Source organism: Silene latifolia, chromosome Y (genome assembly GCF_048544455.1).
Source record: "Silene latifolia isolate original U9 population chromosome Y, ASM4854445v1, whole genome shotgun sequence".
In the NCBI taxonomy this organism is placed as follows: Eukaryota; Viridiplantae; Streptophyta; class Magnoliopsida; order Caryophyllales; family Caryophyllaceae; genus Silene; species Silene latifolia.
In genome coordinates, this window is record NC_133538.1 from 53,133,653 (window position 1) to 53,205,741 (window position 72,089).

General features: G+C 41.8%; 1 protein-coding gene across 1 annotated transcript; it reads left to right on the forward strand.

Annotated features, from left to right (window-relative positions):
- Nucleotides 1–28,033: 28,033 nt before the first annotated feature.
- Nucleotides 28,034–31,294, forward strand: LOC141628049 (uncharacterized). Its single transcript, XM_074441237.1, has one exon. It carries the CDS (start codon nt 28,034–28,036, stop codon nt 31,292–31,294), a length of 3,261 nt encoding a protein of 1,086 aa, XP_074297338.1.
- Nucleotides 31,295–72,089: the final 40,795 nt, after the last annotated feature.

The following is a 72,089-nucleotide window of genomic DNA, read 5'->3' on the forward strand; positions in this document are numbered from 1 at the left end:
TACTCGATCGAGTAGGAGCTATTTCGTCGAGTATCTGTAGGAAATCTTTCCACATCCCGACGTCATAGCTTCCTAACTAGATCGAGTGAGGTCTACTCGGTCTAGTAAACACTCGCACTCGGTCGGAAGTACAAAGTAAATCGAAAAATACCTGCAAAACAACACCGCGTGTCGATTCCAAACTAAGTTCGGAATTCGGCACAAATTGTCACGCTCATTCTCGCATTACTATTAATACTCAAGCATTAAGCATCGTCTTGACAAATAAGGTGTATGTCACACTACGCTACACAATTACCCAACTCGATTTACCTGCTACCGAGTCATTTATGAACATAATTATGTCATCATATTACACTTAAAACTCGCCTTAACATATCGCTACCAAACTCGCATTCACAATAACATGAAACATATAATTAACACTAATCCATTCTTTCTTATAACATATAATTGTATATCCTCATAACCAATTACTCTATCATGTTCTACATTCAATCATAAGCAAATCATTTTATACAAATCAATAATTACGCAGCGGAAATTTCAACTTATAAACTGGGCATAAACGCATTACTATATGCTATGTTTCAAATTATAACTCAACAATTCTATAACTATCAACATTGTACTCACGGTAGAGTTTGTAAACTCGTACATGACTACCGTCACCATCAATTTACAGCAATCACCAACATGTTCATCCTTCTATTATAGCACACCTATTCACGTTCCCAACCATTTCTATCGAATAGACTTTTGTCATATATCTCACAATCATCATACAAGCTCACTAAGCATGCCCAAAACTTCACTAAGCACGACCTACATACAACTATCATATCTTTATTAACTCTAACCAAGGCTCAACTATAAGTAACTCCGACACAATTAGCATACACGTCACACATATACACACGGACTCCACATTCCCGTACCATGTGACTGGCTTAAGTATCATGGGGCCAAGATTTTGAAATGAGGGCGCCTACTCACCCAAAACCTAGCATCAGCTGGGGCTCCCATTCCACATACACCAGGTTCATTTTATTAGACTCACTACGTTCATTATTTTTATTTGTTACAGGTTCCAAAATCGTCGCTCTGATACCACTTTGTAACACCCCGATATTCAGAGGAGCCTTAACTAGGCCTTCCTTAGCATATAAGGGCGTTACCATCCCGGTTGCCCGAGGATAGTAATTATCAAATGTCGATAAGAGAACAATTATGTTATATTACAAGTGATTTAAACCAACAAATGATATAAAAGATACAACTCAAAGACTACTCGCTATGACTATCGTATCTCGTGAAGACTCATCCCTGCCCGGACTCCAGCTATCAACAACATCAACACCTGCTAAGACCGACTGCTCACCATAAGGGATCACGGCAGACACATAACAAACAAACAACCACACAAGGTCAGTACTGAGATAAGATACGTCAACAACAACTACAATTATCAACACAATACCATGCTATCAATCTCAAACACAATCACGATAACCCAACAAACTCTATCACCGACTTTCCACTGGACCAGCCCTGCAAGTGGGGGACCGCAGCCGTTCCCACCTAAGCCCCGCTTATCATATCGAGCGATAACCCTGTCCATTAATGTGCACATCCCCTCCCGTGGCGGGTTCCACGTAGGGCGAAACTAGGGCGTGAAGCCACTCCCGCAAGTGACCCCACTCAGCCGAGAACGCATCTCGAGAACCAGAAACAACAACCACAACCACAATCACAATCACAACCGTCACAATATAACTACGATACTAAGCAATCACAATACAACCACAACGACCGACATACTAGACCATCTACAGAAACTGAGTAGACGAACCTACCTTTAAGAAACCGCAACCAATCCATGCCGACATACAACATATCCAGCAATCAAGCAAAGCCTATAACCACAATACAATTATCTATTACTAACAAGCAAACCCTAACTATAAGGAACAAGGACACGGATGATGATTATGACATACCTATGAGGAGAAACTCGGCAAAAGATCGCTACCCGACTCAAAAAATGCTCTCCTAAGGCACAAGGGACTTCAAAAGGCTTCCATGGAGGTTTTGAGGTGAAGGGAAGGGAAAGAGGCGATTGAAGGATAGGAGGAAAGTGGCGGAAGTGATTTGCGGATTTAACAAAACGCGATAAAAAACCCTCGCTGAAAACTCGGTACTCGATCGAGTACCCAACATACTCGATCGAGTGGCCCCCTACTCGATCGAGTAACCTAGCTACTCGATTGAGTAGCCTCTACTCTATCGAGTACCACTCTTAACACGGAACCCAAGATGGTTTTGGCACTCACTTCTAAGACTATTCCCGCTCCCAAGGTCAGTCAACGCAGGTCAAAAGGTCTCTAAAAGGGCGGGTATTACAGATGTTGCTGGAACGAGGTTATCGGGCGAACAAGTGTTGGAATGTGTGAAAGATTTACCAAAATTCGTGGATGCATCTGACCATGAATTGAGAACGGTTAAAGCGAAATGAATTGGGTGGTGGAAACAAAGTATTTTTTGGGAGCTTCCATATTGGAGCACACTACTAATTCGACATAACCTTGATGTCATGCATATTGAGAAATTTTTTTTCGAACAACTAAATCACACGGTGATGGATAGAAAAGACAAGACAACCTTGAACCCAAATGCACAAAAAGACATGTTACAACTTTGTTCAAGGTCGCGAAAAGTGGATTCAGTCGTTTTGAAAAAAGAGCAGAAGAAAGTGTTGTGTGGTTGGATATGTAATTTAAAGTTTCCAGACGGCTATGCTTCAGATTTGAGAAGATGTGTCGATATGAATGAGTTGAAGCTACATGGCTTGAAAAGCCATGACTGTCATGTATTTATGGAGCGTTTACTGCCGGTTGCTTTAAGGCACCATCTCCCTAAAAATGAGTGGAATGCCATAACTGAGGTTAGTCAATTTTTCAGAGACTTGTGCACTTCATCAGTACAAATTGAAAAAATAACAAGTCTCGAGAACAATATTGTCGAGATAATCTGCAAATTGGAAAAATACTTCCACCTTCATTTTTTAACTCAATGGAACATCTGCCAATTCATTTGTCATATGAAGTGAAAGTGGGTGGTCCTGTGCAATATAGGTGGATGTATCCTTTTGAGAGGTAATATTAATATCTTTTACGAAGCCTTTTAAGGTTATTACTTAATTTCATTCATTCTTAACCAATTATTTTGTAGGTTCTTGAATCATTTGAAAAATAAAAATTGGAAATAAAGCTCGTGTTCAAGGGTCATTATGCAACGCATATTTGCTTGAAGAAATAGCAAATTTTTGTTCTTTTTACTTTGAAGATCATATAGATACAAAGGCAAAAGACCTTGATATAGGTCATAAAAAGTCGAAGTATTCTACCTTGCCCGAGCTATTTCAAGATCATGAGGGCACTACTTCTGGAAAATGTCGTGAAAGATTTTTGGAAGATAACGAATATGAACGTGCACACCTCTATGTTTTATCTAATTGTGATTCTGATGAGTTGAAACGTATGGAAAGGTAGGTGAAATTTTTTTAGTTTTAAACGTTGTTTCAAGTAAAACATGCAAAAATTAATTCAAAACTTAATTCGGCATTTTTGAATAGGTTGTTTGAGGATTACATCAAAAGAGAATATCCTGAGGTTTCTATGGCCGAGGATATTTGGAACAAATTTGAAACAAAATTCCCTGAATGGCTTAGAGGTCAAGTAAGTAAATAATATATATTCTATAATGCTTATTTAAATTATATTATTATTTGGTAAATAATTGGTTCATTATCATTAATTCTAGGTAAATAATTTAAAATATCCAGTTGTAGTTGCCTTAGCAAATGGACCTTCAAGAAAAGTAAGAACATGGAAGCGTTATTCCATCAATGGATACAAATTTCGAGCTTTCATAGATGGGTAAGATTTGGAAAAGTCGACAATTAACAATGGAGTGTGTGTGAGTTCGACTGAAGGAGCTGACTACTATGGAACCCTAAATGAAGTTGTTGAGTTGTCTTATACTGGCGAGAAAAACCCTTACAACGTTATTTTATTCAAATGTAATTGGATAGATAACACAGAAAGAGGAATGCAAGTACATAAGGAATATAAACTTGTGGATGTGAATCGGAGCAAAACATTTCCAAAATATGACCCATTTGTGTTAGCATATCAAGTGGAACAAGTTTTCTATGCTCCTTATCCAAATATCAAAAGAGATAAAGATCAGTGGTCAGCAATATTTAAAATAAAGGCAAGATCACAGGTTGATGCTCCTACTGATGAATCTATCTTTCAAGAAGATGTTAATAATGGTGATACAACATTGGCAATAATTGAAATAGAAGATGAGAATGAAAATGTGGAGGAGGAACAAGAAGAAATGCAAGGAGATGAAATGCAAGTACATAATGATGATATGCAAGAGGAGGAAGATGAGGAAGAGTTAGGAGAGGAGGCTTTGAAGAAGTATTTAGAAGAAGATGATGATGAGGATTTTTTAGATTCGCTTTTTGAACGCAACGAAGACACTAATTTAAGTGATGATGATGATGATGATGATGACTAGGATTTATATTAGTTGTAGATGTTTTGTACCCTTTCTTTCAATCTTATTACTTTGTTGGTACTATTAGTTGTAGATGCCATATGGCTTAATTTAATGAAATCTAGTTTGTTTTCATTCAATCTTACTTTTTATTTAATCTTATTTTTTTACTTTGTTTCTATTATTTGATTACTTGTCCGAGAGGGAGGGAGTACTATTTAATTTCTTACTTTGTTGCTATTATATGATTATTTGATTTCTTACTTTGCCAATTTCTTATTTTGTTGCTATTATTTGATTATTTGATTTCTTACTTTGCCAATTTCTTACTTTGTTGCTATTATTTAATATTTTATTTTGTTGCTATTATTTGATTTCTAACAATGTTGAAGAATTTAGTTGGTTTCTATGGCGTCGAGGAGACGAAGACATGGTAGTAATAGTAATGCAGGAAACCAAGGACATGAAAACGAGAATAAAGAAATACCAGCAGGTCATCAACAAGAACAACAAAATGTGCCAGTTGACAAAATTCATCTCGATTCTCTTGAGCAAGATGGCGTTTGGTAAGTATGTTATTTTTTCGTAATTAATTATTTTTATAATGATTTATATATATATGTATATATATATATATATATATATTATATTGTCTTTTTTTTTCAGGTTTAGTGATGAATCCGTTGTGAACTTGATATCGAATAATATTGGATGCAACTACAAAGAACATGCTCCTAATTGGAAATCGGCGTCATCTACTCTAAAGAAGGATTGGTGGAATTGGTTTGAGGTATTAGCAATTGTCATTTAATTTAATATGAGGTATTTTATTCATTTATTTTATATTTATTTACAATGAAGTTTATTTTCTTACTTTATTGTTTATTGAACAGTGGCGTGTTAGTTACGATCCCCGCGACAAGGCAAGGGTTAAGAAGGCTTGGGAAGATGCCATGAAAACCCGTTTACGGCAAATGATTTATCGAGCTTATCATAAGGAAGAGCATGAAAAGCCGGATTGGATTAGTGTTGAGTTGCACCGTCAATTGAAGAATAGACCACTTGAAGATCCTAGTTTCACGGGAAGATCGAAGCAGAATTCGGCCAACCGTAGGTCGGGAAGTGACGAGAAAGGGAAGGCGTTGGGTACTCACCTAATGGGTCGAAAAAACACATTTCAATATATGGACTCAATGGTAATTTCTTCACTTCCTTTTTTAATTTATTACCTTTTTTTTCTTTAATTTTATTTAAAGTTAGTAATTATATTTAACAAGAATCAAAATTGTAGGTTGATAAAGATGGGAAAGGAGAAATTCCGCCCGCTTTGCAGTTGTTGGAGAAGACAAAGAAGCATAGCACAAAAGGATGGTTATCCAAAAAAACTGGTCAACTCTTCTTAAGTTACTATAATTATTTTATTTTTAACTCATTTTTTCAATCATGATTATTTAGTAGATGGTATCTAATCTTTCGTTTTTTTTATTGATATAGGGTAAAATCATCTCAAAGAAAACTCAGCTTCAGAGTCAAGGGGTCGAGAACATCGATGATAATGAGATTTATATTGAAGAACATGGAGGATTTGATAAGAAAGGTAGAGTACTTGGCGCGGGAAATGCAGCACCCCAAATTTGGGAGCACCACCGCCGCTCGACTGGTAACCTCTTTTCTACTCCTCATACTCCGGGTTATGTTGGTAGAGTCGTAAAAGAGAATGCCCGACTTAAGCAAGTCCAGACCGAACAATCTCAAAGGCTTGCGGCAATAGAGGAGTTCTTGAGCCAACAAGGTTTTACCACTCAAACTTGTAACCCCGGAGGTGTATCTCAAGCTAGAAATGACTTTGATGATGATGGTGGCGACATTGCTAGGCCTACTCCTACTCATGTGTATTGATTAGTAGTTGTTAGTTGATTAGTAGTTATCACTCCTACCCCGTAGTTTATGGACTTATTTAGCTTTCTTTGTTAAACAATTATTGTACTAAACGGTTGTAAACCTTTTATTTTAAGTTAATGCGAAGACGTTGTTTGGAAATCTCGTTTAGAACGAGTTGTGAATTTGTCAATTACTGGATTTTCTGTATGTTTGTAGGAAACCGGGAGTATATGTAATTGCTTTCAAAGCAATGGGGGAGCTGGAAAAGCGCTGTAAACCTCCTGGTTCATTCTGCCCTGCGACGGAATTTGCGACGGATTTTCCGTCGCAAAGGTTGACTTTCTGGTTGACTTTGGGGACACGTGGCCTTATGAACAGTATTCTGCGACGGATTTTCCGTCGCAAATATTGACTTTCTGGTTGACTAATGTGCCTACGTGGCCTGTATGAACAGTGAACTGCGACGGAATTTCCGTCGCATATTTTGACTTTCTGGTTGACCATTGTGTCTATGTGGCCTCCCATGAACAGTGAACTGCGACGGAAATTCCGTCGCAAGTCAATCTTTTGCGACGCTTTGATCCGTCGCAGATTTTCCTGTGCAACGGAATTCCCATCGCAAAACTAAATTTTGCGACGAAATAAAGCGACGGAATAAATCCGTCGCAATTCCGTTGCAAGTTCTGTATTTGCGACAGGATTGGCATATTTGCGACGGAGTTTTCCGTCGCTATGGAACCTTTTCTTTGTAGTGTCAGCTGGGTACCGGTAGAAGGAAGGGTGTGGCCAACCCTCTGGGATCGGACGGTATCGACTCATGTGATACTCGTATAGAGGAAACAAGGTCAAAGCCATGTCCCGCTCTATACAAGCCTGTCTCTCTGCAATCTCAACTAACAAACCGTCACGGCGCCCTTGGTCCATGACCAAGGACGCCTCAAAGGGTGGTGGAGATACAAAATTAGCCGGTTAGACCGGCTGTGTCTGTGTCTGGTCGGCGGGTGCGGGAGTAGGAGTAAGAGTAGGGATCTGGGTAGGTGTGGCCGTGGAAGTCTGTCCACCCGTGGAAGGTGCGGATCCCTCTCCGGTCTCAAGTCTACGCCGCTTCTTAGCGGCGGGTAAAGTAGTAGGTGAGCGGACCTGGAGGTGGTAGTCAGGTAAAGGTGGAAGTCGGGCGCCCCGTGCAACAGTAGACAAAAGGGCTAGACGGGGGAGAGTGGTGCAAGGTAGGTCCGCTGACAAGGAACCGTCTATCTTCCATGTCCGGTAATCAGAAGTCAGCCAGGTCTGAGAGTGCATAGACGCTAGGCTCAGGTACCTATCTCCCTCTAGGTACGGTAAACCACGAGGCTAGGCAGGGATGAGGGAACGGGCAAGAATGGTGGCTATGCCACCGCAGACAATAGATCCCGTGACCTTCTCCCCCTGGTGCTGAAAGTACTGGGCGGTCAAATAGGCGATGTTGAGGGTAAAAGGATGTGGACAGCGGGCCGCCCACGGGGGCGCTTGGTGAGAAACGAAACAAGCGTTTGCATTTTGTATGGAGTCGCCACCAATTTTTATGGGAAATTGGAACCGTTCGAATACCTCGTGTCATGTCAAGACACAAAGTAGTGACATGAACACTAAGCAATCGTTACCCTTAGCATTCTATGTCTAGAATGACTCTCGTGGATGCCAATGAACACGGGTGCTCACGGAGATCTGGAGTAAGGGGTGAGGGTACGTATTAGGAAGCTCTTTTGATCGAACACCTAATCCCGCCCGCCTCGATAGCGGCCTCTACTAATGATTAGGGAAGTTTATTCGTACTCGATATATCGTCGATTGTAATGCATGCAATGCAACATCCAAGTTTTAATCCTAACATGTGAGAATTAGACTAAGTCGGTAAACACGTAGTTTATCATGTAATTAGGTCGAAGTTGGATTTAATGCTCATTTACATGTGAAAGCATACAAGAAATAGGATAAATAAAAGAAAATTACAATAATGAAAATTACAATGATTACAACGGATTAGGCGATTTATGTCGAAAATACCTTTAAAACGGATATTTTGAGAAAAAGAAATAAAAGAATAAAAGGGATAAAATTAATGAACAGGAATTAGCGATATTACGGATGTTAGTTAATTAATATGTAAACTAATTAAACTACGTCAAGGCAGAAAAGGAGTTCAGAGGCAGAACTCATCCTAGAACAGTAGCAAGAGATCGCGCCCTCGGAAGAGGCGCAGCATTCTTTGCGTCCGTTCCAAGGGTGAATTCTGGCTGTGAAGCTGGAACTGCAAATCGTTAATGTCAATTGGTAAATTTAAAGGATGATTGATAATATTTACTCGGATGGAAGTGATTAACAGATTAATTACATGTGAATGATGGTCATGAAAACTATAAACATGAGTAAGACGAAATTAAGATGGATTAATTACAAGATTGAGCGATTAATTAGTGACATCGGTGAATGAAACAAACTAAACATGATGAATTAACGACAAATTAATGACGAACATGTGAATGAACAAACGAAAACTATATCAATGACGAATCCCAGAAACCCAATATGAACAAATTGAATTTCTAAAATCCGGGTTTGAATATTAATGACGAAAACCCGCAAATATGGATTACTTGGGATTTAAGTCGGATTTATGACAATTAAAACATATTAATACCTGATGAATTTATATACATGTGAATTATTGACGATGATTATATGAACGAATTAAAGAGAAACATACGAAAACAAATAAGAAAAGAAACGAATTACAGAGGACGAGGAAGAAGAAAAGAAGCAGGAACTGCGGCAGCCTCACGAAGAGGCGCAGCAGGAACTGCGCTCCTTCGAAGAGGCGCAGCGATTCTTTGCGTCTTTTCTCGACGCCTGTCTCATCGGAAATCCGCAAAAACAGGTTTTAAAGCACGGTTTTAGAAATCGGTTTTAACGGTATATTCGACATAAATCTTACAATTGATACGATAAATAAAAGTACAATAAATAAAAGAGAGATTTACACCCTCAGACTTACATGTTGACGAAACGAGATGAACTAAGATATCGACTAGTGAATGCTCGACGCGAATGCAAAGAGAGTGCCCTCGTAAGAGGAAAACGATTGAAACAAATTGATTAATTAGGTTGATTGAGTGTAGTTGGTCAAGTTGGTCGGTCATGCAACGGAGAGGTGGTACCGGAAGATCCGAGCTTACGTGGTCGGAAGTCCAAGCACGTAGGCGCCAATTAGTAAGAACGAAGTCTAGAATGCAAAGGGAGAAGAGAAGGGCGGACACTCGCGTGAGAAATATGAGGAACGAAGGCTCCTATTTATACTAATCACGTGAAGGAATAGGGTTTCGGAGACTCTTTGGAAGTGAATCTCGGAAAGATATGAAAAAGATACGTAAATCATGCAAAGAAGGGCTCGGGAAGAGGCGCAGCAGCCCATGCGTCTCTTGGAAGAGGCGCAAACACTGCTTGCGTCTATTCCCATGAGGTTTCCTCCTGTTTAAGAAAGATTTCCGTGTTTAAGTTATGGTAGGACGGATTTAATTCGATTATCTTTTGAATATTACGGGATATTGTTTGCCAAAAGATAAAATTTGATAAATATGGAATAGAAATATCCGAACATTCCGAACATTCGACTCGGGATTTAACAAATATCGAAAAATGGAGACGGTTTTTGACCCGACTCGAATGTACTCTAATTACTGCCAAAACGACCGTATCGGCACGTAGATGACAACTAAGAGGTTGACATTTAGTATTTGAGCAATCACTTGACGATAATCTTACGAACTGTCACAAATCGTTCCGCGTACCAAACATGCGGCCCAATCATCACCGGGTGGTTTGCGAGGGGTGCAGAAACGAGGTGTCTACAGAGCCCCCACTTTGACTGAGGCTTGGACAAGGCGAAAGTCAAAGTATAGCCATCAGGTCAATCGAAGATTACAACCTGATGACTATGGCGACGCGAGGCGGCTCAAGGGGTCTGAGCCAAGGACCTATCGTCGGGAACATTTTAGAGTCTGTCGACTATCGGGGAGGGTCGTTTAAAGTCCATTAGACTACGTAAGGAAGCTCGCCAGCCATAAGAAGAGACCATACCTGAGACTTCTTTCTCGAGATGCTTCTGGAGGTGCGTAGGAGCTAAGGGTAAGCGTAGGAGCTAAGGGTAAGACCTAAGAGATATATAAGGATTGAGCTAGGGTGTGGGGCCCTAAAGGAAAGCATCGGCGGGAAGGAGGCCTAAAGTAAGTTCAACTTAAGGGGTAACCTAGGTTGGGTATAGGTACTCTATTGAAGTGTGATCCTAAAGGATGTGATCCTAAAGGGAAAAGGTGATCCTAAAGGAATATGATCCTAAGGGTAGAAGTGTATGAACTCTAGGGAGTTTGGGAACTTAAAAGAAGCTAGGTGTGCGAACCTGGGTATATGAACCTAAAAGGGCGGCTGGTATGGGAACTTAAAGGCTTATGAACCTAATAGGAATTGGGATCCTAGGGTTAAGTTTAGGAACTACTGGGTTACTAATTCTTGTTTTAAACGCGTGCGCTTAAGCTTTCTGAGGTATGAGAACTCCAAAAGGATTTTATGGGTTTATGAACCTAAGGATGTTGGTGTGGGAGCTTAAAGGTTTGTGAACCTAAAGGAAGCCATTTTGGGATCTAAGAATCTAAGGGTAAGAATCCTAACTTTGGGTTTACGAACCTAAGGAAGGAGGCTCTGGTTTGGGAACTTCTGGAGAACGACACCATTGCCGAACTCCGTGAGGAAACAATAATATTGAGGGTAGCAGGACGTCGGTAGAAACTGCTGGGGAATCTGCTTGCGTCGGTCTCAAGCGAACTCTGGCAAAAACTTGAGGTTGAATCTGCTTGCGTCGGTCTCAAGCGAACTCTTGTTGGGGAATATATTGACGATTAGGAACATCTTGATCGCCATGGAAGAAATCTTGAGGGAGCAATACTGCAAAATACTGCTGCGCTGGGGACAAATATATTGACGACTAGGAACATCTTGATCGTCATGGAAGAAATATTGAGTGAGCAATACTGCAAAATACTGCTGCACTAGGGAGAATGAAGACTTGGGTGAAGCCCCTAGTCGGAGCGAGCACTGCTTCTGATACTTACATGCATGGATATTAGCCACACAAGAATGCAATCTAATATGCAAATAGAACATAAACACATATGCACGTAAGCAATTATCACATGGACCTCGAATGAGGAAACACACAGGTTTTGCAAAAGTTGTTTCTTTATAAAAGTCGTTTAAAACTTGTTCAAAGAAGTTTGTCGTTTGTAATGCGTTATGCATATTCAAATGGGCTTTAGACACGTGACTGACGCGGAATGTACACTTAGGTTGGACTGACGCGACACTAACTTAGATTTGACGCGACACATGGATGACTTTGACAGACTTCGCTTAAGTATGCACAACCCCTAGCCAAGTGTGGGTGACAATGCATATCGGTTCCAAAGGTATAAGAATTGCAAGAATGATGACGGCATATAAAGACAAGGCATGAGCCATGGATCAGTTGTCTACTTGGACGTCTTTATCGTTTGCTGTAGAAGAGACCCCTCTTGAGACACGATGACTCGGAGAATTGATCTAAGATCTTTGTCATTGTCCAGACCGAGTACTAGCCAGACTTAGAGGAATAAAGGAAGGATGACATCTTGGAAGAGAAGCCCCCAGGATGAGAAGATGACTCTGGACCTTTGGTAAAAAAAAGGCTGGGCGACAATAAGGAGCCCCCAGTATAGAGGTGTTGGTTATGGAAGGGATGTTAATTGAGGTTGGAAGGTCGAAAATTGGGATGGTTGATAATTGAGGTGATTGAAAGTTGTTAATTGGGATGGTTGCGTCCTTGAGGATTACCTACGTATTCACGTGAAGTGAAATCAAACCAGGTCGTAGTTCTGAGGTTTGGTTAATTTTGTTTGGGTGTTGTGGTTGTATCCTTCTTGTGTAAGAAAGGACTGCCTACGTATCCACCTGAAAAGGTGAAATCAAACCAGATCGTAGTTCAGGTGTGTGCCTAAGCTATGTTGTTAGGACCTTAAAGTGCAGGGGTCACAAGGGTAATATTCCTTTGGTGACTCGAAGAATCGATTTGAGATAACTCCCTCTGATCATAGACCAAAGTGGTGTGATTAAGTTTTGTAAAAATTTCCTTGTCCCGTGAGCACACTTAGTGGACCCTAAGGATGAATTGGGTATGCCCCGTTCTAGGTAGCAAAGTATTTGAAGACTCCGTGTTTGGGTCAAGGTGAAATTGGATTGGATATTTGGAATGTGGAGCTCGGTAATAAGAGGCTTTGATGAACAAATCTCTGGAGTTTGATTTTGTGGTGTTAAGGCTTCATGGGATTACGGCTTGTAATGTGGCTTGGAAATGGAGTCTCTTGGCTTGATGTAGCCTGAGCACATAAAGGGTAGGTTAAAATGACGTGGGTTCAAGTTTCCATGTCTTGGCCCTAAAGGATGGGTATATTTGACGAGCTTGAGAGGATTCTCAAAATTCCTAACTATCTCCCTGTAACGGTCTCGAGAAGGACTTGGGGTGTGATGTGTAAAAGGTTTAGTGGGGTGCTAGCCGACCTTCTTCATTGATGTCTTGATTCTATATAGACTTCAGCATTATTCTGTATTTGATTTCAGGCTTGTTCTTGATTCAGACACAGATTCTTGGTCTGGAATATATCTCGGCTTCTGCTCAGATTCTTGATTTAGGTTTTTTTTTTTTAAGATAATTTTTCCTTTGGATATTGACAATGACTTGCTTGATTGAACCTTGTTCTTATTTTGACTCTTTTGTCTTGGGCTATAGGAGCATAATTGTGGCCTTGGATATTGACCTCAGTTTCTCTTGATTGAGCCTTTTGTCTTTGATCATGGATCGTATCGTCTTGGATTTGCTTGTTACCATGGATTTGGGTCACACTAGCACCTTTGGGTGTGAAACGGGTTGGTCTTTAGTAACACGGGTTGTTTATTGTGGGGAATGGGCTTGCCTTCCGTCATGGATCGTTAACAAGGGAGATGGTCTGGATTTGTCCTAGAATCTCTTGAGATAGGCTCGTCCTAAACTGGGGTTATATTGTGGTTTCTATTGCCAGACATGGAATAGGTAAGAAAAGAACACGGAGTTTCAGGTCCTCTACAACTTGGAACGAAACATTATCTAAGTGCACTCACATTGACTGTCATGTGTTGTTGTTGTTGTTTATTTTAAAATGTCTCAAATCAATTCTTGTTTTCACAGGAAATGGGATAAAGGATGAGACAGGATAGAATATGTGGATTGAAAAGTGTGCTTTTATTGAAATGAATAATGAATGTATTTAACATAGATATGAAAAGACATGTGACTCATGGGACAGCCCCCAGGTTGTCACTAGAAATGGAAATGGACACGAAGAAAGACACTATGAAAAATTATGGGATAGAAAGCCTAAGACTCAGACTCGGACTCGGACTTTGACGTGATCTCAGACCCAGACTCGTAATCATCGGCCCATGCTTGAACATTTTCTCTTCTAGCAACTGGCTTTGGCATCTGACTTTGAGCATTCACCCATTTGAGCACCTCATCCTCATCATTGGGAACTTTGGAAGGATAACAGTCAAGAAGAGTTTCTTGATAAGTGGTATATCCATGAGGATTGCCTAACTTGTCGTGTGAGTTAAAGGTTGAGAGGGACAACTTCCCGCTTTCGATCATATCTTGGATCACATGCTTGAGCTTATAACACATCTCTGTATCATGTCCTTTGCCCCTGTGATACCGGCAATAGACGTTCTCATCCCAGAATTTAGCCTTCTTTTCTGGATCAGGTGTAGGACCGATAGGTTTCAACATTCGTCGTTCTATGAGTCTATGAAGGGCATCGGCGTATCTAATACCAATGTTGGTAAATTTCCTAGGAGGTGTATCCTTCTTCTCGGAAGCCTTTGTGAATGACCTTGAAGAGTTGTTAGGTTTCTTTGATGAAGGCTCCATGAGGTTGCCTTTGTTGATTTTGATTCCTGGATAAGAAGAACTAGGAATAGATTGTCCATTTGTTGCTTTCTCCTTAAGGCTGTCAAGCTGAGGGTTTGTCTGGACATTTTTCATCTTAAGAGGTTGGGCATCAAGCTTCTTACCCATTTCGGCAAACTGTTTCTCCATGTTGGAAAGCCGAGAGTTTAAGCTATCAATAGCTCCCTCTATTTTGGAAAATTTGTTGTCGAAGGCCATGGAGAGCATGAGCATTCCATTTTGGATATCGTCGTCTTCAAGCATGTTGACATCTCCGTTGTCATAAGGACCGAGGAGATGAGAACAGTCTAGAGATGAGTCTTCGTCATGTTTAATGATATTAGACCCAAGAGGGTCGATTTTCTTAGATTGCGCGACAGAAGGTGGCTTAGGAAGCTTGCCCTCTTCGATCATATCTTGGATGGTGTGTTTCAAGAGAAAACACTCTTCAATATCATGGTTTCTACCTTGGTGATATAAGCAGTATTTGTTGCCCTTCCAGAGGTTCACCTGTTTCTCTAATGGTGGATCCGGAGTCGGACCTATTGGATGTAGCTTGCCTTGAGCAGAAAGTCTCTTCAAAGCATCGGCATAAGACATGCCTAAATCGGTAAGCACCCTTTGATGCCTCCCAGGTTTTCTTTCAGCTACTTTTGGCTTTCTAAGACGATGGTTATTGCAAGAGGTAAGCTTTGGACGACCTAGACTAGAGGTTTCTCTAGTTGGTGTGTTCTTTTCCACCATTCCATTCTCGAGGGTGAAGACGCGAATGCTCAAATTTTCCACTGTAGCTTGAACTCCTAGGACCATGGCATAAACGTCTTGGAGAGACACAGTGATTGTGGCTTGAACTTCTTCGTGACCTTGCTGATTGACAGAACTTGCTGGATTCCTACTCGACAGAAATGATGCGCATTACAACTCGATTCGACATGGGATCACGCCTACTAAGGCAACAAACAAAGGAAGGGACAAGATGACACATCTTGACTCGTGAACTCGTGAAATGTCGTGAGCAACATCTCGTGCTTGAATTCACGGTGCTTGACTTTAATTTAGACTCTAGTGCTTAACTTTGACGGAGTGACATTTATACATTTGACCTTATTGACGGGATTGAAGACACGTGTTGATTCTGGACTCGAGGTTTGCTTATAGGTGTTAAGAAGACTGCTGTAGTTTAGACTCAAATATGAGGCCCATTGAGACTCGTGTGTTGAGCCTCAAAACGTGTGACTCGATGTGTCGAAAATGCTTAGATCCTAACTGAATTGGGGTAGGGAGTCCAAAATAATGGCGTGACGCCTTAGGACTTGACTTGAACGTTGAAAAGACCCAAAATGTAAAGGAAGACGGGTTCATGACTCGACGGAGTTCGGACTAGGACATAGTCCGTTTGAACTTTGACTCTAACTTAGCCCAATTGAATTTACATATTTACATTTACATGATTTGAAAACATTTTTTTTTTTTTTTTTTTTTTTTTTTTTTTTTTCTTTTTTTTTTTTTTTTTTTTTTTTTTTTGTATTTGGTTTTGAAATGGGTTTTAGGCCCGAAGTTTGACACGACAAACGGACAGAGTTTTGACCGGATTTTGTGCTAATTGAAAGCCTATTTCGAAATTTTATTTAAGAAAAGGATTTTGATTTTTGAAAAAATCGTCATGGTTTAGAAATGGTGATCACGTAAGGTACAAACATATATACAAGAATTATAACGGGATGCTGAGTGCATTTAAAAGGGTTTTGGTTTAAAGGGTGGGTTGCCATACCGAACCATCAAACCCGAAGTCTGTGGAGAGGCTCGTGCCAAACAAGAGTAAGGCCGATTCCTAGTCCATTTCCTCAAGTAGTGAAGGCCCTTGATACAAACAAGAGTAAGCATCATGGTATGGATGACGTCAATCGCTATCCATCCTTAGGCCCAAATAAGAATTAGGACCGTTTAGATGGGACGATTGGTCGAATGGGTTGGGTTGGGCCTAGGAAGGCCGAATAAACGATCTAGGAAGATCGAGTTATGAAAACCGACAATTGTCTTATACAAATTTATTCCCTAACCTTGTTCGAGTTTCACCCTAGCTACACGTAAGTGTATTATCCCCAGCGGAGTCGCCAAACTGTGGACAGCGGGCCGCCCACGGGGGCGCTTGGTGAGAAACGAAACAAGCGTTTGCATTTTGTATGGAGTCGCCACCAATTTTTATGGGAAATTGGAACCGTTCGAATACCTCGTGTCATGTCAAGACACAAAGTAGTGACATGAACACTAAGCAATCGTTACCCTTAGCATTCTATGTCTAGAATGACTCTCGTGGATGCCAATGAACACGGGTGCTCACGGAGATCTGGAGTAAGGGGTGAGGGTACGTATTAGGAAGCTCTTTTGATCGAACACCTAATCCCGCCCGCCTCGATAGCGGCCTCTACTAATGATTAGGGAAGTTTATTCGTACTCGATATATCGTCGATTGTAATGCATGCAATGCAACATCCAAGTTTTAATCCTAACATGTGAGAATTAGACTAAGTCGGTAAACACGTAGTTTATCATGTAATTAGGTCGAAGTTGGATTTAATGCTCATTTACATGTGAAAGCATACAAGAAATAGGATAAATAAAAGAAAATTACAATAATGAAAATTACAATGATTACAACGGATTAGGCGATTTATGTCGAAAATACCTTTAAAACGGATATTTTGAGAAAAAGAAATAAAAGAATAAAAGGGATAAAATTAATGAACAGGAATTAGCGATATTACGGATGTTAGTTAATTAATATGTAAACTAATTAAACTACGTCAAGGCAGAAAAGGAGTTCAGAGGCAGAACTCATCCTGGAACAGGCGCAGCAGTTGCTGCGTCCGTTCCAAGGGTGAATTCTGGCTGTGAAGCTGGAACTGCAAATCGTTAATGTCAATTGGTAAATTTAAAGGATGATTGATAATATTTACTCGGATGGAAGTGATTAACAGATTAATTACATGTGAATGATGGTCATGAAAACTATAAACATGAGTAAGACGGAATTAAGATGGATTAATTACAAGATTGAGCGATTAATTAGTGACATCGGTGAATGAAACAAACTAAACATGATGAATTAACGACAAATTAATGACGAACATGTGAATGAACAAACGAAAACTATATCAATGACGAATCCCAGAAACCCAATATGAACAAATTGAATCTCTAAAATCCGGGTTTGAATATTAATGACGAAAACCCGCAAATATGGATTACTTGGGATTTAAGTCGGATTTATGACAATTAAAACATATTAATACCTGATGAATTTATATACATGTGAATTATTGACGATGATTATATGAACGAATTAAAGAGAAACATACGAAAACAAATAAGAAAAGAAACGAATTACAGAGGACGAGGAAGAAGAAAAGAAGCAGGAACTGCGGCAGCCTCACGAAGAGGCGCGGCGAGAATGCGCTCCTTCAAGAGGCGCGGCGATTCTTGCGTCTTTTCTCGACGTCATCTCTCGGAAATCCGCAAAAACAGGTTTTAAAGCACGGTTTTAGAAATCGGTTTTAACGGTATATTCGACATAAATCTTACAATTGATACGATAAATAAAAGTACAATAAATAAAAGAGAGATTTACACCCTCAGACTTACATGTTGACGAAACGAGATGAACTAAGATATCGACTAGTGAATGCTCGACGCGAATGCAAAGAGAGTGCCCTCGTAAGAGGAAAACGATTGAAACAAATTGATTAATTAGGTTGATTGAGTGTAGTTGGTCAAGTTGGTCGGTCATGCAACGGAGAGGCTGGTACCCGGAAAGATCCGAGCTTACGTGGTCGGAAGTCCAAGCACGTAGGCGCCAATTAGTAAGAACGAAGTCTAGAATGCAAAGGGAGAAGAGAAGGGCGGACACTCGCGTGAGAAATATGAGGAACGAAGGCTCCTATTTATACTAATCACGTGAAGGAATAGGGTTTCGGAGACTCTTTGGAAGTGAATCTCGGAAAGATATGAAAAAGATACGTAAATCATGCAAAGAAGGGCACTGGGAAGAGGCGCAGCGACCATCGCGTCTCTTGGAAGAGGCGCAACACTGTGCGTCTATTCCCGTGAGGTTTCCTCTGTTTAAGAAAGATTTCCGTGTTTAAGTTATGGTAGGACGGATTTAATTCGATTATCTTTTGAATATTACGGGATATTGTTTGCCAAAAGATAAAATTTGATAAATATGGAATAGAAATATCCGGAACATTCCGAACATTCGACTCGGGATTTAACAACTATCAGAAAATGGAGACGGTTTTTGACCCGGACTCCGAATGTACTCTAATTACTGCCAAAACGACCGTATCGGCACGTAGATGACAACTAAGAGGTTGACATTTAGTATTTGAGCAATCACTTGACGATAATCTTACGAACTGTCACAAATCGTTCCGCGTACCAAACATGCGGCCCAATCATCACCGGGTGGTTTGCGAGGGGTGCAGAAACGAGGTGTCTACAAAGGACCCTCGCAGTCAATGTTCAGGTAACCACCTAAGATGGAGAGCTCGTTGTTGTTGATATTGTTTGGCTCGCTTCGGCCAAAAATGGTGCTCCCCATCAGTCTAAGAAAGTAACGGGCAGGGGGAAGGTGGACCTGAGCGAGCTTTCGCTCGGGAAAGGTGGTCTGGGCCAAGGTCCGCCAAAGCTGATGAATGACCTTCCTAGGGGCATCAGTGTCGCCCGTAAAGGATAGGCCGAGTCTGGTACCAAACTCCTCCAATGTCATCAAAAAAGTCTAGTTGAACAACCGGAAAGACACAGAAAGACTAGTGGGGACAACGTCGTGTGCCCCGGAGGAGAAGGTGAAGGAGTTGAAGAACTCAAGGCTCAGCTCCAGAAAGGTATGCCCCCTCATAGTGATGAGTCCGGTCAACCTTGTGCCCCGTAAAAGCTCACAAACAGGCTCATAGAAACCGAGCCTCTCAAGTGTCGGACGGTCTAAGAATCGGGTAGGGAGAAACTCGCAGCCAACTAAGTTATAAAACTTTTTACGATGTACACCATTAACGAAAATTACCTGCGGGTACTTAGGGTGGGAGTCGAGGGGGTCGTCCCCTCGGACAGTGACCGTGCCAGAAGGAGTAGCAGGAGTACTAGGAGCTGGTGTAGCACGACCACGACCACGACCTCGGCCCCGACTTCTAGAACCAGAGGTAGAAGACCGTCCAGTGATGGTACGAGGAACTAGGGCACCCGTAAAGCAGCTGCGATTGCGGGTGACTCCGCCACAGGTGTGCTCACCGTGGCTGAAGTAGAAGTTGTGGATGCAGCTGTGACCGCCACTAAAGAAGACAGGCTAGCAGTAGTAGTGGCTGTGACTGTAGTGGCAGCTGCAATAGGGCTAGCAGCAGTGCTAGCGGCAGTAAAAACAGTACCGGCAGTAGAAACTAGAAAAATGGAGGTACTGGCAGGTGCGGAGACGGTAGTAACAACAGAGACTACCATCTCAGAAATAGACAACGCTGGACTGGAAGAGGACCGCGTAGAAGGCATAGAGCTGGAATCCATCATGAACAAATAGGGCAGGGGATTTGATAAGAAAACAACAGCTTAACAGCATGAAAACAGCGTGAAAACAATATGACAATTCCCCAAATAGTCGAAAAAAATTCGACTAACAGCTCAAATTCCCATATTTTTCCTAAAAAATTCGAATGGTAACAAGTAAACAGCGATAAGGAAAGGGTAGCAGGCATCAATGGTAGTAGATGAAGCAACAATTGAGGCGAATTAAGCATATGGTAGCAGCACAGACCAAATGACAGTCGAGAACTCGACTAAGATGAACCCTAATTGCCATTATCCCACAAAATTCGAATTAAACATGTAAAAATCAACGAGGTACGGGAATTAAGCATCAAGTAAGACAAATGAAGCATTGAAACCGAATTATAGTCGAAAATATCGACCTACAATAAAGACCAAAACCCTAATTCTTGATTATCCTCATAAAAAGCAGAAATTAAAGAAATTAAAGGATAAAGAAGAGTAAGGATCACTTACTTGATGATATAAAACCGACAAAGAACAATTAATCGACAAGAAACAAGCAAAATAGGCGATTTTTGATCGAAAAACCGCAAAACCCTAATACCCTTAATAGACCGAGTAAAGCAACTCGAATCAAGGGGAAAGTAGAAGGTTATGCACGATTAATTAACAATAAACACAATGTAGGTGGCGGATTTGGTAAATGGGCAAGAAAAATGGAGGAATTGAGGTTTGTTTGATTGCAAATGAGGAGGGGGTCGAAAAAATAAAGAGGAAAATGAAATAACAAAGAAAAAAAGGAAGTTTAAGGAACTCCCTGCGCGTCATTTCCACTTTCACTCGATCGAGTGGTTAAGAACTGCTCGATCGAGAACTTCTTCATTTATCTACTCGATCGAGTAAAAAGTTACTCGATCGAGAACTCCCCTTTTCAGCTTTAGTCGATCGAGTAACTTGGGATCATTCGATCGAACAGATTCCACTCGATCGAGTACAAAAAGTACTCGATCGAGCTCTTTTCCTCGTGTAAGCTCTTGAACTTGCGTAAAAATCCCCAAACCTGCATAAAACACTCGCAAAAATATCCTAAAATACCAAAAACGGAAAGTAACAGTCTATAGTCTCTAATCTACGCGAAAAATCGTCTAAATTCTAGTTGTCCTAATTAAAAGCAATAAATAAAGTTCAACGAAAAATTTAAAAATTGTTTTTACAAGTTGGTACACGGGGCATTTCCCCGCTTATTTCTCAAAGCAATTCAGTAGCCCCTTGGAGGGCTCCTGACTGAAGGACGTCATCTCTGCTACATTAATCATCCTCTTCAGTTTCCACGAGCTTGAACTTGAATCATTGGGAGGAGAATAGTTGACGTCCACATACGCGCGAACTTTTCTCATCCTTACTCCTTTCACACCGGCTTTGACATCGTCACTCCCACTTCGACTGACATTAATTGCACAATACCCTTTGACAGCTCCTACATTATTTTCATCTGTACCTGCAGCAAGGAAAACAGACGAACTTTCCTCCTTTTTGCTCTCAACCTGAGGCGGAGGGGTCACAATAGCATCACAATGCTCCAAATCCTCGTTTGGAGCGAGTGTCAATAGGAGGGTCAATATAAGAGAGGGCATTGCAAGGCTGAGCTTGCATGGGAGCCCTTCAGAACTTAGACTTATGGAATATCAATTCCTCGTCCCCAACCTGAAAAGTCAATGTCTTGCCCCCGACGTCTATTACTGCACGGGCAGTGAATAAAAATGGCCTCCCTAAAATAATAGGGGTATGTGCATCTTTGGGGATGTCAAGTACAACGAAGTCAACGGGAATAAAGAACCTCCCGATCTTAACAGGTATGTCTTCTATGACACCTAGTGGCCGTGATATACTACGGTCGGCCATCTGAATAGTCATGTTTGTGTAATTAAACTTGGTCAAACCAAGTCTTTTAGCCAGAGACAATGGTAAGACACTCACGCTAGCGCCAAGATCGCATAACGCGTTATCAATCAAATGGGTACCAATATGACACGGAATCGAAAAGCTACCCGGGTCTAACTGTTTGGGAGGTAACTTATTCTGAACTAGGTCTGTCCCCACCTCGGTCAAAGCTACCGTCTCATAATCATTAATGTGCCTCTTACGCGATAAAATTTCTTTCATAAATTTAATTCAAGAGGGTACCTGTGTCAGCAGTTCAGCGAATGGCACAATGACTTGCAAGCTTTTCAGGAGTTCGGCAAATTTGCCGAATTTTTTATTAGCTTTAGTACTTTGCAAACGCCTCGGGAAGGGCACCGTGATGGGTATCTCGAGTCCCTCATTCCTCTCTTCCAACGTGTCAGCCGGATCAAGCTCCAAATCCTTCGAACGCTTCTTTCCTCTCGAACAAGGTCTTTCAGGCGATTTTTCACTCGATCGAGCACTAGCAGGCTCTCGATCAAGCTGTTCTTTATCTACACTACTCGATCGACAAGAAATATCATTCGATCGAGCAGTTTTTTCAACAAAATCATTCGATCGACCAAAAATTTCACTCGATCGAGTAAGATCTTTTTCATGTTCACTCGAAAAAGTAGAAATTTCACTCGATCGAGTCCTTTCTTCATAATTTTTACTCGATCGACCCCCTGTAATCAGTCGATCGAGTACTTTCCTTGTCGTCAACTCATTTTCTTCACCAGAACACTGTTCATCAGCAATAATTTCCTTCCTTGGGTCTGATTTCAACACGGCTGGTCCCTTATATAAACGACCGCTCCTCGAATTAATTAAATTTACCGTCTCATGTGGATTTTTATCAGCTTGTGACGGTAAATGACCCGGTTTCCTTGTGGACTGGTTCGCGGCTAACTGGGCAACTTGAGTTTCAAGTGCCTTGATAGATGCATCTTTTTGTTGATCACTCAGCTGCCACTGCTTTGTCAAAGACTGCAACATAGGTTTTAACTGACCTAGCTCACTTACTCCACCAGAAGATGATGCACCTTGATTAGGTGTAGGAAAGGAAGGAGGCTTCTGAAAGCCTTGTTGAGCCTTATGTGGAGGGACATATGGCTGCTGCTGCTGCGGAGGAGGGGTAGGATTAAGCACATTTTGACTTGTGATCTTTGCCCTCAGCTGATTGGTGCGCTGTGGAGGGAAATATCTCTTATAAAAAGCAAGAGCAAGGGTCTCCCAGTCTCTGACCCCCGCGGCCGTACGGTCCAAATCAGTCAGCCACTCCCTGGCTGAGTCAGTCAAAGAAAAAGGAAATATAACCTCCTTAATCTTGTCTTGATTTACCCCCTTTGTGGCGGGGATAGTAGAACAGTAGTCCGTAAAGACCTCCATATGCTTCCTCGGGTCTTCACCTGCCACACCTCTAAAGAGATTTTTCTCCACCATATTGATATAGGAAGGTCGGATGTCAAATGTATTCCCATCCTCAGTCTGGAGATTGAACCCCTTTGGAATTGATGATGCTTTAGGCTCCGAATGACTAGCGATGTTCGGCATCTTTACTGGTTGGCTTATAGAGAATTGGAAGTATCTTCTTCAAAAGATGGATTTTCTGTAAATAAGAAATGCTGAATCTCTGGTTCAAAAGTACCCAAGTCTTTCTTTCGTGATTCTCTTTGCAGACGGAGTCTATGTCTGAACAGTCTCTCCGGCTCAGAATTAGCTTAAACTAACTCAAACCTGTGTGACCTGGGCATACACAACACTGAAAGAAAATAAATAAGAACTGCCTCAAGGAATAAAAATTCCCTGAGACGGATAAAATAAACGAAACAAAGACAGATAGGACAATTGCCTCCCCGGCAACGGCGCCAAAATTTGACAGGGCTATCGTATACCTATAAAAAATAACTAACTAAACTAACTATATAGCTAGGGAAGTCAGGTCGATCTCCTCAGGGAGGCAAGATATCTGTAAGAGTCCGTCTATTTGGTCACAAATGGGGGGTGTTTATAATTTGATTTCTAAACTAAAAAGGTTTAAAGGAAGAGAAATAAAGAAAGAGCAATTAAGGCAGAAAATAGGATTAAACTATCAATAGAGAAGGGACATGTCAGGATTTCGGTTCACTACGGTAGTCCAGTGGCTCAACTGTAAACAACTTAGATAAATTACTGCAAGACAGATATGGAAAGGTCTTTTCGGTCCACTTTCTATCCTAAACTTCCACTAACTTAACTTCCGTCCTCGTCAGGGTAGTCTACTGTTCATAGCAGGTCTATTTAGTCCAATCTTCCGATCCAGGATTAAATTTAACCAGATTTAAAAGGTGACTTAGAAGCGTGCACTCAACTAAGTCGATAAATATAGTTATATTGCTATGGGGGCAGAATCTCACAATTAATTCATCTAACCTATTTACTACATCGTCACATTTCTACCGTAGATCCCCTAATCCTAACATGAAACAGATTAGCTACTCATGCTATTAATATTATCAAAGCTAATAACGATGAATGAACTAACAATAAACATAATGAAACGATAATTAAATTGCATAAAAGTAACTAGGGCAGAAAGTAAAAGGAACAAAACAAACAATTAAAATAAATGAAAGAGAGATTAATATTAAGAAAGGAGGAAGAGATTACAATCGCAAGAATCCGGCGTAAAGAACAAACAAATCCGAGCTAAGTAACCCCGAAAGCAAAAGTTACCGTGAAATGAACAAGCAACGTAGTCTTTATTGTGAAGATGAATGATAGATGAAACTAGATAGAATAGAATATGATACTAATGACCTAGCTAATGTACGTTTAAATAGAACATATGCTAAGTTCAAAAACTAAAACAAGTTCACGGGCAAATTAAAGCCCACGCCAGCCAAAATCACTCGATCGAGTAGTCTTAAACCACTCGATCGAGCATTTCTCTAGAAAATCTACTCGATCGAGTAGAATTGTTACTCGATCGAGTAACCTTAATTTCCAGCGCTTTTTGATCGAGTATAAAACTACTCGATCGACCAACCAATGCCATAGAAACCACTCGATCGAGTAATAAAACCACTCGATCGAGTATTTTTCCTCCAAAATAGCTCAAACATCGTGACCGACCGCTCCGTAGACCGTGTCTTCACGCATCCCAATGCAATATCTCGCTCTAGAAAATCTCGTCTCCTCAAAATGCATGCAGAAAGGACGAAAATGGTACGATTCCACTACTTTTGCGTTCATTTCTACAAAACAGACAAAACAAACCAAAGTAGTCAATTCGGGGGCAAAATGCAATATAAACAGTACGAAAGTACTTAGAAATACGTGCTAAAATAGGCTAAAAACACTATACAAAATGCACGTATCATCAAGTTCCTCAAACGCGTTCTGATTTGAAATTGCATGTTTTATCGAGTCTAAGTTGCGGCACCTTGCCCGTTTCGAATGTCCTTTGATCTGTCAAAGGCAACGTCCATTTGCACTAAAACAAAAAAAAAAACCCTGAACTACGAGCATGGTTTGATTTTACCTCTTTAGGTGGATACGTAGGCAGTCCCTCTTATACATGAGGGATACAACCACAAAACCCAATCAAATTTACAAAGCATTTCGAACTACGATCATGGTTTGATTTCACCTCTCCAGGTGGATACGTAGGCAGTCATTTCTTACACAGGAAGGATACAACCATCCCCATGATAAAAAAAACATCCCTATCAAAAAAAGAGAAAAGGGAACAACATTCCCTTTTCCCCACGAAAATACCAAAAATAAGCCTTTCTCCCTTCCTACAAAATCCCACTTTCCCAAGTGCAAACGTTTAGGACGATTCAATTCGAATTGCCTTTACAAAATGGATGGAATAAACGAGGGTTCACAATTTTTGACACAAGTAATCCTCTTACTAATTAATAATGGGAGGGATTACAATTTTAACAACAAATAAAGCTCGACAAGTCTACAACTTGTCAAGGCTAAGGTGTCGACTAAAACACCTCACGCAATAAAACTAGCATAAAACACACAATAACTAGCTTGTACAACATAATAACAACTCACGGGTTGGAAAATGCATGTGTTAACTCGACAAAAAAAACTCTCTTCCTAGGGCTTCCTAGGGTTCGTCTGGGAATCCTTGTTTCTTCAATTTCTCTTTGATTTTCCTCTCGATCGGGGCTACACTCACGATCTTTGATTGTGAGTTGGTCGGCTTTCTTTGTTTTTCTTTTGCTTTTGTTTTCGTGTGCAAGTACAGATGGAGAGTGTAACGAAGGGACAACACCGGGACGGGAAAGAGCCTATGGGGTCGGATGATGGGTTATTCGAATGGGAGGAGGACACAGGCGGGGGACAAGATACGGAGAAAATTCTGCTTGTGGGAAAGCTTTGGGCAACTAGGGCTATTAATGTCAAAGCGGCCATTGATACAATGGTAAAGCTTTGGAACCCGCAAAACCCTATTATTGGCAATGTCATCGATGCTAAAGAAAAGACGTTCATCTTGGATAAGGCGAGAGTTTTGGAAGGCCAACCATGGCACTTTAACAAATTTCTGTGGTGCTTTGACGAACCAAATCAATCGGGTAAACTTACTGACTCATCGCTACATCTTTTCCCTATTTGGGCACGCGTTTACGATTTGCCAATTTCGGGACGAACAAGTCTAACAAATGCTAAACGGTTGGGGAACTGCCTGGGTACTTTTATGCATTTTGAACATGGACCCAATCCGGAGCTTGATAGGGCAATTCGAATTCGAGTTTTATATGATATAAGGGTACCTTTAAAGGCCTCAATTCCTATTCGAGTTAGGGATGGACGTAGTATTAGCTTCCCGGTTAAATATGAGAGGCTTCCGACGTATAGCTATGGCTGTGGGGTAATTGGTCATGGGGAAAAAGATTGCGAGAATGGGCCATATGAAGATGATGACTTGCAATTTGGAGACTGGCTTCGAGCCTCGCCATGGAAGGTTGTAAAGACGGAAAAGGAGAGCTCGGGGAAGGCTGCTAGGGACCTTCGAGCCAAATTCGATGAGGTTAGTGCGAAAGATTCGGAGGAGATGGTGGCTAACATGATTGAAAAACTACAAAATATAGCATTAGGGCTTCGCTCTAAGAAGCAAGAGATGCGTCAAACAGCGGGGGAGATGATGATTATTGAGGAAGGGGAGGGGCAGAAAGGAGGTGGGAGTGTGGATAAGGGGACAAAAAAGGGCGAGATGGAAAATGGGGAGGAAGGTATTGGTGTTGAAGGTGAGCTGGGCGAGGGAGGAAATGGGTCGGTTAGGGAGAGCCATGAGAAGGAGAGTAATGGGGTAATGAGAGGGGTGATGCAGGTTCAAGAGGAGCTGGTAGAGAGCAGGAGAGAAGAGGTACGGGGAAGGGAGGCTGGGGTGGGGCAGAAGAGCTGGACACGGCTGCCAAGGTCGGGGGAAAAGGGAGAGGGTGCTGGTGGTGGTGGGGGAATTTTTGGAGTGGAGCAGCTGAAGAGGAGGAGGGAGGACACTGTAGAGGAGGTCGGTTGCAAGAGAATTAAAACAACTTCAGACGGGGGCGTCTTAATACCTGAGGCGGAGGTTGACGGTGGTCAACCCCGCTGGGCCCAATGAATATTTTAAGCATCAATTGTCGGGGCTTGGGCAACCCCGACACAGTCTCTGCACTCCGTGCTCTGGTACGGAGGGAAGCCCCGGCCATTCTATTCTTATGCGAAACAAAATTGAGTGGTCGTGAGTTACGGGGAGTGAGGGAGCGGATGGAGGGTTATTTTGGTATTGAAGTTGATAGCATGGGGAGATCGGGTGGTCTTGCGTTGTTATGGAGAAAGGAACTCGATTGTACTTTTGTATCGTCTTCGGTCCATCATATTGATATTAATATTAAAGGGAACGATGGAGAGTGGAGGCTTACAGGTTTCTATGGTTGGCCGGTTGCGTTAGACCGTCATCTTTCTTGGGATCTTCTTCGGCTTTTAAGTAGGCAATCCCCATTGCCTTGGGTTTGTATTGGGGACTTTAATGAAATTCTCTTTTCCACTGAAATGAAGGGAGGGAGTCGGCCATAATGGCAAATGAATAATTTCCGGGCAGCTGTGGACGAATGTGGTCTTAAAGATGTTTCACGTGAAGGGTACCAGTTTTCTTACGATAATGGGCAAATTGGTGAGGCTAATCGCCAATGTATGCTGGACAGAGCGATGAGTTCGTCATCTTGGACGGATATGTTTCCTTATGCTTGTTTGATCTACTTGGAGAGGGAATGGTCGGACCATGCCCCAATCAAGCTTGTGCTAGACCATAGGACGCGGGAGGTAAATAGACAGAGGGGCTTCAAGTTTGAACAAATGTGGGTAGGGGAGGAGGGGTGTGCTGAGGCCGTGGAGCGTGGGGTGCAGCGGGGAAGGGGGGATTTGGTTCAGGTTTTGGAGGAGTGTGCAGTAGAGTTGAGAAAGTGGAAGGACACCAATATAAAACAAATTAACAGGTGCATTGGTTTGAAACAACAGCAGTTAGGCCGTTTGAATTGTAGCGAGAGAACGGAAGCGAATGTGTTAAAACGGCGCAAACTTATAGCTGAGCTGGCTGGTTTGAGACGACAAGAGGAACAATATTGGCGACAGCGATCAAGGGCTCTGTGGCTGAAAGATGGCGATAAAAACACGAAATTTTTTCATACGAGGGCAGGTGAACGGAAGAGGAAAAATTTTATTGCCAAGCTTGTGGATGATAGGGGTGTCACGAGGTGTGGGGATGCAGCTGTAGCTAGCGTGGCCAATGCTTATTTCCAGGAGCTTTTTGCGACATCAAATCCGGTTATTCCAAACGAGACTCTCCAGGGAATTGCGAATAGGGTCACGGATGATATGAATGCTAACTTACGACGTGCTTATGACGAGGAAGAAGTGATTGACGCCCTACATCAAATGCACCCGTTAAAGGCCCCGGGACCAGACGGTATGAATGGACTGTTTTACCAAACTTATTGGGATTCGGTCGGGTCGGAAGTTATTAGCACAGTCCTTGCTATTTTACGTGGTGAGATTTCGGCGAGAGAACTTAATAAGACAAACATTGTCTTAATACCAAAAAAGAAGGCTCCGGATAAAATTCGAGATTTTAGGCCAATCAACTTGTGTAATGTGGCGTACAAATTAGTGTCTAAAGTTCTTGCTAATCGTCTGAAACTGTTCCTGAATGATATTGTGTCTGAAAACCAGAGTGCTTTCACGCCAGGTAGAGCGATATCGGATAATGTCCTAGTTGCTTTCGAAATTTTCCACTACATGAAAAATTCGAAGAGCACAGGGGGTTATATGGCCATTAAATTAGACATGGCGAAGGCATATGACCGGGTTGAATGGTGTTTCCTGGAACGGGTTTTGAGAACGATGGGGTTTGACCGAGCATGGATAGCGCGGGTGATGGACTGTGTCTCGACTGTCTCATTTTCCGTCCTTGTTAATGGGCATCCTTCAGAGACTTTTGTTCCTTCGAGGGGATTAAGACAAGGTGACCCGCTCTCTCCATATTTTTTTATTCTTTGTGCTGAAGTCCTCTCGAGTCTTATGAGACGAGCAGTCGAAATGAACAGCTTACATGGTGTGCGTGTGTCGAGTAATGCACCTCCTATTTCACATCTCCTATTTGCGGATGATAGTATATTTTTTATGAGGGCAAATGAACAGGAGGCTGAGGTGGTGAAGGACATTCTTCGAAAATACGAGCAGGCATCGGGTCAGTTGGTGAGCTTAGACAAGACTACTGTCTCGTTTAGTAAGGGAATACCGGTGCAAAAAAGGAACAATTTGGCTACAAGATTGGGTATAGCAGAAGTGGCGGAACATGACAGATATTTGGGGTTACCTACGGTAGTGGGGAGGTCCAAAAAAGTTCTCACGGATATTTTACGAGATAAGCTTAGCAAAATACTGTCTGGTTGGCGCGGGAAAATATTGTCTAGGGCTGGTAAGGAGGTTCTCATAAAGGCTGTGGCCAATTCACTCCCTACCTATGTTATGAGCATTTTTAAAATTCCTGCGAGTTTTTGTGATGAGCTTCGAGTCTTGATATCCCGATTTTGGTGGGGCTTTGAGGACGGGAAGAGAGGGATCAGCTGGGTTGCGTGGAGAAAATTGTGTCAATCGAAGAGTTTGGGTGGCATGGGCTTCCGCGATTTCCACTTGTTTAATATGGCTTTGTTGGGCAAGCAGGTTTGGCGTTTAATGACGGAAACTGAGGGGTTATGGGCGCAGCTGATGAGAGCTAAATACTATCCCACGGGTAACATAATGTCGGCTATTTTGGGTTCCAATCCGAGTTACACGTGGAGGGGAATTCTTGAGGCTCGTGATATGTTGAGAAGTGGTTGGCGTCGTCGTATTGGGGATGGGTTGTCGACTAGAGTGTGGGGGGATGCATGGCTGCCAGGAACACAAACAGGGTGCATTATCTCGCCACAGGTGCCCGGCCGTGAGGGTATGATGGTCGCGGAGCTCTTGGAGGTGAATGGTAATGGCTGGAATGACGCTTTGCTTGACACTATGTTTCTACCTTTCGAACGGGAACGAATTAGAAATATTCGGCTGAGCTCTAATAGACCGGTGGATGAGTGGTATTGGGTGGCGGAGAAGGATGGAATTTTCACTGTTAAGTCGGCCTATCGACGCTTGGCGGGAGAGGGGATGGAGCTTGAGCTAGGAGGGATGTCAAATTGGGAGAGGGAGAAATGGTTATGGAATAGGCTCTGGAAAGTCCCGGTTTGGCCCCGAGTGAAGCTTTTCTTCTGGCAACTGTGCAGCGAAGCATTGGCAACAAGAGCAAACATAGCTAACCGAGTTCGAGGTGAGTCTGCTTTTTGTTCGTTATGTAATTCTTTTAATGAGTCAAGTATCCATCTATTTCGGGAGTGTGCTATAGCTAGGCGGGTTTGGGAGGGCCTTGAGTTGGGTGATGGCGAGGGTGAAGGAATGGGTATACGGGATTGGGTGGAAGCGAGGTGGAGGGGATTTGGTCACCGCGAGCAGGTCGTTTTTATGGTGGGATGTTGGGCTTTGTGGGAGCACCGTAACAAAGTGGTCTTCGATGCTAGAGAGGTGGACCCGAGTTCGATTGTTAAGAGGGTCGTGGATGTGGTTGAGGAGATGGAAGGGGGTGGTTTTGTACGTATGGGCCGTGGGGATGAGGGGATCAAAAGTGGTAATGAGGCGGGGAAGAAAGGGTGGGTGGCTCCTTCGGTGGGCTTCATAAAAATCAATGTTGATGCGGGAGCAAAAGAGGGAGAAGGGGTGAGTGTGGGGGTGGTTAGCCGAGATGATAATGGCAGGGTGCTGTAGGGCCTTTCAGTGGTACAGAACTTGGCATGGGAGCCTCATTTAGCGGAAGCAAGTGCGGTCTTTGAAGGCATTAGTGAAGCTGCGAGAAGAGGGCATACGAAGATCGTCGTGGAAAGCGATTGTCTGACGGTGATTGACGCGTTAAAGAGGAAAGCGAAGGGCAGGAGCATTTTTTCGTTATTGCTAGATGACATTTTATTTTTATGTAATTCGTTTGAGTCTGTTTTGTGGTCGTATACGAGTCGAGTCAACAACATGGTTGCTCATTCGTTAGCTCATTCTTTTCCTAGAATTCCTGGTAGAGTAGTGTGGTCGGATGTCCTACCTCCGATTGCGAACAATGCTGTTAATTTTGATTCCAGATTAATATAGTAAGGCCCTCGGGCTTTCACCTCACAAAAAAAAAAAAACATAATAACAACTCACAACACTAATACAACATAATAATGAAGTGGGTAATGGAGGTCTTCACTCTTCCATTCTACCCTTGCCTTTTCCCTCGGGGTATATCTTCCCCTTGTTCTTCTTGTTGGCCCGCGTAGCATGGATTTCCTCCTCGGAACGGATCCTCAACGGATCTAAGATGGCGACGGCCTCTGATCTAGCACAAGACCCCATGTTCGACCCGAAACGAGCCAATGCACGGCCCACCATGTTCTTGGGACCCGAGCTTCTCCTCTTTGGTGGTCTCATCACATCCGAGCTAGCTCGGTCAACATACTCCTCGAAGAAGGCACGGTTGGCCTTGCCAACCTCTTGAAACTTCAAGTCGACGACCTCGTCCTTACGGAATTTGGACCTCTCTTCCAAGGACGGAGCTCTTGACCACTTGACATAAGCGGGAGTCTCCATGTCGTGGCAACGGGATTTGGTACCTCCCAAAGCGGCCGAGTGGCCCACCATCTTTCGAAGACCTCCACAAGCTCGGAGTTCCGAAAAACATTCTCTTGGACAAGGGTATCTTGAGCGGGCACCTTTTGCTGACGCTCTATTTGCCTCATGAGCCTTTTAGGATAAATGAATGAAGCAACCTTCAAACCCATCACCATCAAAGAACGAGGACTAGCACCCGAAGCGGGCAACCCCGTGAAGGAACTCAAGTGCCACCATGGAACCACCCAACGGATGTGAGGACCACCCTCCTCCGCCAATCTTGCGGCCCAATAAGGCTCGGTAGAAGCAAAACTATCCGAGTACAACTTCTTCCTCATGGTAAGGTGACGGAAGAAATAAGAAGAAGAATCAACCGGAGGCTCTACATACCTTAGCCTCTCCAATAACCAGACTTGGAGGATCCTTGGGGATCCGAATGAGGGAGCTCCTCCACAAGAGCCTTCCTTGTCCAAAGCTTGGATGATCTCTCCAAGCACCAACCATGATGGATCTCTACCATGCTCCATTTGCTCGGCCACATGAACAAGGGTCATGCTACCATAGTATTTCGGCCCCTCCTTCTTCAAAACATCACCAAAGTGTAGGATTCATTAATCTCAAAACTTAACATATTAAAAATATGTGAATAATTAATTTAGTCATAAAATTAATTCTAGATCTTATGCATGCAAAACAAAATATAAGAGTGAAGAAATCGGTCCCTTACAAATGTATTTTCGGCTATTAGGGCGCTAGTAAGGTCTCCTACCTTACTTAGTTCTTGAGCTTTCCAAATGGATGAACAAGATTCAATTTAGAATCTCTCCTCAAGGATTGTACCAAGAAAACCTCCTTAATACAAATATTAATTTGATTACTAGAGTTAATATTTGTGCCCTTAAAATTACTAATATTATATATATACTACTTCTAGTATAGATAGAATAATATTAGAGGATTTATGTGAGTTCTTATAATTTTGTTCAACAACCAAAGTAGTGAGATAAGTCAATACACAAGTAGTGAAGTATTAGAATGAATTAGAGTAAAAATAAGAAGATAAAAACTCTCTCTTTTCCACTAGGGTGGTCGGGTGGTTGGAGGAGGAAGAGTGCCCAATAGCTTTTGAAGTTGCTCTTCTCAAGAACAATAGGCATGCAACCCTATTAGTAGGTAATTATCATGTTACCCACTAATTAAACTAATTTAGGCACAAATAATCCATCCTCTTCCATTTACACGGTTTACATATGTAAAATGGATCCATTTTAACTTTGTCAATTTGTTGAATTGTATTGTGTGACAAATTGGACATGTTACTAGACATGTCATTTAAATAATGCATTTTTAACAAATTAAAAATCATTATATAAACAAAATAAATCACATAAAAAAATTAACTAGTAATTCACAATTACCATAACTTAAAATGGGTCATTTAAGTATAAATCACAACTACTTGTATTTATAATAACCAATTCATTCTTATTTTAATTGTTTCATAAACAATAAATAAACCTTAAGTAATAAAACAATTTAATTACTTAACACGAATCTTATTTAATCAAATTACAATAAGATACGTACTATCACTCACAAAATCATTTGTTCAATTTTAAGGAATTAATTAACTTGTATCATCATACAGTTAATCAATTAATCAATTAATAATGTTTCACTAGAGGTATGACCTTAAGGGATCAACTGATCACCACCGTCGCACGACAGTAATGTCAAACTCTAGTCAGCCAATCATTACCGATTAATGTGGATCAGTTGATAATAAAATGTTACATTCCCTTATGTATTCTTCATATGAGATTTAAACATGTGATCGCATTATTGTCGAGGACACATACTCCAACAATCTCCCACTTGTCCGCGACAAGTGTGCGTCACCAATTCTCTTGTCCGATTACTATCTCCCACTCAATGCAAGGTGTCTTGCAGGTCGTACTTGCATTTGATCATGTCGTGAGTGGTTTCCTCGATCTGGAGAACAGCTGTCTAACCGGAGTTATATGCCATAGATACCTTCCGAGCGTGGCCACGCATTTCCAGTTCATTACTCCTCGAGTGGCCTTCAGATATAAGATAATCCCGACGGGGATGGACAATTCCTATTGCACTCTTCCATTCGATTAGCCACAGCTCATCATGACCCAAAATATGCCCATCAGACCCCAATTACGAAGGTCGCCGAACATAAATCAAAGTCATTCTGAAACTGTACCATTATAGGCGAACAGTCATTAGTCAAAGAATTGACTCATAAGAATACCATAGTAGCTCTCGCCATGACCAGGCTATAAAATTTGCCAGAACTCTATAAGCGGTCATAAGCCCAGCAGAGTGTCCCCACAGTCTGCCTATGTGATCGGCTAGTCATCTCTTATGACTCTATGGCATTTAAACTTGTCATCAACCGCATCACACTCTAGTTACTTCGAGACGTCACCTCATGTATGTAACTATAGGTTATTACTATGTCAATCTAGTTCACTTTAATGGGGTTCAACATTGTCTCAACAACCCATTTAGTTATGACAAAGTAATAAAATTCAAATTAAAATTAAAAGACAAATGCAATTATTCTATATGAACAAATAAAACAACATTTTATTTCATATCAAATAGTCTTGTACAAACTGGGCATACGTCTAGGCCCCATGGATACAACATGTCCATCATGTTTCGCCTGCGATAAAGGCTTGGTGAGTGGATCAGCTAATAAGTTATCATCCGTCCCAACCTTACAAATCGCTATTTCCTTTCTTTCAATAAAATCTCTAATGATATGAAACTTTCTGAGTACATGTCTAGATTTCTTACTAGACTTTGGTTCTCTAGCTTGGAAGATAGTTCCATTGTTGTCATTATAGAGAGTGATAGGATCCTTGGCGTAGGAACTACTCTTAGCCCTTCCATGAATTGACTGATCCATACAGCTTCCTTGGCAGCTTCTGATGCTGCAACGTACTCAGCCTCCGTGGTAGAATCCGCAATCACAGCTTCTTTGAAGCTTCTCCAGCTGACGGCACCACCATTGGGCATAAATACAAAACCAGCTTATGATTTCATGTCATCTCTATCTGTTTGAAAGCACGAGTCTGTGTAACCCTTAACACACAACTCGGAGTCTCCTCCAAACACTAAGATAGAATCCTTAGTCCTTCGCAAGTATTTAAGGATATTCTTTAAAGCTATCCAGTGACTCTCACCTGGATTCTGTTGAAATCTACTTGTCATACTTAGAGCATATGAGACATCTGGTCGAGTGCATATCATGGCATGCATGATTGATCCAATAGCGGAAGCATAAGGAATCAATTTCATGCGCTCAGCATCTTCGGGTTCAGAAGGAGATTGAGACTTGCTAAAAAAGATTCCACTACCCATAGGAATTAAGCCTCTCTTAGACTTATCCATGCTGAAGCGTCGAAGAATCTTGTCAATGTAAGATTCTTGACTTAATGCCAATATCCTTTTGGTTCTATCTCTATAGATCCGGATACCAAGTATGCGTTGTGCTTCTCCTAATCCTTCATTTGGAAATGACTTCCCAAATACTCCTTGATGGAGGACAACATTGGAATGTCATTTCCAATGAGTAGTATGTCATCCACATACAATATTAGGAACGCAACATTGCTCCCACTGAACTTCATGTATAAACATGGTTCCTCAATACTTCGAGTAAAACCATTTTCTCTTATAACATGATTGAATCGATGATTCTAGCTTCTAGATGCTTGTTTAAGACCATAAATGGATCTCTTAAACTTGCACACCTTGTTAGGATTTTTGAGATCTATAAAACCTTTAGGTTGCATCATGTACACCTCCTATTCTAAATTCCCATTTAGAAAAGCGGTTTTTACATCCATTTGCCAAATTTCATAGTCGTGAAATGCGGCAATCGCTAACAATATCCGAATGGATCTTAGCATGGCTACAGGTGCAAAGGTTTCATCATAATGAAGACCCTGAACTTGGGTAAAACCCTTTGCAACTAAGCTAGCTTTGTTGACATCATCATGTCCTTCTATGCCATTCTTTATTTTGAAGATTCATTTACACTGAAGAGGTCTCACCCCTTCAGGCAAATCTACCAAGTTCCAAACTTGATTTTCATGCATAGAACTAATTTCGGATTTCATGGCTTCAAGCCATAAAGATGAATTTGGACTAGAGATTGCAGCTTTGTAGGTGGTCGGTTCGTCACTTTCAAGAAGTAACACATCAAGACTTCCATCCTCTTGGATAAGTCCAACGTATCTATCAGGATGTCTTGAAATTCGACCTGACCTCCTTAGTTGTGGATTAACAACAGGATTAGACGACAAAGGAATATCTTCTTGCGTCTCTACTTCGGTTTGTGGCTCTTGTACTTCATCAAGTTCAAAATTTCTCCCACTCTGTATATTAGAAATAAACTCATTTTCTAAGAAGACAGCCTCACTAGACACAAACACTTTGTTTTCTTGAGGTTTGTAGAAGTAATATCCTCGGGAGGTAATGGGGTAACCTACAAAGATACATTTTTTAGATCGTGGGGCAAGCTTGTTGTCAGTTTTTGCCTTGACGTAAGCATTACATCCCCAAATCTTCATATAGGATATATTAGAAACCCTTCCCTTCCACATCTCATATGGAGTCTTTTCGGTTGCCTTTGTTGGACTATTATTGAAGGATTTGATTGCAGTTTGGATTCCAAATCCCCAAAACGAGTCGGGTAACTCGGTTGGACTCATCATGGATCGAACCATATCTAGTAGGGTTCGATTTCTCCTTTCGGCAACACCATTAAGTTATGGTGTATCCGGTGGAGTAAGTTGTGACACAATGCCACAATCTTTCAAGTGTGAATCAAATTCATTACTTAGATATTCTCCACCACGATCGGATCGTACTGCCTTTTGTTCAGTTGGTTTTCTACTTCATTTTGAAATTCTTTAAATTTCTCAAAAGCTTCACTTTATACTTCATTAAGTAGATATACCCATATCTACTTAAATCATCGGTGAAGGTTATGAAGTAGTCATAGTTTTCCCTAGCGGTGATGGTCATTGGTCCACATACATCGGTGTGTATAAGTCCCAATAGTTCACTATCTCGAGTCCCTTTACCACTAAAAGGGTTACGAGTAATTTTACCTAGGATACAAGATTCGCACACACCATATGATTGAAAATCGAATGGTTTAATAACATTAGTGGAAACCAATCTTTTAATGCGATTCTCATTTATATGACCTAATCGACAATGCCAAATGTACGATTTATTTGGATTACTTGACTTGAGTTTCTTTGATTGTATATTATAGATGTCTTTTCTTAGATTTGATGTTTCTAGAACATAAAGGACATTAATAGATCAACCTCGGCCTATACCAAGTCATTTCTAGAAATAGTACAACAATTGTTTTTAATGGCAAAACTAAGACCTTCTATGTCTAACATAGCAATAGAAATGATGTTCTTAAATAGAGTAGGTACATAAAAACAATTATGCAAATACAATTCAAATCCATTCGGTAGAACAAGCACATAAGTACCCCTGGACGCGGCCGCTACCCTAGCTCCATTCCCAATTCGGAGATCAACAGCGCCTTTGCCCAGCCTTTCCACGTTTTTTAGCCCCTGTAAATGATTACAAAGGTGAGAACTACGGCCAGTATCTAGTACCCATGTTGTGGTGGAAGTGAAATTTACATCAATAACATAAATCTCAGAAGGAATTTTACCAAGTGGAATGACAAGTCTATCCCTTATATTTCCCAAATATATAGGGCAATTTCTCATCCAATTTCCCATGCCATGACAATAATGGCATTCATCATCAACTTTGGCTCCTCTACTAGTCCCACTAGCCCCATCGTTGAATTTTCTCCCTTTTCTTCCCTTCCTCTTGAACCATTTTCCTTTTGTAGCAAGAACTTGCTTGCTAGAACTCCCACTTACTTCGGCATCTCTTTCTTCCAAAGAAAGGGATTTCATAGACTTGGTGACATGGTCTACCCGAGACGCATTCACACAAGGCCTAGTCATAGTGGGAGGTATGGAGGAAGTGATGAAATTGAGGTTTCCATCAGAACCGATCCCAAAATGAAGTTCTCTAGTAGTATCGAGTTGGTGGTTGGAGTTAATTTCGTCAAATAATTTGTGACAAGACTCAATGGTAATAGGTGTTGTTTCTTGTGATGGATCCATTGTGATATAAATCAACTATAAATGGAGGTAAAGGAAATATTAACATTTGTCTTCTAATAAAATTTGCAAACATTTTTAAACAAATTTTAAACATTTATATAGTGACCTCTACCCAACTATTATAAATGATCCTGAGATCCAAATTCATATTAATTCAGGCACGGTGAGCCGATTCATCCCTTATCAATATAACTTGGTGGATTAACTCCTTAGTCGATTCTACTTCTAGAACTCTCGGTCGATAAAATTACTCTAATATTTATCTTTAGCCCGGAACACATGCGACTACGGTCACGAATACTTCCGTTGAGCTCAATCCAAATTTCGATGTAATAACATTTTACTACCCCACTTCACCAACGTAACAAGGTTTGCATTACGGTGAAGCCGGCTTAATTCCCTTATGAAATTAGTACTTCATGGGTTCTACTATTTGGTAAGGCTATATCTCAATTATTAATTTAGCGAGAGGTCATGTCAATTTATTATCTATCACGTTTTAAGTGAACTAAAGCGGTGAACTACGATAACTATAATTGACACGGTCGATGACTCGATTAAATAAAATGCATGTTTAGTTATGACGATTTAGCGATGCATGCAAACATATAAAGAAAATGCAAAGCATAAATATAAAGTCCTAGTATGTCCTTCCTAAAATATTAAATCTAATAAACTATTACAAATTCGGAAACCAACTCCTTTGGTCTCTTGAACTTCGGTCTTGGCACGCATCTCGAGGTAACACCGTCTTCATGGAAACTCCGGGAAATTACAAATAATAAATAAAAATTGCATAATTTCCTATTATACATTTGTAAATAAAAATAAATCTATTAAATTACAAAACGGTGATACGAGATCATAATAATTACAACCGAATCAATATTCCCATGCATTTCGGGTAATATCAATTAAAAACTAAGGCCATACTAAGTAAAATTACATAATTCCAAATTATATAAAATAAAAATATGGCAATCATAATTAAAATGCAGAATTATAATATGTATGAACATGCTTAATTTTATGCTAAATCGCCTTTTAAGAGCCAATATCGCATATTTTATTTGTTTTTATGGATTTACGTGATTATAAGCTTGTTAAAATCACAAAATGTCTCATAAATCCATATTTATGTTCAAGTTAATTACCCTAACCATCTTAGGACTCAAAACTTAGTCTTCGACAATAATTCAACTTGATTTCTTAGTATTGTTCATTATGGACCAAAAATACAATATTATATTATAAACTCCAAATTAAATTATCAAAATTCCAAATAATTTCAAAATTTGAAATTCAAACTCATGAACATTCTGGAAAAATACCATGACACTCATAATGTTCAAAACTTAGGTTAAAAATTTCGAAAATTTTTCGAGAAAGACATCGTTGCGGTTTTCCAGTTTTAACAACCATCACCGCTAAAATATGAGAAACATAATTTTAATCAAGTTTTCACTTTTAGATCTGAAATGTGGGATAAAAATGCAACATATGATGTTTTTCTATACTCATGAAATATGTTTGAGCATTATAGGCTAATTTAAGTCACTATTTATTGAATTTTTACTCTAAAATTCATAAATCATGCAGAAAAAGTACAATACGTCTAAGATTTTTACACATACTGAGTAAAATGCATGTGACAACATATAAAATTTCCATAACATGATTCGAAATTTAACTTATATTAACCTAATTAACCCCTTAAATTCAATTTAAGCTTATAAAATCCATATTTCATGCAAAATAACTTAGTTATTCACGAGATTTAACATGACATCAGTAGATAATATATGTGAAAACATATCCAAAAACCACTGAAAAATTCGAAGTTTAGCTATTTTTCGTCCAAATATGACATTTTACTCATAAAAATCACATTTTAATGTCAATAATATATAAAATGAACAATAAAAATCCATAAATCGTCCCATATGACCTAAAATCCATTTAGGACCAGAAAATTTTAACATGCAAAATTATTTCATGATTTATCTTCATAAATCCTAAATAACAAGTTTTATTTGTTAACAAATTAACTTGGAAAAACTAACCCGATTTTGCATGCAACAACCGTGTTGCTCTGATACCACTTGTAAGATTCATTAATATCAAAAGTTAACATATTGAATATGTGAATAATTAATTTAGTCATAAAATTAATTCTAGATCTTATGCATGCAAAACAAAATACAAGTGTGAAGAAAATCGGTCCCTTACAAATGTATTTTCGGCTATTAGCGCACTAGTAAGGTCTCCTACCTTATTTAGGACTTGAGCTTTCCAAATGGATGAACAAGATTCAATTTAGAATCTCTCCTCAAGGATTGTACCAAGAAAACCTCCTTAATACAAATATTAATTTGATTACTAGAATTAATATTTGTGCCGTTAAAATTACTAATATTATGTATATACTACTTCTAGTATAGATAGAATAATATTAGAGGATTTATGTGAGTTCTTATAATTTTGTTCAACAACAAAAGTAGTGAGATAAGTCAATACACAAGTATTGAAGTATTAGAATGAATTAGAGTAAAAATAAGAAGAGAAAAACTCTCTCTTTTCCTCTAGGGTGGCCGGGTGGTTGGAGGGGGAAGAGTGCCCAATAGCTTTTGAAGTTGCTCTTCACAAGAACAATAGGCATGCAACCCTATTAGTAGGTAATTATCATGTTACCCACTAATTAAACTAATTTAGGCACAAATAATCCATCCTCTTCCATTTACACGGTTTACATATGTAAAATGGATTCATTTTAACTTTGTCAATTTGTTGAATTATATTGTGTGACAAATTGGACATGTTACTAGACATGTCATTTAAATAATGCATTTTTAACAAATTAAAAATCATTATATAAACAAAATAAATCACATACAAAAATTAACTAATAATTCACAATTACCATAACTTAAAATGGGTCATTTAATTATAAATCACAACTACTTGTATTTATAATAACCAATTCATTCTTATTTTAATTGTTTCATAAACAATAAATAAACCTTTAGTAATAAAACAATTTAATTACTGAACACGGATCTTATTTAATCAAATTACAATAAGATACGTACTATCACTCAAAAAATCATTTGTTCAATTTTAAGGAATTAATTAACTTGCTTGTATCATCATACAGTTAATCAATTAAGAATGTTTTCCTAGAGGTATGACCTTAAGGGATCAACTGATCACCACCGTCGCACGACAGTAATATCAAACTCCAGTCAGCCAATCATTACCGATTAATGTGGATCAGTTGATAATAAAATGTTACATTCCCTTATGTATTCTTAATATGAGATTTAAACATGTGATCGCATTATTGTCGAGGACACATACTCCAACACAAAGAGGTACAAGGCAAAAGGCAAGAGCCCTTCTCCTAGCCACCTCCGAAACATTGGCATCTAATCCGTTGGAAAAGATGTTGATAAGAGCCAACATATCCACACCATGTGGAGCAAGAAGGAGGTTGACTTGACTTGTCGACAAACTCAACATGTAACGGAATTTCTCGTTGTAGCACAACCGAGTCGGAGGAAGCACCGGAGCATAACCCGGCCACCCACCAATGGCTCCAACTTCTTCGGCAAGAGGACAAATTTCACCTTTCGGGAAAACGAAAACATGGTGTTTCGAATCCCAAAACCGAGAACATGCTTCGAGAAATGAGGATTGCACCTTGACTTGACGGAGCACCAACAATTGACCAACTCCCATGCAATGAGTTGATACTTTTCGGGAGGTGACAAATCCCGGCACCATTGTCGCAACGCATTCTCAAAGGAATCCATGAAATATTTTTGTGGAAGAAGAAGAAGAAGTTTTATAGAGATGTTTTTGTGTTTCGGATGATGAAACAATGAAGCGAAAACATCACTATTTATACAAAAACAATCAGCGCGTTTTTTCAGAAAAAGGGGAAAACTGGCTCCCATCGCCAGGCTGCTCGTGCCTCTGTAGGCCCTCTCCCAGGATTCCCGCTTTGACTTGTCTCTTTCAACTTGTGTTTTCTCCTGACACCTCAAACCTCCCCCCAGAACGCCCGCGCCTCTTCTGGATGATCCGGGACATTTTGTGTTTTCTCACACTTACATTTCTTTGTTTTCGCGTTTTACGAAATCCGACACGGTTTCCATGACGCAGCTTTAAACATACGGATTTTTCTTTCTTTTTTTTAAGGGAGGAATGGCTAGTCGCCCTGATCCACGACGAATCGTTTCCATGTCAATCAAAATTCCGAAAATTTTTCGCTTTTTCTCCGAATTTTTTTTGCCTTTTCACAATTTTCCATCAAAATAAAAATCGAAAATTGATAACACGACATCAGTTTTCCTCCAAAATTCAAGCACTTACAAATTCGAATCTTGACCTCAAAAAATCAAATAAAATATACTTGTAAAAATCTTTTCTAAAATTCTTCTCTGACGGATTGAGTTTGAATTTTTCGAGTCACCAATAAATTTCAACTTTTTCAACGAAAATTAATTAAAGACACGAGTTAATTGCTCAATTTTCAAATTAATTCCTTTTGGGAGTCCAAACGTGGCGACTTGTCGCGAAAATTTTTCAAAATTCATTTCAATTTTCAAAATTCAATTTTAACTTCAAGTCATCTTGGTTAATTTTGTTTTCAATCAAATGCTTTTACGTGTTTACGTTTATGCGTACGTGCTACCTGTTGCCTGTTTTCTACACTAACGATGCAGGAACCAGTGCAAAGCAAAAGGAGAATTGACAGCCGACAGCGCTCCTCCGAAACACAATACACAAAAAAAGCCAAAAATCACAAAATGAGCCACAATCCAAAAACACATATATACAAACTGCCTCACGCAAAATACATTGACACACGTTTAATACGAACTGACCGTACAAACAGGATCCAGTACAGACATCTATCATACAGACACTGGCCTAAAACAACCATCTTTCATACAGACACTGGCCTAAAACAACCATCTATCATACAGACACTGGCCTATGACAACGAACTGGGGGCTATCCGCCACCTACCGAACTAAGCACTCTCTATCCTCTCAAACGAAAAAGAAAGGGAGCAACACAAGAAACAGAGGAGCAACAATGGAAGTAGAGGTGGTTACCATAACGGTAACATCTCGTTCCTGCACCACGACAAAAAGAAAAATGATGTCTGGCAGACTTAGGACGACACGACAACCGAGGATCATAACTCGGCACATTACCCCGACGTTGGCCTCCAATCAGCAGAATTCAAGAGTGAAAGAGGACCATGACAACGGACACTACCCCGATGTTGACCTCCAATCACCAGAATTCGACAACAATCAAAAGTGGTAACATGGAATAACACGCCCGTATTAAACCCCACTCATCGGGCATCCGAACCTTTACAGACAACGACCAATGACCGATACCCAATCATTGGCCGGGCAAAGGCCGCTAGGGAGAAACACAACCAAGCCTGTAACAAAAAACAGTTGCCTCTCCTCCTCCGGGATCATCCTCCTCCTCCAATGCCTCAACAACGGACCCCATAGGTCCCAAATGGTCCCCTACAATCAAAGTGCAAACAAAAAAACGTCAGCCGAAATTTCAGCATTATGACGGCGTAAATCGGACAAACCCAGAACAAACAAACAACCTGCAAAGCAAAGCATGGGCAACCCCGCCCAAATCCAACCAAACAAAAAAAACAGTTCACAAAAAACGCACAAAAAAAAACGACTCACCCTTCTTTTCAAGCAAAAGACGAGTCAAAAGAACCACAACAAAAAACGGCACCTCAAGACCCACACAAGGTCCGCCAACAAACCAAAGTGCATTCCCAATGCAATGGGGAATTTTTTTACGACTCAAAAAGGCAATTTATACGCCAATTTGAGCACAAACCGGTCAAAAATTCAAAAACGACCGCAAAAAGGCAGACGTGGTTTTATCACACCCCAAGGCGACCTAAACTACCAATAAGGTCCATTTCAAGGAAAACTGACTCAATTCAAGCCCAAACAGGCGCTTATTTTGTCAGACATAAGACCGTCACAAAAGGCAAAAATTCCAGTTTTTCCCACAATACCCAACAAAGGTCCACAATGGCAAATACGGTCTTTCCCGACTACAATGCAATCTAGTGGGACCCATTACCCAAGCAAATAAACTTGGCATTGTGAGATGATACAGTTTCTCCATCTCACTCGCGTTTTTCGAGCATAAGGAGCGGGAACAGGGACCAAAATGCAAACTAAAAGCACCCCTATACTCCTAAACGGGTTTCTAACCTAATGCAATCATCAATTTCACTCGAAATGGGCTCAATCAAAAATGCCTAAATCGATTTTCTAGGGTAAACATCTCGCCCTAATTCAATTCAGCTAAAAAAACCAACAAATTCAAATGGATTCAAGAGGAAATACATACCTTGAGATGACATTATTGTTGATAGCACGAATGGAAGCAAACAAAGGTCCTTCAATGGCGGATTTTTGCGAAAGGTTGAAGGCAATGAATGATGAATGACGAGCAGCCAAGCCTCGCGTCTTTTACAGAAAAATAGGGCAGCCCCCTTCTATCGCTAAAGGGCTCGCGCCTCAATGAGGCTTCCCTTTGCTTTATTCAGCGAAATTTGGGTTTTGGCCCAATTTCCTGCGCAAATTCTTCAAAATTCAACGACGGCAATTAAAACCGTCATTTCAAAAATAAAAGTGAATTCAAAGTTCATTATTTCTTCAAATTTCAAACAAACGGCGATCAAAACCGCCATTTTCCCTTCAAAATAATAGTGGAAAATTCAAAATTCACTATTTCTTCTATTTCCAATTGCAAAAATAATAGTGAAAAATTCAAAAATTCACTATTTTGTCAAAATTCAAACGACGGCGATTAAAACCGTCACTTTCGAAACAATAGTGAAGATTCCAAATTCACTATTTCCTTCACATGTCAACGGCGGCACATAAACTGTCACTTCAAACGTAATAGTGAAGATTCCCAATTCACTATTTCCTTCACATGTCAACGGCGGCACATAAACCGTCACTTTAAACATAATAGTGAAGATTCCAAATTCACTATTTCTATCACATGTCAACGGCGGCACATAAACCGTCACCTTAGTCGTAATAGCGAAATTTAAAATTTGCTATTTCCTTCAAAAATTCAAACAAACGAGTAGTGGAAGTTCAAATTCACTATTCCTTCAAATGTCAACAGGGGCTTCCTCGCGGAACCCGCTTATTTCAACAACATTGATAGTGAAATTCAAAATTCACTGTTTTCACGGCGGCATCATGAGTCCGCTACTTTCAAAACAAGCCCATTCGACGCGGCTATTCTCACGGTCAATTAACCGACCCTCCATGGCTGGCGAGCCTTACTACGCATCGCGGCTGGCGAGCCCTCCTCATATACGCACCATCGCTGGCGAGCCTTACAACGCGTCGCGGCTGGCGAGCCCTCCTCATATACGTACCATGGCTGGCGAGCCTTACAACGCCTCGCGGCTAGCGAGCCCTCCTCATATACGCACCATGGCTGGCGAGCCTTATTACGCATCGCGGCTCGCGAGCCCTCCTCATATACGCACCATGGCTGACGAGCCTTACAACGCGTCGAGGCTGGCGAGCCCTCCTCATATAGGCGCCATGGTTGGCGAGCCTTATTATGTATCGCGGCTGGCGAGCCCTCCTCATATACGCACCATGGCTGGCGTCCTTACAACGCATCGCGGCTGGAGAGCCCTCCTCATATACGCACAATGGCTGGCGAGCCTTATTATGCATCGCGGCTGGCGAGCCCTCCTCATATACACACCACAGCTGGCGAGCCTTTATCCCCAAATATGCAAGGACGTATCCGAACATGACTCAGGTATGCCTCCTTCTTGTGGCTGGCGAGCCTTTGTACGTAGTCTAACGGACATTAAACGACCCGCACGGACAGTCGACAGACTCTAAACTGTTCCCCACGACAGGTCATTGGGTCGTACCCTCGAGTCGCCTTGGCGTCACCCTTCCCGAGGGCAGGTTCTGGGCCCGAATCCTTTCGAGCCGCCTCGACGTCGCTTGGGTCTCCAGGTTGTAATCTTCGATTGACCTGGGGACTCTACTTTGACTTTCGCCCTATCCAAGCCTCAATCAAAGTCGGGGCTCTGTAGATACCCAATATCTGCTGAGACTTCAACAAACACCCGATGATAATCGGACTATAACATGTTTTGGAATCGCGGCGTTTGATCGACAGTTTGTGTACAACTTTACGTCGGAAAACTTAAAACGATTTCGAAAATAAACACTTCAAAACTTTTCAAAAGTACCTAGAGTGTTTAATGCACGACGACGGGGTCGCAATGACACTAACTAGAGTCAAAACCGACACCGGACCAAAAACCGACTCAAAAATTCAATTCCCGACTCCAACAACGAGTCAAACCGAGTCAACCACAAGAAACAAAACTATTCAAATGCTTCTATGTTAAGATTTCCCGGAATCTTACATAGTCAAGTACCAAACATGTTCATCCAAATCCTAGTATAGAACAAATGATGATTTCCTCATGTGATAGTGACAAGATAACTCGAAGACCCGCAACATGGCTCGCGCCTCTTTGAGCAGCCCAGGTGGCCACGTCGCTCAAAACTCACACAACCACTCATTTTCCTATAAATACCCCTCAAATGTCCCCATTTGAGAACTGACGCGAGTGTCCGCCCCCTCTTTCATCCCTTAAAAGTCTCGACTCGACATCTTAAGTCATAATCCGACGCGTATTTACGACCTACCGATCGTAAATACAAGCCTTACATATTGTTTGGTACCGTCATCGTGCATTAAATCGCTTGACCGACCACTTCAACCACTACACCGTCACTAATCTTAATAAAACACTCTTTTTACTTACCAAAACGGCTTTAAACCGAGTCTTTTCCGACCAAACGAGTTGTTACACTTACGTCGGTTTCTCGCCATAACCAAACATGTAAGTATGAGGGTGTAAAAATCCTTCTTTTATCATGTCTTCATTTGCTTCTGTCTCAGGTCAGAACTCAACCGTGTTTGTTCTCGTCTTTCCCCTTTAATTCATTTTCATATTTGTAATCGGTTTTTACCATTTCAAATATTTTCAAACCCTTTTTTATTTTATTTCATTTGTTTTAATCATAAAACATTTTTCACCCTTGGTTCCTCATACCATGACGGTTAAATCCGTGGTTCGGTGATAATATTTGGTTAATAACATTTAAAAGGTATTTTAAAGCCTTTTATTTCATTTTTTGGAGGTATTTTAAAGCCTTTCATCATTTCTTTACATTTTCAAAACAAGCATTTTAGTCACCAACACAAAGTCATCCTTGGTTCTACATACCATACCGGATTTTAACCCGGCTACGATGATGATTATCGACTAATGACATTCAAATGAACTTAAAAAAATTAGTTCATAATCATTTTCAAAACTACTCGTGTCAAGCTTGTCAAGTCGAACCCGACACCGAATATCATCAAAATAATGATGATTATTCGAGTCTCGTTCCTCAAATCAACAAATGTGGTCTAAACATCCCTTTCAAACCAAATCGGGTCAAATACCCATTGTTCAATACGTTTTATAAACGTTTTTCAGAAGGTCAGAACATGGCATACAACCGTTGGTTGACCCGCGCCTAAATAGGCCTCTTCTTTCTTATTTCCAAAACCAGGGGAGACCCCTTTGCACTGCCAACAAGCTCGCGCCTCATGTGGCCGCCTGGTGCATGGTCTGTTCCCTTTCCAGCATCAGTCTAGGACGATCCCGACTCCGGTTAGTCCGGATATAGGATGGATCATATGACTATTTGCTCATTCAAAATCATATTTCCAAAATGCTTCACTAAGACAAATGGATCACGTTATGCACCATAAACCTAATACGGTAAATGGATGTTTAATTTCCGTCTTGCATGCAAATCAACCATTAATCCAACTCAACATCTTATACTTGATACTTGGATTAAATCAACCGACTTAGAAAGCTCTCACATGTTAGGTTTAAATTATTGGATGCGCATTCATGCATTTAAACCGTTTTATCAACTTTTGCATTTAACCAACCAAGATTGATCAGTAGAGAGCCATACATGGGGCGGGATTGGGTGTCTGATTAAAGGGCTTCCCAATACGTACCTTCACCTCTTACTCAGAAACTTTGGATAGTGGACGACCTTATCCAGGGCGTATGAGAGTCATTCTAGAGATAGGATGCTAAAGAGGGACGATTTCCTTATCTTTAGTACCTATGTCAAACGCTGCTTTGTTCTTCGATTTGACCGAGGTATAAAGTGGATTTCAAACGGGTTCCAAGCATCCCACAAATGCTTGGTGGCGAATCCGAACATCTCTAATCGTTTCGAGACCCTTATCGAGACGAAACTGACCGATCCAAAACGATCCGGTCGAAAGCATTTTTACGCCGCCGAGCGTGTCTTTCAAAAGACCGCTGCACGTCCGCAGATCGAACCGGACCCGCAGGTGGTCCATGTCCACAATACTCGTCCGAGTAAGCTTTACTCGGTCGAGTAGTGCCTTTGCTCGGTCGAGTTTAAACAGGCAGAGAGCTTTCTAAGGCACTGCAACACAATCGATCCTCGAATTCACCTGCAACCAAACTTACTACCACCATACTAAACATAACCAACTCAAACGAGTCACTACCCAATAAGCAAAATAAGTAACGGCCTTATGGCCGAGTACAGTCATCCAACAATAAGAAATAAATTCGGAAAGTAAACATCCAACACAAAAGAAACAAATCCAGGAAATACAACCAAATGATCAATAGCTAGGACCCTCCTCCATGTTCTGATCACCACCTCCACCAGAAGTACCTGCACCCGAGCTACCTGCTCCCGGAAAACCTGCTGCTGCTGAGTAGTCCCCTCCTAGCTGGCTGCCGTAGTTGGCTCCCCAAGGTCCTGCGAGGCAGCCAAACTCGGTCTCCTCAGGTGGCCTCCAAAAACCGGGATCAACTCCGTAGCTGTGGAAGACTCCCGTGTCCACTCCAGGTCCTCTCCACCAAACAGGTTGCACTAGCTGTGCCCCTATCCCCTGATTAAGGGCCATCTCGTGCATGTTGTGGAGCACTAAAGTAGTGGCGATCCACTTAGACAAGTCACTCGGCTGCATCTTAGGATCATGCACCATGGGGTAGGGCGAGTACAGGTGAGAGTAAAAGCCAGGGGCAGAGTAAGAGGGCTCAGGTTCGACCGGGTCTGCCCTAGACTGCCTAACCCTACGACGCTCACGAGGTGGGGGAGGTGCCTGCTGCCCCTCAGGTACCGTGACAAGCTCAGGTAGATCCAAGAGAATGGTAGGATCAATCAGAAAAGTCTGGGGCTCAGGTCTAGGTATAACACAGGGTTCCCACTCGGCCAAGTGGTCGACAACTGGGAGATGGGCAGGGTCAGGAAGTACCATCCACATAGATCCCCTTACCCTCCAGGCATAAGACCCGTCATCCATCTTTCTCAACCATATGTTTTGATGCCAATACTGAGCGTCCATAGTAGGAACGGTCTCCACATACTCATCCCCCTCTGGAGGTGGGGCCTCAAAATCAGCCAGACGCTGAGCTAGGTGGGTCACTATGGCCCCGCAAGCAATATGTCGGGCCTCAGACTGTGCCATACGCTCCAGACTAGAGCACACTATCCCCGGTGCACTATAATAGAACGGCTTCCTACGGTGCAGGTTAAGGTAAGACATAAGCAACATGACCTCAAGAGAATTTAGCTTGCTCACATCATCTCTCGTATACAACAAACAAGTCATCATCCTCAGGAGCATACGAAGGGAAACATGCTGCACATCATTTATCAGCATAGCACTGGCACTAGGGGCAGGTCGGCCAGTCAAGAAAGGAAGGTAGAGAGGGGCACCACTGTTCTTGGCCACTTCACTAAGGTATCCCGTCCCCTCCTCCTCTAAACCCAGATAGCCCGCAAACTCATCCAAATTCAGGTCGTGATCCTCATTCATGAGGCGGAAGAAGACGTTCTTCGATCCCCTTCTCATCATACTCGTACGAGATCAAGAGTTCTAAGGTCAGGTGGGGGTAGGACTTCTTCCTTAAATGGTATAACCCCTCCATTCCCAAAATCTCAAATATATAAATTATGTCTCCCTTAATCCCAAGGTCTCTAAAATCTGGCGGTTCACACACCGAGTAGGTCGGAAAGGACGCTTCATCAAGGCTACAAAGGCCTTGCGCTGATTGAAATCAGAGAAAACTACCGATGGATATGCCTCCACCGGTGGAACCACGCGCTCATGGCTAGACTTACCCGTTTCAAGTTGAACATTTGGACGGGTCCTCTTGCTTGTTAGACCTGTGGTTTTCACCATACTGCAAAGAGACAAGCTTTAACAAGGGAATTGACACACTAACAATGTTGCAAAAGATGGACTGTTTTTCAATTGTATACAATTTTGAGACGAACTTTTAAAACAAATTTTCTATCAAAACACCAAATACATTATTTAAAACATCGTTACTGACATCTAAAAGCTTGAAACCGAATTGATGGGGCATATTCTGCACCCGCTGACCGAGTCAACATATTGAGCAAGGTCAAAGATATCCACAGCAAGTCAACGACTTAGACAGCCTAACCGACGCAGCCTGTCGGCTTGTCTCTTGTGCCTCGGCTGGGACAACTAGCCAGCCGGGGCATATGTCCACGTACTCATATCCAAGACCCCTCGGCATGGAGTCAACAGGGCCCGCCGGCCTGCCATGGGTCCCTCGGCCGAGGGTAGATCAGTCTTTCCACCTGCCAGCCACTTGGCCACTTGGCCACTACGTGACAAAGGGTGAAAGTCTATAAATACTCCTCAACTCTCATTGAGGAAAGGATCCACACTTTAACCTAAACACCTCATAATCTGGTAATATCTTCCTGATCTCTCTACAACATATACTTCGCCAAGTAACACACAACTTATCTCTTTAAGTTCACTGACTTGAGCGTCGGAGTGAGTACGCTCGGCCAAAGCCGAGCCCTCAGTTTGTTCATTGTTTCAGGAGAGGCCGAGAGAAAGATCCAACCAAAGACGTCATTCTACAAGCCACGAGTGGTAACAAATAGATGCTTCGGAATTAGACTCGGAAAAATTGGCGCCGTCTGTGGGGAAACAGATACTAGAAGCTAGTCAAATCCCTTACAAAAAAACAAAACACAAAACAAACCCACCCAACGAGCTAAGAAGATGTCGAAACAGCCAGAACCGGTGCTTGTGGAAACTGAATTCTGCCAAGATGACACATTCCACAACTCTGAAATCGGGCAGTCCCCCACCGGCCGTATCACTTATACGACGTACGGGGTGCCAATAATACAAGATACACCGCTGCCCGCCGACCAAGTCACTATCATGGGACATGTGGTTGATGCAGCTAAACTGAAGCTACTCCTGGAACTAATGGGCAGCACGCCGACTCACACTGTCACAACGACAAGAGCGGCGGCACCCCCACAGGAGATCAGGGTCCCAAAAGTGACTCCAAGAAACTTGAACGAAGCATTGGAAGAAGCTGACCATGTCAAGACGCCGGGGGAGCCTAAAGTGCAAGGGGTAGACCTGAGCCCTTCCCGCACTCGCGGGAGGACCGTGTCGCCGCAGCACCGACGAGGCCTGCCCCAGAGGAGTGAAAGGAGTCCGACTCACCATAGTCGGAGAAGAAGTCCGACTCACCAGAGTCGGAGAAGAAGCCCGACTCACCAGAGTCGGAGAAGAAGCCCTTTCCGCCACGGGGAGAGGAGCCGGACTAAGGATGCGAGGAGCCGATCGCCGCGTGTCATTCGACACGTGGTCAGACAGCCCCTCGATGCCTATGTCCTAGAGGTCCCGGTGCCGACTAAGCTAAAGTTGCCACCCATATCATACAAAGGAGAAGGCGACCCAACCGACCACGCCGAGACTTTCGAGTCTTACATGTCGGTATGGGAGCAACCTGACGAGGTTTGGTGCCGAGTCTTCCCAACGAATCTGCATGGGATGGCACAAAGTTGGTACAAGGGGCTACCCGATGGGTCGGTATACTGTTACGCCGACCTAAGGGACACATTTTTGGCCCAGTATTCTTGCAACAAGAGGAGGGCGGTCGAGACATCGGATCTCCTGACTATCAGACAGGAGGGAGGCGAGTCTCTCCGAAGTTATGTGAAGAGGTTCGACGCCAAGGTTCAGCAGATTCGTTTGCTGAACAGCGAACTGGCGGCCTTCGCACTGATGAAAGGCCTTCCGAGAGGAGACTTAAAAAACGAGCTCATCAAGTGCGGCGGCCTGAACCTAGACTCCGCCAGGAAGATGGCCGACCAAGCCATAAAGGTGGAGGACTACCACAAAACCCGGGTAGGCCCCGGTGAGGCCGGGCACTCGAGAGAAAGAGCGCCGGGAGGACAACCCGGATGAAGGACGCCGTGACAATAATAGGTCACGGTCGACAAATCCGCCAGGAAATGAAACTCGGCGGGCGCGGGGAGTTCAGACCGTACTACCAAAAGCGGTTCAACGGTCACACCCCTTGGTCGTATCTGCTGCCGAGGTCTTTGCCCCGAGCAAGAACGAGGGTCAGAAGTGGGAAAGGCCTCCCAAGGCGAGGGGGACGGTGACACGAGTCGATCTTTGTGAGTACCACGGCCACACCGGCCACTTAATCGACAACTGCTGCGCATCAAGAATGCCATTGAAGAGCTGATCCGGAAGGGGAGCCTCAGCAAGTATGTTGCCGGAGGCCAAAAGAAGGATACCGGCAAATCAAATAAAAAATCCGTCTTTGAACGGATAGGAGTAATCCATGTTGTCATCGGGGCAACGAGAACGGTGGGTCCGCTCATGGGCACAAACGGCACCTGAACGAACTATATCAGGCCATCAACTTTGTGCCCAAAACAGCGATCCCCGCTTCCAACATCCCCGACATAACTATTGGGAAGAAGGACTACGAAGTAGTCATCGCCCGCACAATGACCCACTAGTAGTCCACTTGGACATATCCAACCACCTGGTCAAGAGGTGCCCGATTGACACAGCGCCTACACGAACATCATGTTCGGGAGTGCTTTCTCAACCTCGGTCGAAGGTTGAGGACTTGAGCCCCAAAGACCAATCCGTTGTACGTTTTTTCGGGGCCGACCTGGTACCCACAGGGTCAATCAGTGCCGCCGTGATGTTCGGCGAAGGGAATGCGGCTAAGAATGTCCTATCTGAGTTCGTGGTCATTGACGGCTCGTCCGCCTACAACGTCCTCATAGGCCGAGTCACTACGAGCGAGGCCGATGCAAGAATGTCCATCCGGCCCGACACGATGTATGTCTCGGACCGGGGGGAAGTGCATAAGCTCGTCTCAAAGGACGAAAAGGACGAAGTAGTCAACGTCCGGATATCCGCCGTAGGGTGCAACATGCAATCCCTCAAAGTGGCGAAGAAGTCAGAGAAGGGGAAGAGCCCATCCTTACAACAGGAGGGCGACCTCATGGATGCCACTGTCGGCATGGTCGAAGGAGCGGAGACCGAAGAAGTGGAGATTGACCCGGGCGCACCGTGAATCGGTGTCAACCTGGAGCCAAAATTCGGGCCACTCTCCTAGACCTGCAAGAAGAACAAAGACGTCTTCGCTTACTCGATCCGAGATGCCAGGGGTGAGCCGGAGGTAATTGTTCACAAGTGAACGTACTCTCCACCGCTCGCCCTGTCAAGCGAAGATGAGGAACTCCTCGGTAAAGAAAGATGAGGCCATCAAAGCCGAGGTAGATAAATTACTAGCGGCGGGCTTTATCATGCCTTGTACTTATCCTGAGTGGTTAGCTAATGTTGTAATGGTAAAGAAATCATCGGGGGCGTGGAGGATGTGTGTATATTTTACCAATCTTAATAAAGTGTGCCCCAAAGATTGCTATCCCTTGCCTCGAATAGATAGTTTAATCGACGCCATGGCAGGCTACACTATGCCGAGCCTGCTGGACGCCTTCTTAGGGTATCATCAGGTATTCATGGCCGAAGAGGACATGCCTAAATGTGCATTCATCACCGGTAACGGCACATACATGTATAAAATGATGCTGTTCGGTTTGAAGAACGCCGGCGCGACTTACACAAGACTGGTGGACAAAGTGTTCCAAAATCAAAAAGGGCGAAACGTTGAGGCATATGTTGACGATGCTATTGTAAAAAGCATGTCTGACAGCGAGCACTTAGCCGATTTACACGAGACATTTTGTTCACTAAGGAAATACAAGATGAAACTTAACCCAATGAAATGCAACTTCGGTGTCCGGTCAGGTAAGTTCCTCGGCGTGCTTGTCAGCGCCAGGGGAATTGATGCCAATCCGAGAAAAGTCCAAGCAATCCTGGACTGCTGCGGAGCCGAGGAATCGAAAAGAGGTTATGATGTTGACCGGGAGAATGGCGGCTCTGGCCCGTTTTATCTCTCGGTCAGGCGACAAGAGCACCCCATTCTTCAAAGTGTTGAAGGGAAATAAGGACTTCAGCTGGGGGGAGGAACAGAGCGCAGCTTTCAAGCAACTGAAAGCTCATCTTCAAACTCTCCCAACCCTGTCCAGGCCGATGCTGGGGGAGACGCTATATCTATACATAGCAGATTACCTTGCCACGGATCAAGTGATCATCGAGAAGAAGACAAACAAAGAACACCCAATCTACTTTGTCAGCCATACATTGTTGCCCGCCGAAAGGAATTACCCACTGATGGAAAAAGCAGCCTTTGATGTCGTCGTTGCCGCAAGGAAACTGAAGCCTTACTTCGACGCACATCCCGTGACGGTCTTAACCGACCAACCGTTGGAGAAAGCATTGGAAAAATTTGAGCAATCCGGCAGGCTCATCAAATGGGCAAGAGAGCTATCCGGCCGCATTCAATACAAGCCGAGGCCCTCGATAAAAGGACAGGCACTTGCAGATTTCCTGGCCGAGTGCACATATCAAGAAGAGCAAAACCCCGGAGTATGGGAAGTATACACCGACGGGTCCTCCACGGCGAACAGCTCAGGAGCCGGCATACTTGTCATCAGCCCCAAACGGGGACGAGTTTGAGTACGCCTTGAAATTTACCTTCTCGGCCTCAAACAACGAATCCGAATACGAGGCGGTGATAACTGGAGTCGAGCTAGCTAGAGCCGCCGGGCCGGAGCACATCATTTTGAAAACAGATTCACTTTTAGTGGCTAATCAAATAGAGGAGAGTACGAGACTCGAGACGACGGGATGGTAAGATACCCGGAAAGGGTAAAAGCTGACACTTCAAAATTGAAATCTTTCCGGATACAATGCATTCCAGTGTCCGAGAACAACCGAGCCGACGCGCTCTCAAAGCTTGCCAGTTCAACCATCAAGAATGTCACGAACCGTCTTGGTGGACATCAGGAATGCCAAAAGCATTACTGAGACCGTCGGCATGGTGGGCGACATAGAGGCCGAGACGACGTGGATGACTCCGATAATGAAGTACAAACTGATGAATGAATTACCGGAGGACCGCAGTCTCTCACAGAGGATAAAGAGGATCGCAGCAAGGTACTTGGTGTTTGAAGGAGAATTATACAGGAGGTCCGTGACAAGGCCACTATTGAAATGTGTCGGCCCGGTACGACGCGGAGCTAATCTTGTGAAATTCTCGAAGGCATCTGTGGTCATCACATGGGGGCAAGAACACTAGCCCACAAAGCTCTCCGAGCCGGCTACTTCTGGCCCACCATGCTTGAGGATTCTAAAATCAAAACCAAAAAATGCAACAACTGTCAAATGCATGCCCCGGTGATACATGCACCTTCCCGAGACCTGCAGCCGGTACTTAGTCCCCTTCCTTTTGCACAGTGGGGGATGGATCTACTAGGGCCATTTCCAACGGCATCCGGAGGAACAAAGTACCTGATTGTCGCCGTTGACTACTTCACCAAATGGGTTGAAGCTGTAGCGGTACCTGCCAAGACCACGGCGGCCGTAAGAAAGGTAATCTGGGAAAATGTCATAACTCGTTTTGGGTTGCCCCAAGTCATGGTATTTGACCACGGCCGAGAGTTTTGGAGTGACACAATAATGAACTGGTTGGAGGAACTTGGTATCAAATTTGCATACTCCTCCGTCTGCCACCCACAGAGCAACGTACAGGTGGAGGCAGCCAATAAAACAATCCTCAACGGTTTGAAGAAGACAATTGAAGACCTAAAGGGAAGATGGGCCGATGAACTACCCGGCGTCCTGTGGTCCCTTCGAACCACGGTGAAAGAAGCAACGGGGTACAGTCCATTCCATTTAGTCTACGGTCCGAAAGCGATCCCGCGAATTGAAGCAACGGTGCCGACATTCAGAACGGCCACCTTTAACCCAGTTGAAAATGAGGAAGGTCTTAGAACCTCCCTAGACCTGGTCGAAGAAAGCCGAGATACAGCACGCCTCAACTTCGCAGTATACCAAAACCGAATGAGAAGAGCCTACAACCGAAGAGTCAACAAAAGGGACTTAAAAGTAGGAGATCTAGTCCTAAGAAAGTCAGCCGCCACCAACAAAGGGAACTTTCATGGTAAATTGACAATAATCGGGAAGGTCCCTACAAAGTGGTTGAAGAAATGAGGCCGGGTACATACCGGGTGACGACATGGAGGGTGTGCCTTTGATGAGCCATTGGAACACGACAATCTCGGAAATACTTTGTATAACGGCGGAGGTGTCCAAGACAATTGTTGGCACCCCGACGCGTGTTTATATCTAATAAAGAATCATCCAAGTTTTCCATCAAAGTGTTTATCCCCTCCGTAGTCATATCGAGGTAGACGCCATGGCCCAAGCCGGGCAGTCACCCCAAGAAGTAGACGCCACGGCAGTCACAACCAGCGCAGTTGATACTCGCGAAAGCGACCAACATGCCTTAGGAACGACAGTTGAGACGCAATTCTAGCCGCCTCGGCCAACCGAAGGCCTGGCAGAGGAAGCGATCAATATGTCTACAGATATGAATGATGTCGAGCCGTAACCTCTAGCCACCTCGTCCAACCGATGGCCGGGCAAGGGACACAACGGTCGATACGCTAACATGTTTACAACGGCGGTTGGAAACGCAAATCAGACGCCTCGGCCAGACCGAGAGTGAAAGAGGAAGCGACCAACATGCTAACATGTTTAAGAAAAAAGACGTTAAACACAGTTGAGATACGCATTCTAGCTGCCTCGGCCAGGCCGAAGGTAAAAACGAAAAAGCGCTCAATTAATAACGCAAGAAGACAAGTGAAGGATTGTGATCAAAACCCCGGCTAAGCCGGGGGCCAATAAACAAGCTTTATTAAAAAATGATTACAAGTAAGGAGAATACAGACGACGGCCGTCCCAATAGGGATAAGCCAAAACACAACCTACCAAAGTTTTACAAAATACAAGGAAAAGAAAAGCAAAAGGTTACAGTCATATCATTTGAAGCGCCAAAAGATGGCAGGGAGGAAAGGCTTAATAGTTGGCCCCCGAACAGCTGAAACTATCCGAGATGTCGGGTGAACCTGGTGACGACCGCCCGTCTCCCTATGCCTGTTGCTTCTTGCCATCAGCAACGTTAGCAGCATCGTCTTTGGTAGGCGACCCAGAAGCTGTCTTGGCAGCCTCAGCCTCAGCTGCCTTCATTCTCTCATCTTCCTCCTTGGGCGCCCTAGCCTTCTCAGCAAGGGTCTCCTTCTCCGCGGCCTCCTCTTCCTCCTTCTTCACCCTCGCCTCCTCAGCGGCCTTCGCCTCCACGGCCTTCTCCTTAGCTTCGAGCTTGTCATCAAGCAGCTCGTCAAATCTTTGCCACGGAAAGGAGCCATCAAGAGGAAAGAGCTCCCCAATCACTTCCCTGGCAGCTTCTTCGGCCAGTCCGTGTGGGGCGCACATGTTAGGAAGAATCTCGCGTTGGAGCGTCTCAATGTCCTCCTCCCTCTGGGCGATGATAGCATCCTTATTCCGGACCACCTTCCCCTGGGCCTGAAACATGCCCTTCCATTCGTCCCTCTTCTTAGCATTGAAGTCGGCGACTTTCGAGCTCCGCTCACGCCCCTCCGGCCTTAGCTTAGCGGCTTGGCCGCAGACCTCGGCCTTGGCTCTCTCGGCGGGATCGCCTTTTCAGCGTCCTCCCTAAGTTTTCTCTCAAGACGGACCGCCTCTTCACCTCGGCCTTGGCCCTCTCGGCTTCCTTGTTCGCGCGTCGAGTTCAAGCTGAGCCGCTCGAGTTGTGGGGCGGCTTCAAAGAATGGCCTTCTCTTGCTCCACAATAAGAGCACCTACGTATCAGCCCACTTCGGCGACATCCTGGCCAAACTTAGGCCCTCCAACCTAATCTGGATGGGGGTAGGCTGAGGGAAGGAGGTGACGACGGTGGCATCTTGACCACTTGCCTGCGCAGTTTTCTTCTCAGCACGCCGTTCAACAGCGTGCCCGGTAGACGATGACGGTTGATCTACAAAAATTCAATTAAAGCATCCGTGTCAACATACATGGACATACCAGGAGCTGTCATCGAACGCCTAATGAACCTGGCTAAGTCCGAGACACAGGATAGATCTGTACCATGCTTGGCCTTCTTGGTCGGAGGTCGCATTTCTTTGCCGCGCACCGCGTGTAGCAAAGACGAAGCATCGGCGGCGGCGTGACAGGCTCTTTCCTCTTGCGGAAGAGAGGAGAGTCCATTGCCAAGGTGACCACCTCCTCGGCGGTAATATCAACGACCTCCACCGTCTCCTTTTCGACTGAAGGGAGTGGAGGTGGAACTGATGTTGACGCCGTCGCCGCCGAAGACTTTGTTTTCCGCGTTCGGCGCGGTATGTTACCAGCATCCTTCGCCTGGGCCGCCGTCGTATTTAAGCCCTTCAGCTGCTGATCCATGAGATCATTCGGCGTCGGTCTGCGATCACGAGCCTGGGCCTTAGGATGCAAATCAACAACTTGCTTATTCTTATCAAGTCCCATTCTCCCAAGGATATCTTCAGACAGATCCGATCCAAAATGGTCTGCAATGGAAACGAAGCAAGGGTTAAGTAGAAGAAATAAATCAAAGTTCAAATAACAGAAACATTAAAAGCAGGGATGGGCCTCACACCGACCCCAATCACCCCGTTCGAGGGCCGGTATGAGGCCGACGTGGCAGAGCAGCGCATCCTGAAGAATGATCTGCGTCGGAGGAATCCTTCCCTTCGGCATCCCATTCTTCTCCACCTCAAAAAGGCTCATAGCCCGCTTCTCATCCACATTAAGAGGGACCTTGCTGGCATCCATCTTAAGCTTACTCCAGGAGACCCATTTATCATGCTCCGCCTTACTCTCACACCGCAAATTGACTTGGTGCTGGAAGGACCGGGGCAGTATATAATCCTCCGGAACCTCAACGTACACCCACCGATCTTTCCAGTCCTTGCAGGAAGAAAGCTTATCAACGGAGACGTAACCCGGCTCCGTCTGCACGCTGTACCACCCAACGCGACCAGGAGCCGACGGCCGAAGGTGATGGAGCCGGCGGAATAAGTTCACCGTCGGGACCTCCCCCTTGAAAAGGCAGAGCCACACAAAGCCGACTATATTCCTAATGGCCAACGGGTGCAGTTGGGCCACGGCGACGTTCATGGCTTTAATTATGGCCATAACGTGTTCATTCAGAGGAAACTGGAGCCCATACTCCAGGTGTCTGATGTATACGCCGATGCAGCCCGGAGGAGGGCAACAGACCGCCTGACCAGAACAACTGGCAAACTTGTGGGTCCAAGCACGGTCAGGGCAGACCTTACAGGCGTCGCCGTGATCCATGATGTACGACCTCTCCTTATTAGGATGAGCCCTTTCCTCATCATCACCGTCATCATCAACATCATCATTATCCTCCCAATCCTCCAGAGCTTTTGGATCAACTTCAGGAGAAGGAGACCTAGGGCCCCCAGACCTTATTGGAACGGCGGCTAGTGCCTCCTCTTCATCAAGACGCGACGGGGAACCCCCCGGCGCACGGTTACTAGGACCGGCATCAGCAGAAGACATGTTCACAACAAAAAACTTAACAATTAAAAGTTAAAAATTTGTTTGTTTACCTTGAAGAAAAAGTGCTACGCCGGAGTAACGCTTCGAAGACTAGAGAGAAGTTTCGTCAAAGAAAGTTAATCAAGAAGAAAATTTTTTGAGAAAATGAATTTGGAAGGCCAAATTCAGGGGCTAACTCTCCTATTTATAGGGCAAAGCCCACTCAAATCCGACCAATCAGGGCAAAGCCCATGAAGCGTCAACCAATCAATCAACGAACGAGACACATGTCAAGCATGCAGCCATGGAATGTCAATCGACAAACAGTTACAAAACTTCTTCAACACGCTCCTTGACAGAATGCCAATCGACGTATCTTCTTCAACACACCCCTTGGTATCTACTTGCCAAACGGCCCGCTGATTCAACCAAGCTTGGCAAAGACCGGGTGGGGCAATCAAAAGCACACGGCACTCACAACCTCGGTCTCGGCCAGCGCCACTTTCTTTTCCACATCCGATGTCCATTACACATCCATGTGGAGGGGGATATGGTACGGCCTAAGCGAACCAAGCCGAGGTAGAAGAAGCCGGCGTAAAATTTCAACTTGCGCAGAATACGCTCAACACTCATCGAAGGTCCATACCACGGCATAGACTACGCTGGGGCAAATTGATGGGGCATATTCTCGCACCCGCCGACCGAGTCAACATATTGAGCAAGGTCAAAGATATCCACAACAAGTCAATGACTTAGACAAATTAACCGACGCGGCCGTCGGCTGTCTCTTGTGCCTCGGGCGGGACAACTAGCCCGCCCGGGGCATATGTCCACGTACTCATATCCAAGACCCCTCGGCATGGAGTCAACAGGGCCCGCAGGCCTGCCATGGGTCCCTCGGCCGAGGGTAGATCAGTCTTTCCACCTGCTAGCCACTTGGCCACTTGGCCACTACGTGACAAAGGGTGAAAGTCTATAAATACTCCTCAACTCTCATTGAGGAAAGGATCCACACTTTAACCTAAACACCTCAAAATCTGGTAATATCTTCCTTATCTCTCTACAACATATACTTCGCCAAGTAACACACAACTTATCTCTTTAAGTTCACTGACTTGAGCGTCGGAGTGAGTACGCTCGGCCAAAGCCGAGCCCTCAGTTTGTTCATTGTTTCAGGAGCGGCCGAGAGTGTTGGAATATGTGTCCTCCGACAATAATGCGATCACGACTGTTGATCATGATGATCACATGTTTAAGTCTCATTAAAATGAATACAATTGGGAAGTAATTTTGTTACTGTCAACTGGTCAACATATATCGGTAATGATTGGCTGACTAGAGTTTGACATTAACTTGTCGTGTGACGGTGGTGATCGATTGACCCCTAGGTCATACCTATAGGGCAACACTCTTAATTAATTATTTAATTAATCGTATAACGTTACGAGTTAATTAAATTACTTGAAAATTGACGGACGATTTTGGAAGTAAAATTTACGTATCATATTGAAATGTGATTAAATGAGATACGGTCTGAGTAATCGAATTGTTTCATTACTCCGATGAAATTATTGTTTAAGGAAACAATCGGAATTGAATGAATCTTTGTAAATACGATTTATAAAATGGTAAAATATTTCGGCACAAGTAATTATGAAATTACTAAATCAATTTTTGTATGTGACGTATTTTTATTAATACGTTGATTTTTAATATGTTAAAAATACATAACAAATTTATGTCACATATGACATGTGACATATTGACAATTGACAAAAATAATATGGAATCCATATTATGTAAAGTGCCGAAAAATTAGAGGAGTATTAAGCTAATTAATTGTTTTATTTAGTGGTAAACATAATGATTAAAAAGCAAGTCTAGCCATGCAAGCCTATTGTTCATTGTGAAGAACAATTTTTCCATGCATTGGCTCCCCTAAAGCCCTCCTCTTACACGGTTTTGAGAAGACAAAACCAATGATGGTTTTTCCATAATTTTACCTAATAATATACAAAAGGTTGTAAAAATATAATCATTCATTGACACATCCAAAAATTACAAGTTCTAGTGAGAAGAAAAATCCTCCTCTTCTTCTCTCATAAAACCGAAATATTCAAGTGTTAAATAATATTTTGGTTCAATTTTCTACCTTATTAATATTATACTAGTACTTATAATATTAATTTGTATTAAGAGATAGCCTTGGGTATAAAGCTTAGGGAGAGATCCTATACTTGGATCTTTGTTCTTCCATAAGGAAAAGCTCAAGAACAAGAGAGAAAGGTGATCTCTCTTGTGCCCATTAAACCGAGATTATCAAAGTAAGGACATGATTTCTCCTCTATTTTATTATTGTTTGCATGCATAAAATCCACATTTAATTTTATGACAAATTAATTTCGACATATAAGAGTATGTTAGTATGTATATGAATCTACATTTCCTTCAATCGGTATCAAGAGCCACGGTTGTTTGCATGCAAATCGGTTAAAAGTTTTTCCGAGTTATAAGAATAACAAATAAAACTTGTAAAATTTGTGTTATTATGATATATCACGAAATTAAACCATGCATGTTAATATTTCTGGTCCTAAAATGTTTTAGGATATTTTGGTTAATTTTTCGGATTTTTATTGTTCATATTTTACAATAATGGCATTTAAATGTGATTTTATGAGTAAAAATGTCATTTTTGGTCTAAAATTAGCTATACTTCGAATTTTCAGTTGGTTTTTGGATATGTTGTTACATATATTATTTTGAGATAACCTGTAAATTTTCATAATTTTTGGACTTGTTATGCTCGAAAAATGAATTTTTCATTATTAAATTCGGATTTAGGTGAAAAATAGTTTAATATGAGTTAAATTTCGAATATGGTCATAGAAAATTAATATGTTGTCACATGCAATTTTACAAAATGTGTGTAAAATAATTGGCTATAAAGAAGTCTTTTTGCATGATTTATGATTTTTTGAAGAAAAATAGCATAAATAGTGACTTTATTAGTGGAAAATTAATAAAACATAATCTATGACTTAGGAAAAACGTGTAATGTTGCATTTTATTATCTTTTTCAGATCTAAAATTGAAAAGTTAATGAAAATAATTTTTCCATGTTTTTTATGATTATTTTATTATAAATCGATAAACCGCAACATTGTTTTTCCGGTAAATTTTCGAAATTTTTAACCTAAGTTTTTGAACATTATGAGTGTCATGGAATTTTTCCAGAATGTTCATGAGTTTAAATTTCAAATTTTGAATTTATTTGAAATTTTGTGATTTATTTGAAGTTTAATAGCTTATTTTGTAATTTTTAGTCCATTTATGAACAATTTTATAAAATATGGGTTAATTATGGTCAAATTATTAGTGAAGACTAAATTTTGAGTCCTAAGAGGTTAGGGTAATTAACTTATGCATAAATATGAGTTTATGTATTTTTGTGATTATAAAATGTTGAAATCACGCAAATCCGTAAAAACCGAGTAATATACGATATTGGCTAATTAAAAGGCGATTTAGCATAAAATTGAGCATGTTCATACATATTATAATGCTGCATTTTCTTTATGATTGTCATAATTTTAATTTATGTAATTTTTGAATTATGTAATTTTACTTAGTATGGCCTTAGATTTTAATTGGTATTTCCCGAAATGTATGGGAATATCGATTCGGTTGTAATTTTTATTGTGATCTCGTATCACCGTTTTGTAATTTAATAGATTTATTTTATTTTAGTTACAAATGTATAATAGGAAATTATGTAATTTGTTATGTAATTTTATTCATTCCTGAGTTCCCAAAGACGGATTTCTTCAAGAATGGCGATACATAAAGACGGTGTTACCTCGAGATGCGTGCCACAACCGAAGTTCAAGGGACCAATGGAGTTGGTTTCCGAATATGTAATAGTTAAATAGTTTTTCTATTTTAGGAAAGGCCATACTAGGATTTATTTATTTTTATGCTTGCATTTTATTTTATGTCACATGCATCGCTAAATCGCCATAACTAAAACATGCATTTTATCTTATCGAGTTAATCGACCGTGTCAATTCAAATTATCGTAGTTCACCGCTTTAGTTCACTTAAAACGTGATAGATAATAAATTGGCATGACCTCTCGCTAAAACAATTAATTGAGACATAGCCTTACCAAATAGTAGAAACCATGAAAACCTATTTCGCGAGGGAGTGCACTCGGCTACCCCGGGGTACAAACCTTGTTACGTAGGGGAAGTGGGTGATGAATGTTAATCCACCGAATTCATGTTGATAAGGGATGTATCGGCTACCCCGTGCCCAAGTTGATGTGGGTTTGGATAATGGACACATTTATTCGAAATTTGGATTGAACTCAACAAAAGTAATTGATAAGGGTTGCATCGGCTACCCCGTGCCCTTGTTGATGTGTTTTGGGCTATAGATAAACATTAGAGTAATTTTATCGATCAAGAGTTCTAAAAGTAGAATCGATTAAAAGTTTAATCCACCGAGTTATATTGATAAAGGTTGCATCGGCTACCCCGTGCCTAAGTCGATATGAATTTGGGTCTTGGAATCATTTATCTAGTTGGGTAGAGGTCACTAGAAAAATGCTTAAAACTTGTTTAAATCATACATTTTTACGAGTATTATTAAAACGACAATTGTTTTACTCCTTATATTTTGTTTTGTAGACCACTTCTTTTTCATAACAAATGGCAACATCAACACCAACTCCTAATGCTACACCACTCGCTAGTTCATCTTGGCTCCGATCCTTTATGGATCGATGTAAACTTGAAAAGAATGGGTCAAATTTCTCCGAATGCGCTGCCCAACTTAAATTAGCCGCCGAAGGTGACGACTAGCTTCGTTACCTTACCGAGGCCTCTCCACCCGAACCCTCCACTAGGTCCACCGCGGCCACTAGGGAAGCATATGAGGCTTACCAAAAGGAGCCCGCCGCAATGAAAAATGTCTTAATATTTGCGATGGAGGCGGACCTCCAAAGGAGAGCCTTTAAAATGGGCAATGCTAATGAAATTTACTCCAAACTTGTGACCATGTTTTCACAAACTCCGCGGATCGTCCAATATGAGGCGGCCGCGGCATTCTTTGATCTCGACTTCAAAGAGGGCCAAAAGGTTAGCCCTCATGTGCTCAAACTCATGGAGCTTGTCGAGACCTTGAAAATTCAAAAGGTTGAAATCCCCAAAGAACTCATCGTAGATAGGATTCTACACTCCTTGTCCAAAGTCAAGGCATATGTGCAATTCCGGGTGAATTTTAACATGCAAGACAAGGACGTGTCTCTTGAGGAGTTGCACAAATTACTTGTGCAAGCCGAGAGGGACATGGGGTTAAATATGAACCCTCCCAAGGATGTGCTTAACATAAGCACTAAGAGTAAGGGGAAATTCAAGAAGAGTGGAAGGAAGGGTAAAAAGCAAGCTCCCACATTCACCAAAGCTAAGTCTTGTGAAGCTAGCACATCCAAAGTCAAGAAGGGTCCTCTTGATAAATGCCATTATTGTAATGGCATAGGACATTGGAAAAGAAATTGTTCCAAATACCTTGGTGATATCAAAGCTGGAAAGATCACTCCAGTATGTAAATGACTAACCTTCTTTTATGTTTCTAATTCAACTATGGTATTATGATGCAAAGTTGTGATAATGTATCTCCCTTTCTATTGTAAATAGGGCCTCCACCAAGCAAAGACAAGGGAAAAGAAAAACAAGCATAAGAAACCATGGAGAAGTTAAGGATAGCTTTTATGGAGCTTTGTTTTTCATTGTCTTATTTTAAGTTGTATTTTGGATTTTTAGAACTTTAAGTTTCCGTGTTCGACATGGAAAGGTATTTTGGATAATGGTTTGTATTTTGGATGATGGTGACTTGGTTTGCAACCCAAGTCACCCGTTTTATCATTTATCCTTTTATGTTCTAAAATTCATCTTTAAATGCTTGCACTTTGAAACATAAGATTAGTCACTTAAAGTGATCTAATAGACAAATATAATGACGGGTTTCATTGTATGTCCACATGCTTAAGGCTTGTGTATGATCATTTATAAAGCGATTTTGAGTCTATGAACTCTCTTAAAGGAATGTCAATCACCAAGAAAACATATGAAATCAATAACCATTAGTCAACCTATGAGGTAGTTCTCCTTATACTTCAACATCATTATTTGTGTCTCATATGCTATCTTTGAATCTATAGAGTATTTATTCTAAAGATAGAGTGGGAGAAAAATGAGGACACAACACACGAGGCGATATTAAACTTGTGTACTTGTGTAAATGAGATCTACGCAAAAGAAGAATGATTTGAATAGAGGTATGTCTATTTATATAGTATACCCAATAGATGAGATCTATGGTCTCAAGTAAGTTCTATATGACTAATGAGACCACGTGAAGTACTCGAAACAAATATTCTTAAGATTACTACGTGAGGACACCAAAAGTAAGTTTTGGAAGAAATGACTAATGTAAAGTCTTAACAAGTTTTTGACTAAGTTTATGAATATTTGACCAATAGTTTAAACCTTGAGATTTACTTAAGAGCCTAAATGAATCATAGTAACATACTAGTTATGATCGAGTTGCAAAGATTGATATACCGATATCTTCAATGGCCAAAATTTTAACCACGCAAATGTCATTGCTTAACCTCATTATGAAATGGTTAAACCTCCTTCCAAAAGGGTATTTTCGAAGGACGTATTCTAGATATTATTTATATTTGAATAATGACGTTGCTACACATCATTATGACATGGGTGTGTTGGAGATTTAAAAATCTCTTTCCATAAGGTTAAGATGAGACCACTTCAAAATAGGTATTTTGAAAGGATATGATGGGAACATATATGGTTTTATCCTAATAACTTGGCAATGCAATTTATATTTCAATCCTTGATAAATTTCGATTGAGAAGTCAATTTCGAAATGTGTAGAATTGAGTGGGAGTTAGGAAATTCTCATGTGAAGACATGGAATTTAGTGGGAACTATCATCCTTGAATGTATAAAACTCATTACTCATTAAGGAATGACGAGCTAATATCTTCTTTCATAAAGAAGCTTTTGAGTTTTCAATTCTGGATGAAAATGGACAACGATAAATCCAATTACATCAAGGGATGTTGGATTAGTATTAAGAGATACACATCGTATCAACATTCGCATAGGTTATTCATATAGATGAAAATGGAATTACCATTAGTAGTCATGGTCGTTCATTGAACCTATGAACAGTTGATCTCATGATTATTAGTAACTAATGTTTCCGCCATTAGAATAATCATGTACATGTCCAATTATGAATCATGTGCATAAGAGCATGATGATGGATGGTAAGCCATAATAGAAAACGTCATGTATTCTCAAGAAGAATACGATGAGCGATTTCGGTGTTTAACGGAATACTCCATTATGTGATAAGAGGTTGCACATATTGTAGAAAATCCGAGCACATATAAGGATTTATGAGAATCCCAAATCTTTCAAGCCTAGAAAGAGAAATGAAAAGTTTTGGAAAGATGCTTGGTTGAATAAGAGGTTATTCAAGATAATCTTTCCTAGTTAAGCTAGGACTTGTGAGAAGTACTAAGCTAATAATCTTGACAAATTGTTACAAGATTCTACAAAACATATACCTAGTGCATTGTGTGTGGATGGAATACTTGATCAGTACAAGTTATATTATTCATCACAAATTCATTCGTTATGTGATAGTCGATAAGAAAGTTCTTTCAAGTTAAAGAACCAAAACCAAGGTCGGGAACCTTGATGTGTACTTTGTAAGATTCATGCTATGAGAGAGAACATGAATGTGAAGGAGATTGCAAGTGTAAGAAGTTTGAACACATGGACACATGGGATGTTAAACTTCTATTGCAATCAATAAGTGTTTACACTGACGATATACATCACAAGGTTGTAATATGATATTGACTACCCGAGTGTGATGTCGACATTTGTCGTTTGAGTTATTATTAACTCACCTTGTACATTGTTATATCCAAACGGGTTGTAGAGACAATTGAACCCCGTTAAAGTGAACATGGATTAACATTGTTTTTGCCCATAGTTACTTATATGAGGTGACGTCTCGAAGTGACTAGAGTGTGATGCGATTGATGGCAAGTTCAAGTGCTATAGAGTCATGTGAGATGACTAGTCGATCACATAGGCAGATCATTAGGAACATTTTATCGGGCCTAATGACCGCTTATAGAGTTTGGCAAATTTATATAGCCTGGTCGTGGCGAGAGCTACTATAGTATTCAAATGAGTCGATTCTTTTGACTAAAGACTATTCTCCTAAGATGGCACGATTTGATTAACTTTGATTTGTGTTACTACGACCTTCGTAAATGGGGTCAAATGGGCATATTTTGGGTTATGATGGTTGTGGCTAGTCGAAGGGAATGAGTGCGATAGGAATTGTCCACCCCTAGTCAGGGTTATAACAATATCTCAGGGCCACTCGAGGAGTAATGAACTGGAAATGCGTGGCCACGCTCGGAAGGTATCCAGAGTGGATAAATCCGGTCAATCAGTTATTCTCCAGATCGAGGAAACCACTCTCGATATGATCACTTGCAAGTACGACCTGAAAGACACCTTGCATTGAGTGGGAGATAGTAATAGGACAAGAGAATTGGTGACGCACACTTGTCGAGGACAAGTGGGAGATTGTTGGAATATGTGTCCTCCGACAATAATGCGATCACGACTGTTGATCATGATGATCACATGTTTAAGTCTCATTAATAATGATTGGCTGACTAGAGTTTGACATTACTGTCGTGTGACGGTGGTGATCAGTTGACCCCCTAGGTCATACCTATAGGGCAACACTCTTAATTGATTATTTAATTAATCGTATAACGTTACGAGTTAATTAAATTACTTGAAAATTGACGGACGATTTTGGAAGTAAAATTTACGTATCATATTGAAATGTGATTAAATGAGATACGGTCTGAGTAATCGAATTGTTTCATTACTCGGATGAAATTATTGTTTAAGGAAACAATTGGAATTGAATGAATCTTTGTAAATACGATTTATAAAATGGTAAAATATTTCGGCACAAGTAATTATGAAATTACTAAATCAATTTTTGTATGTGACGTATTTTTATTAATACGTTGATTTTTAATATGTTAAAAATATATAACAAATTTATGTCACATATGACATGTGACATATTGACAATTGACAAAAATAATATGGAATCCATATTATGTAAAGTGCCGAAAAATTAGAGGAGTATTAAGCTAATTAATTGTTTTATTTAGTGGTAAACATAATGATTAAAAAGCAAGTCTAGCCATGCAAGCCTATTGTTCATTGTGAAGAACAATTTTTCCATGCATTGGCTCCCCTAAAGCCCTCCTCTTACACGGTTTTGAGAAGACAAAACCAATGATGGTTTTTCCATAATTTTACCTAATAATATACAAAAGGTTGTAAAAATATAATCATTCATTGACACATCCAAAAATTACAAGTTCTAGTGAGAAGAAAAATCCTCCTCTTCTTCTCTCATAAAACCGAAATATTCAAGTGTTAAATAATATTTTGGTTCAATTTTCTACCTTATTAATATTATACTAGTACTTATAATCATAATTTGTATTAAGAGATAGCCTTGGGTATAAAGCTTAGGGAGAGATCCTATACTTGGATCTTTGTTCTTCCATAAGGAAAAGCTCAAGAACAAGAGAGAAAGGTGATCTCTCTTGTGCCCATTAAACCGAGATTATCAAAGTAAGGACATGATTTCTCCTCTATTTTATTATTGTTTGCATGCATAAAATCCACATTTAATTTTATGACAAATTAATTTCGACATATAAGAGTATGTTAGTATGTATATGAATCTACATTTCCTTCAGAGAGAAGGATCCAACCAAAGACGTCATTCTACAAGCCACGAGTGGTAACAATTAGCTGCTTCGGAATTAGACCCGGAACACGAATGATAATCAAACAAAAGATGAGGTATATCAATTTTAGCAAACCCTAAAATTCAAAAAAAAAAATCTAATTTAAACCCTGAAATTGCTCTTGTGACGGTATAGTCGAGGTTTATATACAATTAAATCCAAGGAATAACTAGAAGGAGACTTAATTTCAGTTACTCATGATGGAATTTAAAAAAAAATTGACAAAATCATACCATAACTTTGAAAACAAAGGAAGAAATTGATTTAAAACCTTACCTTCAATTGATTTGTGGCAAGTAAGAACAAGTTAACCACCAAGAATTTACCCAAAGAGCTTGAAGAAGGAATGGAGTTTTAGAGATAAGAAGAAGAACAAGAGATGGGAGGCGGAAATAAGAAAAGAAGGGATGAAAATAGGGTTTTTGTATAACCCGGATGAGTCCCGATAAAGCAGTACTCGGTCGAGTACTGGGTATACTCGGCCAAGTGTCGACTACTCGGCCGAGTGTCGACTACTCGACCGAGTGTCGACTACTCGGTCGAGTATTCTATATACTCAGTCGAGTTTTCAAGAGCAGTAGCGATTTTGATTTTCCACAAACAGAGCACTCGGTCGAGCACATTCATACTCGGCCGAGTGTGGTCTACTCGGTCGAGTACGAATTTCTATTCGGTCGAGTGTCTAAGAGCTGAGATGGAATCTAAATTTTAATGTTCCTGCAAAACAAATAGCATAGTTCGGAGTTCCGTGCAAACGGCTCGTCACTGTTAGAGCTTATTTCTATCACATAAACACGCATCAACACGAATTTTTGCACATCCATTACCAATTCGATCGTCATTTCTACTTACATTCCCTACTTTGCTATAAGAACAACTTACATGTCACCCTTAAGCATATGTAACAATTAACTACTGCACAAGCAAAGTTTAACTCATTTATCACATTATTACACATTCCACCGATCACATTGTACTCACCTTAAACTAAACGTTTACAAGACAGCAATCATCACATAACGCAACCATTGACAAACAATTATTTGACTTACCCTTGTCACACATTTCAGCAAACCCTTTAACCAATTCTAGGCTTTTCCACGCACATTGATACACATTATTCTAACCAAAGATGCACACAACAACCATCATTAAGCAACGACTCTTACTAGCTACCCTTTTTCCCGTGTCTTGCTTAAGTACGACGGGGCCATGATTTTGAAATGAGGGCGCCTACTCACCCAAAATCTAGCATCGGCTGGGCTCCTAACGCACATACACCAGGTTCATTTTAGTTGACACCCTACATTCATTAGATTCATTGGTTCAGGTTCCAAAATTGTTGGCTCTGATACCACTTTGTAACACCCCCGCACCCCAGGACGCCTTACCAAAGACCATCCCCGTGTATGAAGGTGTTACCATCTCGGTCACCCGAGGTAGTAGATCAAATAGACCATAAAAGAAAATTTATAATTAATTACTTTAACACTTTACAAGCACGGTACAAAACTGAATACAAGTAATAACTATGACAGCTAAAGAACTCATGCGTCTGACACCTATGCCGGTAGCGTGGTGACTCGATTCCCTCCATGCCCAACAACAAAAACCAACTATACCTGCTAAGCCAACTGCTCACCATCCCCGAATGGATCACCATAGTTTTGAAAACATAACACGGGGTCAGTTACTGGACAATTAAGATAAGTCAAGTACGATAAATAACCAG

What these genes read in the sequence shown, in the direction of transcription:
- LOC141628049 (XM_074441237.1), top strand. Translation starts at nt 28,034, where the DNA reads ATGAATAATTTCCGGGCAGCTGTGGACGAATGTGGTCTTAAAGATGTT.